Below are 70,668 nucleotides of genomic sequence, written 5' to 3'. Positions count from 1 at the left end.
AATGAAGGAGATCTAAAAAGGTAATGATATACAGACCGCACTTTACAAGAATAATTCAAGATCTCTGGCAATTCAGTACATTTAATGCGCAAATAATCATAAGCAACGTGTTAATAATCCGTTTGCAACATGTGGCCAACATTTTCGATCACCTTTAGCTCGACAAAAGCAGAATATTCTTAACAGATACCAACTATATGAACCATCGATGTGACAAAGATATAACCAAGATACGCAAACAATTAGACATACAGTGGATCTTTTTTATTATGCAAACTGTATAGGATCCGAGTTTAATGGTAAAGGCAAAATGCAATTTGGATGACTGGAAAAGGAAACTGGATGTTATTCGTAGAAGCAACAAATCATGGTTCTTCACCTTCAGGACCTACAAATAGCATCCATTTTCCTTCTTAAGTCATCTTCCAGTTTAGGGATTACATTCCGCCTTTACCGTTAAATCCTATCCAATATAGTTTGCATAACAAAAAATATTTACTATCTCACTTTGTTGTTCGTGTACTTTGGGTGTATCTTTTTCGCATCTATGATTCATGTTATGCAGCAGACGGGATAAAAAATAGTGACATCGAGATTTACGTGGCTCAATCAATATGTTTGCTAGTAGAAGGAATAGCTTCACTATATAAAGTATATAGAGAACGAAATTAGAGATCTCGCTCTAGTTTACAAAGAAAAATCAAAAGAAAGTTTCTCACAAATTCACTCAAGAAAAAACTTTATACAAATAATGTTTCTCACACTCACTTCTCTAATAATATCTCACAACTCTCATTTCTCCCAATATTTTTCTTACAGCACTCAAGAAGAATTGATAAAAGATTGATAGAAAAATGAGAAGAAGTTGCCTCTATTTATAGGTAAATTTTCCAACATAATCAAAACATTTTCCAATTGGGTCCACTTGAAATAAATTAGTTGCCAAGTTGAAAATGGACAGTTTTCGGGAGTTGACTCTAAACCAAATATGTTTTAATTTAACTCCAACCCTTCCCCCTGACCACCACCCTTGGTGCTACTATTTCTAAAGGTCTATTTTGCCCCTACATTTATGCCGTTATTACTCCACTTGTCCTCTTATGTTCAAGAAAATAATGCTATTCTAAAGCCTTAGTTGAAATGCATTAGATCCTTCTAAATGTTGTGTGCTTGCCACTTTTTGCTAGTATATTTCTGCCTATTGATTAATCCTTTATTACTTTAGTTGTTCAATACATTTTGTAAATATGACAAACTTTAAGTGCTTTGCTAATAACTAAAATAATGATCTTGATGACGTCAGAGGAGTAAAGATGCACACAACTATTTCTTTTGTGTTACCTAATGTGAAAGTTTTAGGTCGTAATGTGATTGTGATTTACTACTTTCGCAAAATGAGAATTTAAGCTATCATTAATATTAGACATCAAATTATCATTACTACTAGATTTCAAAGTTTGTACAAGCATGTTTCATGTTTAGTTTGTGTTTGTTACATGACCAAATTCAACTAACCTTTGTGTAATTTTGACTTAACAAAAAGTGGAGATCCTATTTGCGGAAATAGCATGATGAGAAAAAAAGTATATTTGAAGTTATGCTTTGAAGTGTTATACATTGCGCATATATGGTTGAATAATCTTTTTAATTTAACGCTAAACAAAATACTTGAATTTACTTCTAACCACACCCATGGTACCACAATGAAGGGTAAGTATCATTCACGATACCAATTACCATTGATTGTCCCTTGCACCATACTTCATAGTTCATACTCTCTTTTTCTTTTCTTTTTCAAAGGTACTCAAGACTTGTCTTAAAGGGTAAATAATAAAATTAAATGGTAAGATATGATGTCACTTAGAATAAGGAAAAGATTGATAGAGTAAATTGAATATAGTAATGACTATAATGTGTTACTAAAAAAATCACCCATAAGAATATTTTAATAGATAATATGTTTGTCAATTTTTTATATTTTTACTGAAGGAATACGTTAATCTAAACATATTAGATTTAGCGCGTAAATCGTAAAAAGAGAACTTACTTGTTCTTATAGCGGAAGCGGAAGGAACGGACGAACTACCGCCGAAATTACTAGTCGGCGGTGGTTATCACAGTGTATTGGATCAACCCCTAAGCCACAGTCTTGTCACGACCCCAAATTCATTAGTCGTGATGGCACCTAACACAACCTGCTAGGTAAGCCAACTAGTAACTATTTAATTCCAATAATATTAATAAGATAATTAAACAAAAGGAATTATCTGAATCTTATACATTTCCCAAGGACTGGTAGTATAAATCACGAACTTCTAAGAATAGAGTTTACAAAGCTTAAATGAAGTAAATACATCATCTGTTTGAAAAAAATACATTAATAGAGTTTTATAGATCTAAGGCTACCATGAACAAGAGGCAGTTACAACCGGAACGCAGGTTCATCTTTAATTTCGGCTCCCGTCAATCACAGCACCGTCAGCAGTCAATATCTGCACGCAAGGTGCAGAAATGTAGTATGAGTACAACCAACCCCATGTACTCAATAAGTAACAAACCTAACCTTAGGTTGAAAGTAGTGACGAGCTAACACAAAGGTCGGGTCCAATACCAATATTCCACAGTACAACATAGTACACGTAACAAAAGAGGTATATCAGAAATAAAATGTTCAGTTCAGTCACAGTTCCAGAAAAATAGGCATTACTTTTTAAGTATCTCAGTGAAAACCCAAATCTTTTACCGAAAATGCCAGAATACGAGTAAGTTTGAAAACAGGAATTTTTTCCAAAACTCCTTTCAATAATAAGTAAGATGTTTCATTTTCAGATAGCATGAGAAAAGTACGTCTCTATGCCTACATGTCAAGATACAGGTAAAATCATAAAATGTCACCAAAATCGGGTAGCAGAAAGGAAATGCATCTCTATGCATGTATCTCAAGTACGCATGTCAAATGCAATGCATCTCAATGATGAGTTCATGTACTCACACTCCCAGAGTACTCAATCTCACTGTCTCGCATTCCCTCTCACTATGTTCAATGCTCAGCACACTCAATCACTCAGGTGAAATATCCGCTTCTGTGACATCGCAGGTCCCACCATCCGCACCTGCAAAATACCTCGCTCTTGCGCTCCATCACTTCGCACCTACGCATCCGCATATGCACTCAAATCTCTGCTTCTGCGGTCTTCCTTACCCAGCACTCACCTCGCCTCTGCGACGCCTTTGTCGCTTCTGCAGCCATCGCACCTGCGCAAAACCAGCCGCAGGTGCGATCACACCAGAACCAGCAGCCTTCAGCAATGCACTATGCAACAAAAGTGATCTGAACCTCGTCCGAAACTCATTTGAGCCACTCGGGACCCCATCCGAATATACCTAGGGGTGTTCAAAACCGAACCGAAATCGAAAACCGAACCGAAATCGAAACTTAATAGATTATTGGTATCGGGTTAACGGTTTAACGGACGGGGAACGGATTGAAATTTTTCTATTAACGGCTTATCGGTTTGGGGGCGGATTATTCAATTTTCTTAATGGATAATCCGTTAACCCGTTAAGAATATATATATATATATATATATATATATATATATATATATATATATATATATATATATATATATATATATATATATATATATATCCATATTACTGCTCTGTATAATTGTACGAAGTGCAAGGTGAATTGTACTGATTTATTTTTATCCATAAATATGAATTGATATTCTTGGATGTTGTTTCTTCTAAGTAGCGGGTTAATTAGTTATCTGGGCAGAAGTGTTGTCCAAACAAGTTTTTAATTATTACTCCCAACTTGTATGTATAGCACTTTTAACTTTGGCCCAAACAAGCTTGTTCACTAGAATGAGTTTCATATATTGAAGAAAGAACTCAAATGTGCTGCTGATGTCAGAACTCGTGCAGATATGAAATGTTATCTTTCCGTATCTTATATTTTTACTTTGATTTATTACACGATTTACTAATTAAAAAAGCACAATCTAAACCGATAACCGCCCTATAATAGCTAAACCGATACCAACTTGCCCGATATCTTATCGGGGGGCTAGCGGATTAATATATTTAAAAGCTGATAATCGATAAACCGAACCGTTAAGAGTAAATAACCGCCTGATCTGCCCAATAAGCAGCCCTAAATATACCAACAAGTCCAATAACATAACACGTGCCTACTCGAGGCCTCAAATCACGCATAACAACATCGAAATGACGAATCGCACCTCAAATCAAAATATAAGAACTTTGAACTTTCAAATTCAATAACTCGTGCCGAAACATAGCAGATCAATCCGGAATGACTTTAAATTTTGCACACAAGTCATAAATGACATAACGGAGCTATTTCAATTTCCAGAATCGTATTCCAACCCCGATATCAAAAAGTCAACCCCCCGGTCAAACTTTTCAAAAATACAACTTTCTCCATTTCAAGCATAATTTCACTACGGACCTAACAAAATCTTTCGGACACGCTCCTAAGTCCGAAATCACCATACAGAGCTATTGGAATTATCAAAATTCCGTTCCAAGTTCAAATTTACAAAAATCAAACTTGGCCAACTCTCCCAATTTAAAGCTTCAACTATGTAATCCATTCTTCTAATTCGATTCCGAATAACCTTAAAACCAAAACTGACGATTCACATAAGTTATAATACATCATACGAAGCTACGCATACCCATAAACTACCGAGCAAAATACAAATGTTCAGAACGATCGGTCGGGTCGTTACATCCTCCCCCACTTAAACATATGTTCGTCCTCGAACGTGCCAAGAGTTGTTCCCAAAACCATCAAACCGACATATAACCTTACCATGCACATACCCGAAGGTGATCCCACGTCACCCTATCCCATACAAGTCCGATAACACAACATAACTGAAATTTCTCAATTCAACCTAGCCCACAAGCCTAAGAATCCAATTTCCAACATCCGAAATTTCTTATAATATCTGAATCGCGCAACCTACACATTGTATAAGTCTGAACAAGTTGTACCAAGCCGCAACCATAACCCAAGATACAATCGCATGATATATCATATAACACAAATACTCGTAGCAATGATTCCTAATCACAGTAGCTGCTCGAAACAACCCAATGCCGGTAATAACCTCATATCAAATAAGACCCCATTCTAAAACCTTTGTTCACTGCCAATGATGAAAGAAACATGCAAAACTCATAACCATTCATCAGATCAACAAGTCATAGAGCTCCCTCTCCTTCGACAAGAATAATAGCAAATTTCAAAGCCGACTTTCGATATTATCCTTCAAACCATGCCGTAATCAATTCCGATAGTACCCGTTCTAGGTCCAATGACCTCATCTCATCCAACATGACCACTCTAGTGATATGACACACCCATACAATCTAAAGCCATAACCCGTGCAATCCGTGCACCAATAAGCAACATTCTAAATGTACTCAATCATGGAAGAAAAATGACTCAGACGAGAGAACTGCCCCGCAAGCTTAACAAGTACCGCCATAACGAAATGCTGAAAATCCATCACACACACCGTAGAACCATAACACACGAATCTAACACAAGGGATCATATCTCAACATAACTCCGGTGTAATACGTGACCCCATCCAAACACTGATCCATATGAAATACCTCAGTCACCATGCTCAAAATCAATAACCACGCGCAATCCGACATCAAGTACTCAAAGTGCATTACCATAACCATGGAGAAGCAGATGACACAATGCCACACAAAACCCGAAAGAGCATAACACATACGCCATCAACCATGCAATACCCAATTACTCATATCGCTCAAATTTCGCTATAGATCCCAAATAGAACCGCACCAGGTGTGCTTATAACCAACGAATCAAAACTCCCCGTAGCATAGAAGAGTAACTCACAGATCATTTCAGAACACGAATAAGCTCAACAACAACCGAATAGCACATCCCTCAATAATAGCAGTATGGAGCCAACCAATCCGACCCGGTGTAGAATATATATCCTTATTAGGCCTACCAATGGATTCCAAATCAATTCTGGTCACCCACAAATAGATAAATAATCCTTCAAAAGTCCACAACGACTGAGTCGTAACACATTCTATCATCTAGCTAGCTTCGGCCATGACTTCACAGCCCACAACCATGAAACAACCTGCTCTTGAAAACTCCCAATCTCCAAATCCATAGAATACATGAATCATCATATCCGATCCCAACTCCACCGCCAGAATGTCTAACACATCTCTCATACACGATCACGCCACGAGGAATACTTCTAAAATTCTTTCGTGCCACATAGAAAAATTTGAATATCAACAGTCGATCAACCAGGAGAGTGTCGCAGTACCAGTGAAATATCCATAAATCAAAACACATTGCCCCTTCTGTAATGTATACTCTCATCAAGCCATACTGATTAGTAATATCATTTACCTAGTCATCTGAATCCGTCCATGCTGCCTACGAATTTATGCCCTTCCCTTCAAAATTGACATGTGACCTTGCACATGCAAATCTCAATCCCACACAACACATCGCATCTACCATACCATCCTCTGAAGAGTACAAGAATCTCATAATCAACTCTGAGTCACAAGCAGAATACATACCCGATCAGTCAGAAACCTTCCATTTGATCTCATCCTGGAGAAAATCCCAATACACAACATATTCCTCACGCCGATAGGAAATATACTCCTCGAACCGTGGTAAAAACCATTGAGAACTATTCGAAACCCATTTGCACATAACCAAGCTATCAGAACCGAATCTCTCTAACTCAACCCAGCCACAAAGGTCGCCAAAACCCAAGAGCATTGCCACAAAACACCTGTGGAGACTAGCCACATAATAAGTACCCAAAGAACCGATTATATCCATTAATGTGCTGATCCAACTTACTACCACGCTATCCTATTTCTCCAAGTCCCTTCCAAATTACCTTCAAATTGATACTTCTCCTTGTTGGAACACCACGATCCTTAACCAAAATTCACCACACAAGAGACCTTAGTATAAAACCACAACCGCGACACCCACTCTAAAGAGACCTTATGTGAACCTAATATTGTTTCCTTCACCTTCTTGATGTTGAATGCATAATCCACAATGGTATAAAAATGCCACAAGTCTCGACACCATCCAATGTAACTCTCTGTTTCTAGCCATATAAATATCTTGAAAATTCCAAATCGCTACATATAAATCTTGAATCCATTAGAACCATTCTCGAGAGTCATCCACTCTACTCAAATCTTAATTAAATCGACCAAATAGACCGAACGACCAGTGCCCCATTAGCACACCAACACCCAAGGGAGTAACCCACACTCCTAAGCAACCGAGCAAATTCCTACTCCACGTACACTACATCCTTCGTGAATAACCACTCAATTATTTTATGATTTCCATATACCCATAAAGAGTAATACAACCTGTATCCAGAAAATCCTTTACCCGAGTCATCATCGATCTCGACCTCTGCAAGTCATAACTGAATCACCAGTATACCCCGAACCGAAACCAATACAACATATAACTGTGCAATCAACCCGTCGATAGCAGACTCCCCCACATGGCTCAAAGCCATGGAGTAAAACATCTGATTACTTACAATAACCATACCCAATTAGTACCATAATACCACAGTGAGATTCCACTAATCCTTCATAAGCTCATGTAACACAAACCATCTAATACTTCAAATTATCCGCAAATCTCGCGTTCATCCTCGTGATGGTTAAGCCAACTTCCACAAGCGATCCAAACTCAAATTGCAACATATATCATTCATTGGTAAAAGAGAACTCTCTACAAAATATCATAGGGATCACACAACCTCAGGACACCTCGCAGGAGATAACCCACCTGTTTTGCCTCAAACTCACATCTCTATATACCCTTCCATAGTCACGACTACTACGTAATCACTTAATCTTCTCGATTATGAACTCATCAACAAGACATGAGAATCTACTTCACTCCACAACTAAACAACATGAGAGACCCCTCAATACACCCATAATTCGAGACCATACGCCAAATCAAGACATAAATCAGACACCCCATAATCCTTGCTACATCTCAAGTAATCTCTTCTCGTCACATTTGAATAATCCGAATACATCTCGCAGTCTCATCATACTCACCACATAGTCATCCAATCAAAAATTCCACTAATAGGGACACCAACGAACCTATAAGTCCCAAAAGCTTGTGCTTACACAATCGAAATCTCCGTGCTCAAGCTATCGTCAAAACCCGACCTCAAGTCCTCCAGACTGGCCCATCATCAGCATGCCAAAATCACATCTCGCACCTCAACCATGGAATCCCAAGTCGTCGGTGCATAGCCTATTCCGAGTGCCCATGTGCGCATACAAATGTGTGAAAGGAATTCAAAGAGTTACGCTTCAAGCCGAATCAATGCTGCACGATAAGGAAAGAAAGATGGGAAGTATATCTTAAATGTCCTGTAGCCTCTCGAAGATAGGTATAGATGTCATCATACCGATCCACAACTCTGCTAGACACTTACTTATGACTTGTAGAACCTATGAACCTAGAGCTCTGATACCAACTTGTCACGACCCCAAATCCACTAGTCGTGATGGTATCTAACCCAACCCGCTGGGTAAGACAACTAGTAACTATCCAATTCCAATAATATTAATAAGATAATTAAACAAAAGAAATTATCTGAATCTTATAAATTTTCCAAGGACTGGTAGTACAAATCATGAGCTTCTAAGAATAGAGTTTACAAAGCTGAAATGAAGTAAATACATCATCTGTTTGAAAAAAATACATTAATAGAGTTTTATAGATCTAAGGCTACCATGAATAAGAGGCAGTTATAACCGGAACGCAGGTTCATCTTTAATTTCGGCTCCCGTTGATCACAGTACCGTCAGCAGTCAATATTTGCACGCAAGGTGCAGAAGTGTAGTATGAGTACAACCGACCCCATGTACTCAATAAGTAACAAACCTAACCTTAGGTTGAAAGTAGTGACGAGCTAACACAAAGGTCGGGTCCTACACAAATATTCCACAACACAACATAGTACAAGTAACAAAAGAGGTATCTCAGAAATAAAATATTCAGTTCGTTCACAGTTCCCGAAAAATAGGCATTACTTTTCAAGTATCTCAATGAAAACCCAAATCTTTTACCGAAAATGCCAGAATACGAGTAAGTTTGAAAATAATAATTTTTCCCAAAACTCCTTTCAATAATAAGTAAGATGTTTTATTTTCAGATAGCATGAGGAAAGTACGTCTCTATGCCTACATGTCAAGATACAAGTAAAACCATAAATATCACCAAAATCGGGTAGCAGAAAGAAAATGCATCTCTATGCATGTATGTGAAGTACGCATGTCAAATGCAATGCATCTCAATGATGAGCTCATGTACTCACACTATTAGAGTACTCAATCCCACTGTCTCGCTTTCTCTCTCACTATGCTCAATGCTCAGCACACTCAATCACTCAGCAATGTACAATACCTGCGGCGGCGTGCATCCCGATCCACATATGACCATAAGGCCCGTTGCGGCGTGCAACCCGATCTACATATAAATAATCGACAACGCTCACTGGGGGTGTGCAGACTCCGGAGGGGCTCCTTCAGCCCAAGCACTATATCACTGCGGTGTGCAGCCCGATCCCATAAAATATAATCAATATAACATATTGTGGCGAGCAACCTGATCCCAAAATATGTAATCAATATAACATGATGCGGCGTGCAACCCGATCCCAAAATATCACTCTCACTCAGGCCCTCGGCCTCACTCAGTCATCAATCTCTCTAGTCTCACTCACGGGCTCACAATGCCATGAAGCTAGCCCGACAACAATGATATGATATATCAATAAATAATATCTGAGACTGAGATATGGTATGAATGTATGGATATGACCGAGTACGAAATATCAATGAAATCAGTGAGATGACAGTAAGAAACGACCACTATGGGTCCAAACAGTATAGGCATAATGCCTAAACATGATATCTACCGAGATTAACAGCTCAATTACTTTATCACATGGTGAAAACATGGACATCAACAAATTCGGACCACTATACAGTGCCATAGAAACAACAGAATCTCAATTCATATGGTGCACGCCCACACGCCCATCATCTAGCATGTGCGTCACCTCAATACCAATCATATAACACGTATTTTGGGGTTTCATACCCTCAGCTCCAAGATTAGAAAAGTTACTTACCTCGAACAAGTTAATACCAATGCCGAGCAAGACAAGCGATACTCCAAAGATTCCATCACGCACGTAGCGACCTCCGAATGACTCAAAACTAGCCAAAAGCAACTTAATTACATCAAATAAAGCCCAACGAAACAATTCCAAATGATAAAGATCGAGTCCTTAATCAAACCCCGAAATCGGCCAAAAAAACACCCGGGCCCACGCCTCGTAACCCAACAAAACTTACAAAATCCGACAACCGAATCAATTACAAGTCCAACCATACTAGTTTCACTCAAATCCAACTCCAATTCGATGTTCCAAACTCAAAAATTCATATTATGAAACTTTAGACCAAAACCTCCCAATTTCCTCTTTAAAATTCACATACCAATTACCAAAAACGGAGGTAGATTCGTGATATAAAATAAAAAATGAGTAGAGAACACTTACCCCAGTCCAAAAGATGAAAATTGCTTCAAGAATCGCCTCAATCCGAGCATCAGCTGAGAACTCGACCCTCGCACCTGTGGACAAAATATCCGCTTCTGCGACATCGTAGGTGCGAGCCACCATTCGCACCTGTGAAGTACCTCGCTCCTGCGTTCCATCACTTCGCACCTGCGCATCCGCATATGCGCCCAAATCTCCGCTTATGCGGTCTTTCTCATCCAGCACTCACCTCACCTCTGCGACGCATTTGTCGCTTCTGCGGCCATCGCACTGCGCAAAACCAGCCGCATGTGCGATCATACCAGAACCAGCAGCCTTCAGCAATGCACTATGCAACGAAAGTGATCTGAACCTCGTCCGAAATGCATCCGAGCCACTTAGGACCCTGTCTGAATATACCAACAAGTCCAATAACATAATACGGACCTACTCGAGTCTCAAATCATGCATAACAACATCGAAACGATGAATCATACCTCAAATCAAAATCTAAGAACTTTGAACTTTCAAATTTAATAACTCGTGCCGAAACATAGCAAATCAATCCGGAATGACTTCAAATTTTTCACACAAGTCATAAATGACATAACGGAGCTATTGAAATTTCCAGAATCAGATTCCGACCTCGATATCAAAAAGTCAACCTCCCGGTCAAACTTTCCAAAAATACAACTTTCGTCATTTCAAGCCTAATTCAACTACGGACCTCAAAAATATCTTCCGGACATGCTCCTAAGTCCAAAATCACCATACGGAGCTATCGGAATCATCAAAATTCTGTTCCGGGTTCAAATTCATAAAAAGTCAAACATGGTCAAGTCTCATAATTTAAAGCTTCAACCATGAAATCTATTCTTCCAATTCGATTCCGAATAACATGAAAACCAAAACCGACGATTCACATAAGTCATAATACATCATACGAAGCTACTCATACCCATAAACTACCGAGAAAAGTGCAAATATTCAAAATGACCGGTTAGGTCGTTACAAGTCTAAACCCTAGTATAATTGTAGGGATAGCTAGGGTTATAGTAATTACTAAAATTATTGTATTTTTCCCTAGTGGGCCCTAAGAGCACCCCTTATGGGTGGACTCTATTTCCTACATATCCCACTCACACATAATGGGAGTGCTCATCTTATCTAAGAAACATATTCTCTTCTCATCTCCTCAATCATTCATACAGGGAAGCAGACTGTGCGACCAGCATACTATGAGAGCTAAGTGCTATACATTTGTTAGGAGTATATAGCCTCTCGTCGAGTACAAACCTACAAGTAGATCATAAAGTATGCAGTACCCTAGATCATATGAATCACATTTTATATACTCTCAAAATCTCATTTATCATTATTTCTTGTATTCACAATCATAACTCATAAGTTATAATTAGTGCACCAGTGAATACAAACAAATGAGATTCCATCAATGATCTTCCTCTTCTCACGATCCCATTAACTTTAGTATGACTGTTTTTCTAGATATGCTCCTCTAGACTGAATATGTGTACATGGTCTTTTGGAAATACACTAAGATAGTTAACATTACACTAAGTATCAAGTATCTGATTAGAGTCTCTGAGGGTACAAAATATTGAGCCATCATAAAGGCTCTGGGTCACACACTACAATAAGTTGAGAATGGACTTATGTTAACCCAATTGGTCAACAATAGCACACATGGTATGAAATACGTGTTACAACATTTTCTCCTTTTTCTCAAGGAGCGTATGTCTTTATCTCATAAAGGATGTTGTACAGATGATATATAGACACCATAAGTATCTAAATTTAAGTTTTTTGGTCTACAAAATCATATTTAACCTACATTTGGCTCACAAAGTAGACTAGGTGAACAATTTTCACCCTAATGACTTTATGTTATTGTTTAAACGACATTCTGATTTTAAGCGAATAGCTCTCAAATTATCCTTATGATAATTTTGCTTAAAAACATGTCTCGTCTCATCACATCACTAAGATAAGGAGGCGGTTGCCTGTATGAGAAGGCCAACCTCTTGTCTACCCGACATACTTATCAAAAAGAATAAAGAATGCACATAACATTCAACAATAAAAATATATATGTATGTAAATCAACTTTATTGATAATCAAAGAACATAAGTTTTGTGAATACGGGATAATAAATAACAAAATAAAGTATCTCAGAGTCTACGCAAGCCTTGAGACCTAGTGTGTCTCACAAATACATCTCTAGACAAAGACTTAGTCAATGGATCTACTAACATATCTTTTGTAGACACATACTTCACATTCACTACCTTGCGCCTAACCATGTCTCTCGCATAGTTATACTTGATATCTATATGTTTGGTTTTACAATGAAACTTAGGGTCCTTGGTGGAGGATATTGCAGCCTCACCGTCACAGTAGACTTATAGTGATTCAGTATTTTCAGCGATATCCAACAAGTATTCCAAGAACCTTTTCAACCAAAACAATTTCTTGTGCTGCTGATGTGAGAGCGACGTATTCGACTTCCATCGTAGATAGTGATACACATGATTGTTTCTTACTACTCCATGATATGGTGCCATCCCTGAGTAAGAAAATATATCCTGAGGTAGTGTAATGATCCGGCCGATCGTTTCGAGTATTACAACCCTGTCTCCCCATTTATTGCTCAAATTATGCTTTACGTTTATTATTTGACTTTCTGGGGTAATTGGTTCGGAACTGGTGAGATTTTGGAATGATTTGGAACACTTAGTTCCAAGGTTTATAACTTAAGTTGAAAAGGTTGACCGGATGTTGACTTATGTGTAACGACCCAGAAAATTTTTGCTAAGGAAATTAAGGTTTCGTGGTGCCGAACTAGGCTTACGTGTTTGAGCAAAATACATTTCTACGGCGCACTATGCGACCGTATAATCACTCTACGGACCGCATAATGGCCGCAAAGTGAAGTAGGTTAGGCAAGTTTGGAGATCAGGTTTGCGGTGCATTATGTGACCGCAGAACAGGTCTGTGGGCCACATAATGACAACAGACTAAGTCAGTTTTGCCCAGTTCTGGAGGGAAAATATCCGGCCTATTCTGTGGACTGCAGAAGCATTATGCGGTCGCATATGCAACCGCAGACCTGTGTCGGGGCAGTTTTTTTTCTAATTTTTGTAACCCCACCCTATTTTGATAAATAACCTTTGGAGGTCATTTTGAAGGGTTTCATATGATACTTTAGAGAGAGGTGAGAGAATATTATAGAGATAAAGTGAAGACCTAGTCATTTGTCTATCAATTCTTGTTCAAGGTTTAAAGATTTCACAAGGATCTTGCTAGGGCTTCAAAGAGGTAAGAATTTCTAACCCTAGTCTTCAATTTAGAGTTTGGGTAAAGATGGGTAATTGGGACTTAAGAGTATGATTCTTGGGGATGAGAGTATTATTTATACATACACATACCAATAAGGTTTGTGGAAAGATTGTTGAGGACAAATGGGAAGATTGGGTTGAAAATGGTAGAAATCTTCAAAGACTTTAATTGAATATTTGAGGGTCGAGTTGATGTCGGAATTTGGTAAAATTTATATGGTTGGGCTCGTGGTTGTATGGGAGTTCATAGTTTATAATTTTTGTCGGGTTCTGAGACGTGGGCCCCATGAGCGATTTTTGAGTGCAATTTCGGATTTTGCTAGAAAATTAGTATTTTCATATGGAATTAATTGCTATAATTTGTTTGGACTTAATCAAATTATTTGTGGCTAGATTCGAGGAGTTTGGAGACCGATTCGCGAGGAAAAGGCATTGCAGAATAAAGAATTAGACGGTTTGAGATAAGTAACAGTTCTAAATTTGGTCCTGAGGGTATGAAACCCCAGATTTTTATGATATGTGATTGGTTTTGAGGTGACGCACATGCTAGATGACGGGCATATGGGCGTGCACTATAGGAATTGTGACTTGATCAATTCCATGGAACTATGTAGTTGAATAATCTATTGATATCCGTACATTTTCCACGTATTAGAGAATTTGAACTATAAATCATGTTTAAACCATGTATTTACACTGTTGGGACCCACAGAGGTCATGTACATGTTGAATTATCCGCTAAATTATTGTTTCACACTCAGTCACGATTTTACTACATATTACATCTCAGTCTCTATTGTTTATTATTGATGCATCATATCATTTCTATTTGGGCTGCTTATCATGATTTCTGAGAGCCCGAAAGACTGGAGAGATTGATGACTGAGTGAGGCCGAGAGCCTGATTGTGAGGATATTTATGGTATCGGGCTGCACGTCATAGCATATTTCATTATTATATTCCATGATTGGCTTGTTATAATGTTTGGGCTGAAAATGGCCCTCCGGAGTCTGTACATACCCCCAGTGAGTGCAGGTTCCTACTGAGTGCGAGTGTCGAGTGATTGAGAGGAATGAGTGACTGTGAGGTTGGAGTGAATGGGAGGACTGAGTGACTGTTGCTCTGAGAGGATGCATTGATTTCATTGTTGTTACACTTCAACTGTCATATATCACTATTTGTTTTTGGAAATTTCTAAAAGATTTTATCTTCTTTTTCAGTCGAACTTGATATGAAATTACTGTTGAGTTTTAAATGTTGAATATGAAAGCATGCCTATCTTCTTGTGTTAGAAATTACTGTAATTGGACTTAGCCGTGAAGCTCGTCACTATCTTCAGCTCTTTATTTAGTATTGTTACTTGCTGAGTTGGTTGTACTCATACTACACCTTGCACCTCGTGTGCAGATCCAGGTATGTCCGAACACGACGTTTGCTAGTTTTTCAAAGCTTTATCCGTTGGAGACTATCGAGGTAGTATCTTGACGTCCGCAGACCTTGACTCTCTTTCCTTTTAGTTTTTGTGTTGTTCTATATTTTCAGACAATGTTTTATCAGTCAGACATTGTTATCGTTTAGATGCTCATGTACTCAGTGACACCAGATTTTGGGAGTATTTGTATCGGTATATGCGAGATTTTTTTGTTGTATTTAAATATTATGTTTTCAAACTTAAAGGAAATCGTGATTTATTGAGGTTGTCGGCTTGCCTAGTATTGAGATAGGCTTCATCACGACAGGTTAGGATTTTTAGGTCGTGACAGGCAAACTTCCTTTCGTCTAGATCTCCTCCATGATCAGCATCACTTTATCCAATAAATCGCAGGTCCTTGCTGCCTTGGTAACAAAGGGCATAATCAGCAGTTCCCTTCAGATATCTCATGATCCTCTTTACTGCTTGTCAATGTGCTAAACCTGGGTCGATTTGATATCTACTTACCAACAAAATATATAGTTTACCCATCGACACTGTTACAAACCTTTCGTTCACGAAAAACCTTTTACACACTCAATCTTTTAAAAGTATGCGTAAGACACACCACTTTTTGGCTTGACCAATTTTTCAGATAACGTGAAAGTCACGCTCTAATAGGATCGTGACACGTGTCATTGACTTTAAAAAGGAAAAAATATATTAGAAATTACAATTAATACCCATCTTCTTCATCTTCTCATTTTCTATCTTAAACATCATTGTTGCTGCCACCATGGTTGTTTGTGAGAAAGTTTTAAACAACACCAAAATTCAACTATACTATCTAAACAACTAGCCGAAAATAATCGAGCAACAAATTGAGTTCAATAACCCAATAATCAACAAGACCCAGTTAAATTTTCAAGCTTTTTTCATACCCCAACAATGATGGATTCTAGATTTTTTCACCAAACCTTCAATACTACTGTTAAACCTTTTAAATATATCACAAATAAATAATTTTCACAATATTTTGACAATAAACCAACAAAAACTGCTCAATTTTAGATCTAAAATTTTATGTTCTTTCAAAAATTCTATTTACTTAACAGATATCAGGTCTAGTGCATACCATAGCATACATTAGACTTCTGACTGCACTCCTATAAGGAACTCGACTCATTCTTTCTGTCTCTTCAAGAGTCTTAGGACACATCTGACTTCCCAAGGTATGGCCTTTACTGATAGGAGTTTCAACTGGGCTACTATTTTGCATATTGAATCGTTCAAGAACTTTTTTAATGTAATTCTCTTGTGAGAGATACAATAGTTTCTTTGGACGATCTATTGAAATCTTAACTCCAAGAATATATGCAGCTTCACCCATATCTTTCATCTCAAATTGAGATGACAACCATGACTTTATCTCGGTGATAAACTCCTTATCATTTCCGGCTATTAGTATGTTATCTACATACAATGTTAAAATCACAAGCTTGTTTCTTGATCTCTTGGTATAAACGCAATGGTATTCATCCATCATGGTAAAACCATTGGATACAAGAACATTCTGAAAGCGTATATACCACTGCCTTGAAGATTGTTTGAGGCCATAAATAGACTTCAAAAGTATACAAACCTTTTGTTTGTGGACCTTTTCAATGAAACACTCATATTGTTCCATATAGATTTCTTCATCTAGTTCTCTATTGAGAAATGCAGCATTTACATCCATCTTATGTAACTCAAGATCCAAGCTTGCAACAATAGCTAGAACCAAGCGAATTGAGGTAAATCATACAGCAGGCGAGAAAGTTTCTTCGTAGTCTATTCCTTTATGCTGTGCATACCCTTTCGCCACCAGTTGAGCCTTATATCTCTCAACTGTGCCATCAGCCTTGAGCTTAATTTTGAGAACCCATTTGCTCCCAATTGCTTTGTGTCCTTCAAGGAGGTCAACTAGTTCCCAAACTTTGTTGACTCTCATAGACTCTAATTCATCTGCCATTGCTTTTGTCCATTTATACTTAGAAGGGCATGAGAGAGCCTTTTTATAAATTTTAGGCTTATTTTCTTCTTATAGGAACATCATAAATAGTTCGCCGCCTTCAACATCAAATCATCGACGGGGAATCTTTTTATGACAACCACGTCTTATTATGATTCATCATTGTTCCCATTTGGATCAATGTTGCTCCCATTCTGATCAAGATCATTCATCCTGCTCCCACTTGGAACAAGATATGTGACCATCTCGCGCCCACTTGGAACAAGATCTATTTGGTCACTTCCACTAAATGTAGAAGGATTACTTTCATTCATATATGATGATGAAGGATGTCTTTGATGAGAAACTAATTCATCATCTGCTAAAATTCTCCCACTAGAATAAAGTGATCCTTGTACTTCTTGATTCATTACCTCAAATAAGGTTAGGTCTTGACCTACCTCTCCCTTCTTAGGGAACTCATCCTCTAAGAATGTGACATCTCGTGATTCAAACTCAGTTACATTCCCATTGTCTTGCTGACCTATAAACACATAACCCTTTGAGGTTTCAGAGTATCTTATAAAGATACTTTTCTTTCCTATCGAGCCCAATTTTCCATATTTGTGAGAGGAATCATCTGTATAGGCAACATAACCCTAAGGTCTTAATATACTCAGGTCGGGTTGTCTTCCAGTCCTTAACTCATATGGAGTAGTAGTAACTGATTTTGTAGGCACTCGGTTAAGCACAAAGGTGGAAGTAAGCAACGTATCACCCCAGTAACTAATTGGGAGGTTAGCTTGTGCCATCATTGACCTAACCATTTCTAGGAGCGTTTTATTTCTTCTCTCCGCAACACCATTTTGTTGTAGAATATTTGGGATTGTCAACTGATGAACTATTCCCTTTTCATAACATAAATTATTAAATTGGGTTGATAAGTATTCACAACCACGGTCAGTTCGAAGAGCTTTTATCTTCTTGTCTAATTGATTTTCCACTAAGTTCATATAGCATTTAAAGGAACTTATTGCTTCTAATTTATGGGAAATTAAATAGACATAACTGAAACGGGTAAAGTCATCAATAAATGTAATAAAATCACTTGCTCCATGACTAGCCCTAACATTCATAGGCCCACATATGTCCGGATGGACTAATTGCAAAGGATAATCGGCTTTAGTCGCCTGACCAAAAGGTTTTCTTGAAGATTCTCCAGCTAAAAAATTTCACAAGTGGACAATTCCACATGTTCAATGCTGGAAAGCAAACCTTGTTTTGCTAACCTTTGCATTCTTTGTTGACCAATATAACCAAGTCTAGCATGCCATATGTTTACATCACTACCATATTTATGTGAAGAAACAAACATAGAAAAAATAGCACTATTATTAAATGAATCATAATCCAAATCCATAATAATTAAACCTCCGGTCACATCACCAAAACCAAATAAAATTGGACCAAAAGTCTACTTGGTAGAATTGCCATGACAAAATAAGTCAAATCCTAGCTTAAGCAAAACTGAAATTGAAATAACATTTCGGTGAATTGTTGGTACAAAGAGAACATCATGTAGTATTAGGTCTCAACCACCACGCAGTACTAACTTGTATGTACTGATCCCTTCAACATCAACTTTATTGTTGTTGCCTACATATATCCACTTTGCTCCATGTGGAACTCGCCGAAATTCAACAAAGGTAGTGCGTTCCCAGGCTATGTGGTCCATTGCTCTTGAGTCTACAATCCACAAAGGATTAGATTCAGTTAGAAAAATAGAACTAGAAACATAAAGTTAACTAATTCGAGCATCTTGAAATACCTTTCTAGGAGGCTCAGAGCAATCTCTGGCATAGTGACCCTTTTTGTCACAATTATAGCATTTCACTTTAGCAACTTTGACACGTTTGGTATGTCTGTTCTTGCCTTTTTCAGTCTTTGCCCTTTTAGCAGGCTGAGCTTGCTGAGCTTGAGGTGGCCCTCTCTTCTTTCCCCAATTCCTTTTCTTTGAATCACTCTTGGTTTTGGAGGTTGCTGTCATGTTCAACTCAGCTATTGGCTTTGCAGCCTCGAGTCGTTCCTCCTCTAACTCAAGATGCCTACGGACATCTTCTAGAGTTGTGATTCGCTCATTATGGGTCAAATACATTTTCATATGATCCCAAGAACTAGGTAAAGAGTATATGACGGCTTGGATTTATTTTTCATTAGTCAACACATGACTAGTATCTTTCAACTCCCCGATCATATTTGTCATTTACCTCAGATGTGTTTTCATTGAATGTTCTGGCATTTCTTATATGAATCAAATTTGATCATTAAGGATCGCAGCCTTGCAGTGGAACATGTACCAAACCTTTTCCTCAAAGCATTCCAAATATCCATAGCTCTTTGATGATCCTTAAACTCCCTTAGGATGTCATCATCCAAGGTGCTCAATAACGTAATGCGAGCAATGGAGTTCTTTTTCTTCCAATTGTCATAGGCTTCATGCTCACGCCTATGCTGAGCAGTGTTGCCTTCCTCAGGCTCATTCATGACATTGTTAATGGCCTCCAGAGCCTCTTGCTCCTCTAGCACATACTAGACTTTCAAGCTCCAAGTTTCATAGTTGTTACCATTGAGTTTCAACTCTTTGTTGAGCTCAGTAACAATATTTTTCCAAGTAATAATCATTCTTTAACAAAATAAAAATATTATTGTCACGAACCAAAATCCACTAGTGGTCGTGATGGCACCTAACACTGCTGTCAGGCGAGCCAATAGTGATTAGTCAATTTAATTACTCATTCTAGTACCTTAAAATCATAATTTTTATTAATGAAATGGTGTGAAATATAATTTACACGAACTACAATAGTGAACAACCTGTAGGAACCCCCAAAATCATGTGTCATAAGTGCATGAGCATCAACTAGGAAATATAATAAAATACAATATCTGTTTGGAATATACGTTAGACAGAAAAATATAAATAACTCTAATGGAGACTCTACAGACTGTGGATCATAACATGAAATACAGCTCACGGTAAAGTCTCTGAAATGGCTGCGCCTCTACGCCCAAAGACCATCGGGCATATGTGTACCTGTATAAAAAGTGCAACAAGTGTAATTTGAGTACGTAAATCAACGCGTACCCAATAAGTATCTAGCCTAACCCCAGAGAAGTAGTGACGAGGGGTCGACATCGACACTTACTAGTGGTCCAATAAGACAAATAGAGTAGAAATGGCATACGTAAATCAGAGAAAGTAAACGAAGTAACAAGTATAATATGTGGTACAATCCTCATCTCAGCAATAACTTAAACTCTCATCTAGTAGCTACCTCCTCAATCGGAGTATATATAATGGACGTTACCAGATAGGTCGTCACAGTTCAATCAGAAAAAGCTCACAGATATAATGGTTTCTTGCTAATTATTACGCACAATTTCATAAGAGTATTTTTTTGAAATGCCAAGGCGTACGGCCCGATCCATCATAACATTCCCAAACCATAGATATATCTATTTTATTATCGGGGCGAACGGCCCGCTCCCATGAGAGTGTGGTACATAAATCCTGCCGAAGCGTATGGGCCGATCCATCATAGTGTGCGCACTGCCGAGAGTCGAACGGTACGAACCATAGGTGTATCTATCCTGCCAAAGCGAACGGCTCGATCCCATTAGAGTAGGAAGCTTTAACGGGTCCTTGACCCCACTCACGAATAGACATGTGAGTTATAAATTTTTAAGGGAAACCTTTCGGTGAGAACGCATAACGTGGGAGAAATTCGTAAGAGGAGTACAATTATCTCGCGGCTAATCATGAAGCCCGTCGAATCTCTACAACAGCAAGTCTATCACTCTACACAAGTCCAGTCTCAAGTCGCAATGTAATATGAAGGGATTTAATAGGCAAGAGACAACTCAAATAGTACAGTTATAGCATGGCGAAAACCTAAGTCTACCCGAACATAACATGAATCTAGCTACGCACAGACTCTCGTCACCCGATGCGTACATAGCACCTACAACAAGTAACATATAACAAATACATTACCTAGGGGTAGTTTCCCCCTCACAGAATTAGACAGGAGACTTACCTCGATCCGAAGTTCCATAACCAGCTCCAACACCCCTCAAACGCCTCAAACCAAAGCTCGTCAATCCAAAACTATTCAAACAATGTGCAAACCAATCAAAAGATAATCTAATACCCATAATTAATCAATTTAAACAAATTCCCAACTCCGCTCGAAAAGTCTATAAAATCAACTCTCGGACCCACGTGCCCGGATTCCAAAACTTTTTGAAGGTAAACTTTACCCATAACACCACAAACTAAAATATATAACTTATTCCAAATTCTATGTCCAATTTCGTGATCAAATTTCAAAAATATAAATTCTAGGTTATCTACCAAAAACCCCATAATTTCTACTAATTTCCATGTTTAAATCCTTATACAAATCATGTATTTAACTTGTAATAGGTGGGAATCACTTACCTTGTGGTGCTTGATGAAAATCTCCCCTTGAAGCTCTCCAAAATCTTCCCAACCAAGTGAGAAAATGAGGTAAATGAGCAAAACCCCGATTTAAAACAATCTGCCCAACCGACTTTCCGCACATGCGGAACACCAGCCGCACATGTGACATCGCATGTGCGGTTCTAACTTAGTCCAGGCACGTCCGCATCTGCAGAACCAAATGCGTATCTGCGCTTCCGCTTCTGCAGCCCAGGAGCACTTCTGCGCACGTGCTCTTGCGAACCATGTCCGCTTCTGTGATCAACAGGCCTCCCAGGCCTTTTCGCTACTGCGGTCTTCGCGTCGCACTTGCGACCACAGGCCACCTTCTCCAAGTTCGATTCTGTGCCCAAATGCTTGCTTCTGCGAGCTCGCACCTGCAGTCAATCTTGCGCAGGTGCGATTACATCAGAGATGGTGCACTTTAGCCACTCACACAAGTCCAAATTGATCCGAAAATCACATGAGGCCCCCCGGACCTCGACCAAATATACCAACCAGTCCTAAAATATCATACGAACTTAGTTGAGCCTTTAAATCATATCAAACAATGCTAAAAACACGAATCGCGCATCGATTCAGGCCTAATGATCTTTCAAAACTTCACACTTCTACATCTGACGTTGAAACCTATCAAATCAAGTCCGATTAACCTCAAATTTTACACACAAGTCCTAATTGATATTACAGACATATTTCAACTTTCGGAATCGGAATACGACCCCGATATCAAAAAGTTCACTCCCGGTCAAACTTCCCAAAAATCATCCAATTTTCAACTTCCGCCATTTGACGCCGAAACAACCTACGGACCTCCAAACCAATATCCGGATACGCTCATAAGACCAAAATCATCATACGAACCCATTGAAACCTTCAAATCCCGATTCCGAGATCGTTTACTCATAAGTCAAACCTTAGGCAATTCTTCCAACTTAAAACTTTCGAAATTAGAATTTTCTTTCCAAATCAATCCCGAAATTTTCGAAATTCAATTCCGACCACACATACAAGTCATAAAAACTGAAGTGAAACTACTTAAGGCCTCAAACCGCCGAACGACGCGCTAGAGCTCAAAATGACCGGTCGGGTCGTTACAATTATGAGGATAAAAAAAATAACGCAAGGCACTGTGTTCACAATCATCGTCCAAAAATTAAAATATTATGAAAATTATATTCAATTATTTAGCTAAGCGTCTTAATCATGTTTAAGATAACATAATTATCTTCCATGATTTTATAATCCCATGTGGATCATAAGTTAACAAATAACTTATATTAGCATGCAAATAAAATTAATGTCAAACTAATTAACATTTATTACATGTTATTCATATTCACATAAAATTTATTTTAATGTTAAACTAATTAACATATTAAACATGTTAAACAAATTAACAAGTATTGCTAATATTAAACTAATTAATATTTATATCATACTCAACAAATTAACTTAAAGCATGTGTTAAACTAATTAACAGAAGTAATGTTAAAAATAATTAACATTCTAAGCATGTTAAATAAATTAACAAATAAATATAATGTTAAACAAATTAACATTTTAAAGCATGTTAAACAAATTAACAAATAAATTCAATGTTAAACAAATTAACATTTCAAGCATGTTAAACAAATTAATAAATAAATTTAATGTTAAACAAATTAACATATAAATTTAATATTAAACAAATTAACATTTCAAGCATGTTAAACAAATTAACAAACAAGTTTAATGTTAAACTAATTAATATTTCAAGCAAATCGGATAATAAAACAATTATAGTTTTCATGAAAGAATATAAATACTAAATTTATATTCTGAAAATTAAGTCCATATGACTATTTTAATAATCTGTAATTTATTAATAAAAATAAAATTCTCTTGGTAGTATTTAATTAGGCCATTAGCCCGTAGTAAAAGCTAAAGAGATTATATACAATGGGCCTTTAGCCCAAGGTTATAAATCTGCAACTTTTTAAAGAAAGAAGCACATCAGCTCCAAGCCCAATTAAAGGTTAATTCTTTATTTTTAGCCAACTCTAAGTGGGCCTTTAGCCCATCAAGAAAAAGGAAGCCCTAGCTTCTGTAGATGGCAGCCACCAAAAAAATATTTTTATTTTTATTTTTATTATTAAATCAGATTTTATGGAGAGAGAAACCCTAAGTTTCTTTTTCACTTTTTCTCCAACTCCTTTGGCCGCCACCCTCCATTGAAGCACCAAGTTTCAACTCTTTTTTTTGTTGTTTATTTTCAGAGAAGGGGGAAGCCATAGCCTCTCTAACCTTCTTCTTAGTGGCTAAAAAACAACAAAAAAAATGGATATCCACCAGCGGCGGCGGTGGTATTCCGGCGACGGCAGTGTTCCGGCGGCTACAAGGCGGCGAGAAATCGAGACAACCCAAAAAAATCGATTTCTTTGTTTTTTTAAAAAAAAAAAATCGAATAAATTCCAGATTGTTTTCAAACATATCAAATATAATTTTGTCAATAAAAGTATCTACAAAGTTGTTACAAATTACAGCAATTAATGTAGTGATACAAGTTTGTGAGTGTACAAATAGCCATTGGAATCCACACGATCAGTTTTGAAAAGTAATTTTAAAAAAAACTATTATTATCCATCAGTTTTGAACACCAATTCAAAAAATTTATCGGATAAAAAAAAGAGTTAAACTCATTAACTGTTCTCAATGGCATAGAGAAATATTCAAAAAATATATATACACGTAGTTCTAGATTTACACGGAGTAATAGAACTATTCTAATATTATATTTTTCGGACCAAAAAACCAGTTTATGGCTCTGATACCAATGAAGAACACCTTAATCTAAACATATTAGATTTACCGCGTAAATCGTAAAACGAGAACTTACTTGTTCTTGTAGCGGAAGGAACAGACAAATCGCAACTAGAATTACTGGTCGGCGGTGGTTGTCACAGTATATTGGATCAACCCCTAAGTCACAGTCTAAACTCTAGTATAATTGTAGGAGAAGACTAAGCGTCGTAAAAATACTGTGTATTCTGTATTTTAGAAGTACACCATATGTGTACTTATATAGGGATAGCTAGGGTTATAGTAATTACTAAAATTATTGTGTTTTGCCCTAGTGGGCCCTAAGAGCACCCCTTATGGGTGGACTCTATTTTCTACATTTACTAAACATATATTTACTTACCAAAACTTTAACAAAGTAAGATTGAAATAATATTTAAGTAATAAAAAACCCGAAAAACCAGATAAAACCGAACCAATCCAAACCGATAGAGTTGGTTTGATTTGAGTTTTATCAAAATCAAACCAACTCGGTCCATGTACACCCCTAGTGTGTGAGCTAGCCTTATGACAAATACATCACGTTTGTGTTATTTTTATTTCCTAAACTAGCACGGAAAAGAAAGTTTGACTCTAAAGTGTTCGAGAATTCTAAGTTTCTCGATCCTTTAATATACAATTAGTCAATTCTTTTTGCAACGGGGCGTGAAAGAGATATAACTGGACGGCCTATCGAAAAAGTGATATAACTCAACATTAAGAGAAATCCATGGGTTTCATTCCTTTTCAACTTTGAGAATACCAGAGAGAAACTCTCCCCCTCTCTAAGAATACCTACACGGACATAATCACACCACTGCTAATTATACCACCGGAACCATCGGACAAAAATAATCAAATATCTGGAAGAAATAACAACACACTCGTACAATAAAATGTTACTTGAAAAGCAGGCAGTAAGCCAAACAGAGTATTACGATGAAATCCCCCCCCCCCCCCCTCCAAATCATCAAAGATGATAAAGGAAAAAGTATTGAAGGCTCAATTGCCCTCTCACAAGAAGACAAAAAAACCATGGCGCTTCTCAGTAATCATAAAGGTCTTTGGTCGTAGAATGTCTCACCATTACCTTCGATCTAAATTGATTGACCTACGGAAACCATCAAAACAGTTAATCTTGATTGACTTAGGATAGGACTTCTTCATTGTCAAATTTGGTCTAGAGGAAAATATGGCTAAGACACTACATCTAGGGCCATGGTTTGTCTCTGAAAATTTTCTACCAGTGCGCAAATGGGAACCAAAATTCATCCCGCAAGAAGCTACACTATCTTTCACAACCATCTGGATTCGCCTACCCCAACTACCAATAGAATTCTATGATAAAGAAATACTGAAAAAAGTTAGTAGGAAACTTGGTAAACTACTCAAAATTGACTCATGCACATATTCCATATTGAGAGGAAGGTATGCACGCATCTATACCCAAGTCCCGCTTGAAACCCCAGTGGAAACATCAGTCATCATAGGTGATCACAAGCAAGTAGTGATTTATGAAGGTGAAGGTACTTTATGTACAACATATGAAAGAATTGGCCACACGACAAAAAATTGTAAATTCAAAAAAAAATCAACCATCACAAGAAACCCCTGAAAATTCGGAAATACACACCAAAGAGGGTGAGGATGATGGATGGAAGACATTCACTTTCCCTAGACAAAAGAAACCCAGCCAACAACCTATGGAGGGAAGGAATAACGGAAGCGAAAGCGATCAACATCATGCACAAAAAAGACAAAAAATCCAGTAAAGATGTTCGATCCAAACTCTGGTAAGTTTTCGGAAATCAAAACTTTTCAATATAATTCAAAATTCGGTAAAATGCAATCCAAGAATCACAAATAGGCCCAGTGGCCCTATGAATAAACAAACTCCCACATCCCACTCCGCAGCAGCCCAACCCACGAGGCCCCAGCCCAAGCAAAGTGCCACACGTAAGGCGGGAACGGGGCCTGATGGAGCTAATATCGAAAAAACAGTTGGGCCTCTTAATGATGCCTATTAGTAGGCCCCGGTCACTAGCCCAACCACAGACCTATACCCAACTAGGGATGTGGTCTTGGACCCCCACATCACTACCCAATCACCCAATGGGGTCCATACCCAATTTGATCCACCTAGCCAAAATAATTATCCCTGCCCAAATACCTACGTGCCCCCTACTCCCCTCCTAGCGGAGTACTCTGATGGGGAAAAATCACCACACTCCATGGACACTCAAGGTACTCACGTGAGAATTCACCCAATCTCAGGTGACATGACACCTTCCGTCCACTCCAACAGATATCACATTAATTATATATTCAATTTACCATATGCAATAACTGATGACCTTTCCACTAATCAAGATTTGACCCCAAATGACACCATTATGAGTCGTCTCATTAACATAACCCCTACCCTCAGCCAAAGAGTAAAAATAAAAAAACAAAAAAATAGAGAAAACCCAACAACCACCCACTATTGTGACGTCTCTTCCACTGTCGCCGGACCACTCACGGGCACTATGGCTGGAAGTGGCACTTCAAGGCCAATGCCTAGCCTATAATTTCACCCTGGGAAATCAACCAGTCACCCTGATTGTTCAAAACCTTGCTCATCTGGTGAGGGTAACAGTGGAGGCCCCTAAACAGGGCCTTGGCAGCCTTTGGCCCAAACATGTGGCAGGAGATCACAAGCAACAGTAACATGAAACCCAATCTAGACCCACCAATGATCAACAATGTCATCTCCCAAGCTTTTCAATCAATCCCCTTCTTCCCAGACACGGAAGCGGAGGACCCAACAGCGTCTCCAGTGTTTGTGACTATCGAGCCTCAATCCCATCAAACTACATCACCTTCTGCTCCAATAGAGAAGAACCAGCCATCACCACTAGGAAATGTTACAAGGATGATCAACAAAGCCCTAAAGCTTCTGAAAAGTAGAAGCCCTATGGAAATTGAGGGAACAGCCTACGGCCTTCTATGCACAGACTCTCTCCTACTGGACCAAGTTAGAGCAATCGAGTTCAGTGTGGAGAGCAGCGAGGTTCTTGTGCTTCTCTGTCCCAAGGCCCTGACCAAGTGTGGTCTGAGCCTGGTCTCTCACCACAGTCAAGGTGTGACCAAACCACTCCTCAATCTGACCCCAGTACTGAGCATGAAGAACAGGAACCAAAAGAAATCAATGACGTCTCCCCATAGGATAGAGAAGGCTCACAGAAACCAGTTCCCCAACTGCCAATCACCCCTGATGAGTTACATCATATGGAATGATAGGGGTGAAAATAGTGTGGAATTCAAGAGACACTTCCTTGAGATGGTGCAGCTCCACAAACCAGCATTGTTGGTTCTATTAGAATATAAGATGGCTGACCATAAGAAACTGACTGAGGAACTGTATTTCGATATGCTTATCCAGTCTCCGGCAGTGGGGTTATCAGGTAGAAATGTTATGATATGGAAATAGGACTACGTCACTGTTGATGAGGTATCTACTACCCCTCAGGGCATCCATGCCATGGTGAAGGTACTCACATCCCATACTCCTTGGTTATTTTCAGCCATTTATGTTAGCACCATATTAGCTGATAGGAAATTGTTATGGGATAGTCTTGTACTATCTCTAAAATCAATACTGGGAATTGGTTTATAGGTGAAGACTTCAATGAAGTCTTAAAATCTAGGGATAAGTTTGGGGGTAACCCCATTAACGCAAGCCACAACAACCTCTTTTGGAACTTCCTCAATGAATGCAGGCGAGTTGACTTAGGATACAAAGGCAGTAAGTACACCTGGACTAACAAAAGATACAAAAATAGGAGTAGTCTAACCTTAGAAAGTATAGATAGGTGCTTTACTAATGATTACTGGATTTCTCAGTATCCTGAGGCTAGTGTTAACCATCTTTCTAGGGCCCACTCAGACCACTGTCCTGTTCAAATAATGCTAAAAGGGGATACTATCAATAACTCTAACATGCCCTTCAGGTTTGAAACAATGTAGACTAGCCACCCCTCATTTCCTAGTATCATCAATTAGGTCTTCACCAATAACTCCCCCCTAATCAAATCAACAAACACCTTCAAAAACTTTGTGACCCAGTGGAACAGACATACCTTTGGTAATATCTTCCACAAAAAGAGAAGGATCGTGGCCAGAATTGTTGGGACAGAAATCTCCCCGTTACCAATTTAGCAATTATCTGTTGAATCTGGAAAGTAACCTGACTAGAGAACTTGACTTTATCCTCAAGAATGAGGATGACTTCTAGAAACTCAAGTCAAGGGTCAGTTGGATAACTGAAGGTGAATCCAACACCAGGTTTTTCCACACCTCCACCCTTAATAGGAGAATAGGAACTGGCTCTATGATCAAGGGAACATTAAGGCATCTATAATGCACTTCTTCAAGAGCCTTTACATTTTCTCCCACACTCAAGCACCCATTTCCACTACCAGTCATCTGTGCATGACCCATATTCTCTCAAACTGTTAAAGAGACAGCTTGGATAGGCCCCTAGAGGATAGAGAAATCAAAATGGCCATATTCTCCTTTAAACCTTTCAAGACTCCTGGACCTGATGGGCTTTATCCATTCTTTTACCAAAGGTACTGGAGCATTGTGTGGAATTCAGTAGTTGACTTCTATAAGTTATGTTTTGACACACACTCCATGGATGAGACCATGAACCATAATCTCATTTGTCTCATCCCCAAGTGTCCCCAATCCACTATGCTCAAAAACTTCATACCAGTAGGGATTTGAAACACCATCTACAAGACCATCACTAAGATCATTATCAATAGGATCAATCCCCTTCTCCCCAATTGAAGGGACTCAAACAATGCCATCATTGTCCAAGAATACATCACCCATTTTGAGAAAATGAAAGGGAACCAGGCTCATATGATTCTCAAAATTGACTTAGAGAAAGCTTTTGACAGGCTGGAGTGGTCCTTCATTAGAGACACACTGCATGACTTCAACTTCTCACCTGGCTAACTAAGTTAACCTTATCCTGTATTAGCTCATCAAACATCTCTATCCTAGTGAATGGTGACAAAATTGATACATTCAAGCCTTCTAGGGGTATCAGGCAAGGGGACCCAATCTCCTCGTACATGTTCATTATGTGCATGGAAAGGCTCTCCAGGTCAATTGATAAAGTTGTTCAGGATAAACAATGGCTTCCTATCAGTATCAATAGGTCTGGCCCAGAGATTTCTCATCTCTTCTTTGATGATGACATTACATTGTTTGCAAAAGCAAACATTAGGAACTGCAACACTATCTACTCTATCATGCAGTCCTTCAATGAGGCTTCTAGGCAAAAACTAAATCTCACAAGTCCAGGGTTCTCTTTTCCTCTAACACAAAGCCTGACAAAATGGAAAGCCTCACAAATACCCATTCAATCCAAGCTACTACATCCTTTGGTAAGTACCTCAGATTCCTTATGTTCCAAGGAGACCCACCAATAGTGACTTCTAATTCATACTAGACAATATGCAATCCAAACTAGCTGGCTGGAAAACAAATTATCTAAATATGACTGGAAGAATCATCCTTGCCAAATCCTTCCTCGATAGCATCCAAAGCCATGTTATGCAATACATCAAATTGCCCACCAAAACTACCAACCAAATTGATAGAATCCAAGAGAATTTTATCTAGGGCACCACTCCAAATAAGAAAAAAAATGCACCTGGTTAGCTGGGACAAAGTTACTAGGCAGAAGTCTCATGGTGGGGTGGGTTTGTAGAAAGCTGGGTATAAGAATAAAGCCTCCCGTGCTGGGCTGGCCTGGAGGATTTACCATAACACCTCCAATCTATGGGCTAGAGTCTCAGTCTCAAAGCACTGTAACTGGAACCATACCCCCAAGAAGTCCAAATCTCCAACCTGGCAATGCATTCTCAAAGGTTGGGATACATGCAACAAGGCCAGTAGATGGGTTGTCCCCAAGGGAAACAGGGTGAGCTTCATCAAAGATGCCTGGATCCCAAACCAACTATCAATTAGGGACATGATTGAGGGTCTTTTAACCCCAAATGACATGGCTACCAAAGTAGATACTATCTACAATTTAGGGAACTGGATACCTCATCCATCTCCACAGACATCCCTGAGAACATTACTAACTTAATCAAATCAACCTGCATCCCTACTAACTCTGTCAAGGAAGACATGCTAATATGGGGTTGACTCCAAAGGGATCTTTTATCACCAAATCAGCATATACCTTCCTTAGCAATAATAATGAGAATCTGTTGAATGAGGAGGAAGGTAAACTCAGTTGAATTTGGAGGTTAAAAGTTCCTAACAAAATAAAAAACTTCATCTGACTGCTTGCACAGGATAGGCTACCCACTGGAGCTTTCCTACACAAAATTGGGGTTAATTGCAACCTTGAATGTTTTTTTGCTCCACAATGCCTGAAACCAGTGATCACATATTCTTTGAATGCCCCAATGCAACCCAATTCTGACATGAACTAATAGTCAAGGTAACTGCTGAAAGCCAATAATTGAATCCCATCTTCTCAACACAACTTTGGCCAATCACCTGGAATAAGCTAAAGAAGTTGTCCTTTAACAATGTTATCCCCTAGGAAACCATCCTTCCCTTTTGCTTTTGGCATATCTGGCTAGCAAGAAACCACAACCTTTTCAATAATAAGAACGATAACATCTCTGCTAAAAATACTATCACCAAATCAACTGAGTACTATATTGTCACGACCCAAACCGATAGGTTGTGACGAGTGCCCGAGTTCTACCTACCGAATACCCCTAAGCATACGTCTAAGATATAAACATGAAATAAGTGTAGGTCATGCATAATATCTACCCCTAAAACTACTGAATCGTGTAAATAACATACGTGAGGAGACACATATATATATATGTGAGGAGACATACTCAAAAGACATATATATATATACATGCGGAATACAGTAGGGCGAGCCGACAAGGCCACATACTATCCAACTATACATGACTGTCTACAGACCTCTAATAGAGTGTAAAACGGTATAAAGGATGGGACTGGACCCCGTCATACCCTTATACGTATACAAAAGTATCGTACCAAAATCCAATAGCAGCTCCGGATCAAATGGAGCACACCAACTCTCACTGAGCTAGGATCCTAAGGAGGGGGACCATCAGCCTGTCTACCTGCACCTGCGGGAACGCACACCCCCAGGAAATAGGGGCGTCAGTAAGAATAATGTACCGAGTATGTAAGGCATAAAAATCAATATATAAAAGGCATGAAAGAAACATAGAGTAAAGAACTCAACCTGTAAGTCTGAATAGCTCTATGAATCATGAAAATATTTATAATGTCATGTGTATGCGTATAAATGTCATATCATGCATAGTTATATGTGTACGTAACATCATCAAATATTTGAGGGAATCATATCAGATCATCTCAGCCTCTGTGGGCGAAATCATAAATGTATACCAGCTGATCAGGTGGTGGTGCGTATATAACGCCATAACCTTTCCCCCATACCCCATATACATATACTATACGCGTATATAATGCCATCTATTCATGGGTCAGTATACATGTCTAAATGAATGCAGTGCATAATAAAATAAGTCAATAAGATCTCTCGGAATATCATAAGACCTATGAACAGACGATATGATAGTAGTACATATGGGGAATCAAGAACATAGGTAACCCTAGTACTTCTAGGAATAGAATCATTCCTGAAAGTAGCGTGCTGGCTCGTTTCGTTGTATCATATGGATCATGCCAAAAGAAAAGAAGGGATAGCCTTAACATACCTATATGATCTATTCCTTATTACTCAACCAAGCTCAACACAACTTCTTGCATCTACAACAAGTGAAATGATATTGTCGTTAACATATAATATCGCACCATCGTATTTGGCGAGTCGTATGACTTAAGGAAAATCGAGCAGAGACTCCCCTATTTTTAATACATCCCAAAGACAACTAAGGGTCATCAACAGCCCAACAACAATAACTATAACCAACAATATCAACAACAACAATATAATCCAATATGAGTTTCTCCGATTATCTTAACAATCATATTGAGCGGCAAGCTCGTTTTTACTCATAACAAGATATAAATTGAATCCAACTCTTATTCTATAAATTATTTTACAACCTTCAGAACATCATACTTATATGTACTATATTATTTCTAGTTCAAAACATCCACAAAATGCCTTCCAAAACAGCCTCATACTTCTAGCACCTTAATTTTTATCGTCAATCACTTGTTTTTCATCTTTTCTTCTTCAATCAACTTAATTAACACCTAAAAAAGATTAACAACAGCAGACACAAGATTATCAAATTATTTCTCACAATTTCCAGCCAACACAAACCATATATTTAGCCACAAAACAGTCCAACCAAAAAGACAACTATATCCCATGTTCTTTCAAGTGCTATCTTATGGTTTTATACTCAAACAACACAACCAACACAAGATTAACCTTAGGTACAATCAAGAAGATGTTATACATACCTTGGACAGCATCTAAAACTCAAAACCCTATCTCAACTTAGCTCACAATATCCCTCAATCACACCACAACATCATAGAAGCATTCTCTTGTAGTCTTTAACACCTTTGATGGTGATTTGAGTTGATTTCCCTTGAATTTGGTTCTTGGGATCATGGTATATGTTAGGGAGGGTTTTGGAGTGCTTTTGGACGAAATTTGGGTGAGAAATGACCCTAAATGAGGCTGAAATATCTTTTAAAAGACGTAAGGTCGATGGCCATCTCAAGTGGGTCCCAACCAAGCTGCTTGCGCAGTCTCGCAAAAATGCGGATATCTCTCTACTCTGATGTCGTATCGATAAACGATTTAATACATTTGAAACTAGACTCGTAGATATTCCATTTGGTATATAATATGTTCCAAAATACCCCATATAGAATACGAAATTTATTGCTCAAAAATCTCCATTACAAGGCAAATCCTTAGTCAGTTTTTCCGCAACTTTAATCCGATTTTTTCCAAACTTTATATTTTCATCCAAACATCATATATAGAAATATTATGACTTTAAACTCTTTTAAATCATTATTAACAAGTCTCATATTCATTATGTCACCTTGGGACGCATAGGGTGTAACAATCTTCCCCCATTAGAAACATTCGTCCTCGAATGTTAAACTCCCAGAAATTTATAGAAATTTTGGCAAAGTCTCCTCTGTAACGGTACTACTACCAACCTGTCACACAGCAAACCAAAAAATACAAAGCCACACATGGCCACAATCATTAATAACACTAATGGCCTCACACGACCAATAACAATAACTAGCATAAGAATCAAGTATCATATACGTACCTAAAGGCTGTGATGTCTCAGTCTGATCCTCCTCCGGAAGCGGAAACAAGTGAGGATACCTAGTATTCATTTCTTCTTCAGTTTCCCAAGTCATCTCCTCCACATTATTGTTTCTCCAAAGTACTTTAACCAAAGCTACATCCTTAGTTTTCAATCTCCGATCTTGTCTATCAGTATAGCAATGGGATCTTCCTCATATGATAGCTGCTCTGTAACCTGAACATCGTCAACTGGAATGACTTTAGAGGGATCTCCAATACACTTACGGAGCATAGACACATGAAAGACTGGATGTACAGACTCCAAGTTAGAAGGCAAGTCTAACTCGTATGCTACTTGGCCTACTCTGCGTATAATCTTATATGGTCCAATGTACCGAGGGCTAAGCTTTCCTTTCTTACCGAATCTCATAACGCCCTTCATCGGTGATACCTTTAGGAATACCCAGTCGGCTACTTGAAACTCTAAATCTCGTCGTCGATTATCTGCATAGGACTTCTGACGACTCTGAGCTGCTAATAGCCTTTCCCTTATAAGCTTAATCTTCTCAACTGCATGTTGTACCAAATCTAGTCCTACTAACTTAGTTTCCCCAATCTCAAACCATCCGATATGAGACCTACACTTCCATTCGTATGGAGCCATCTGAATGTTGGAATGATAACTATTATTATATGCGAACTCAATAAGTGGAAGATGATTATCTCAGCTACTCCTGAAGTCCATCACACAAGCCCTTAGAATATCCTCGAGTGTCTGAATAGTACGCTCCGTCTGACCGTCTGTCTGGGGATGAAATATTGTACTAAGACTTACTTGAGTCCCCAGTCCTTTTTGGAAGGACCTCCAGAAATAAGCTGTAAACTGAGCACCTCTATCTGAGATAATAGATATAGGGACACCATGAAGTCGTACTATCTCCTTAATGTAAAGCCTTTCATAATCCTCTGTTGAATACGTAGTCCTGATAAGCAGAAAATGGGCTGAATTTGTAAGTCTATCAACAATAACCCATATAGAATCGAACTTACGATGGGTATGAGGTAAGCCTATGATGAAATCCATATTAATCACTTCCCATTTCCAAGTTAGAATCTCTATAGCCTGCAATAATCCACCGGGTTTCTGATGCTCAATCTTAACCTGTTGACAATTAGGGCAGTGAGAAACAAACTCTGCTATATCCTTCTTCATTCCGTCCCACCAGTATATTCCCCTGATATCATGATACATCTCCGTCACTCCTAGATGAATAGAATAACGAGAATAGTGATCTTCTCCCATAACCTGCTGGCGCAACCTTGTGACATTAAGAACACATAATCGACCTCGATATCGGAGGACTCCATCTCCTGTAATCTCAAATGGTGTCTTCTCCTTTTGAGGGGTTGTATCGGTGTAGTGAGCTAGCACATGATCTTCATACTGGTGTTCCTTCACTTCAGTTACTAGAGATGATGTTGTCGTGTCCTGAATAGTAACTCTGGTACCACCTGAATCTAGCAATCGAACTCCAAGATTAGCTAGCTGATGAATCTCACGAGCTATCTCACTCTTCTCTGGCTGTAAATATGATAGGCTATCCATAGATCTACGGCTGATGGCGTCGGCTACTACATTCGCCTTCCCTGGATGGTATAAAATATCAACATCATAGTCTTTCAGTAGCTCCAACCATCGCCTCTGATGTAAATTCAATTCCTTTTACTTGAATATATACTTAAGGCTCTTATGGTCCGTATAGATATCAACATGAATGCCATACAAATAGTGCCTCCACATCTTTAGTGCATGAATCACAGCGGCTAATTCTAAATTGTGGGTCGGGTAATTCTTCTCGTGGTTTCTTAGTTGTCTAGAAGCATAAGCGACAACCTTACCATGTTTCATCAATACACCACCCAATCCAACGCCCGAAGCGTTACAATAGATAACATAACTATTGGTCCCTTCTGGAAGTGTCAGAACCGGTGCTGAAGTCAATATGTCTTTCAATGCCTGGAAACTCCACTCACAAGCATTAGTACACTGAAACTTAGTTGCCTTCTAATTCAACTTTGTCAATGGTGCTGAAAGAGAAGAAAAACCCTCTACAAATCTCCTGTAATAATATGCCAAACCCAGGAAGCTACGAACCTTCATCGGTGTCGTGGGTCTAGGCCAAGTCTTCATTGCCTCAATCTTATGTGTATCAACCCGGATACCCTCACCTGAAATAATATGACCAAGGAAGGCTACAGAATTCAACCAGCATTCACATTTAGAGAATTTTGCATACAACTTCCTTTTTTGTAGAACTCTAAATACAATACGTAAATGATCTGCATGCTCAGCCTCTGAACGGGAGTAAACCAAAATATCATCTATAAATACAATCACGAACTGGTCTAGAAAGGGTCTGAACACACGGTTCATCAAGTCCATGAATATTGTTGGGGCATTGGTCAACCCGAACGACATAACTCGAAACTCAAAGTGCTCCTCACGGTGATGTACTAGGTCTGATAAAGCCTTTTTCAAGCAAATCCCTCAGTTGTTCTTTTAACTCTCTCAGCTCTGCAGGTACCATTCTATACAGAGGAATAGATATCGGATGGCTATATGGTAATGTGTCAATAGCAAACTCAATGTCCCGCTCTAGCAGAAGGCCTGGAAGTTCATCGGAAAAAACATCGACAAACTCATTAACCATCGGGATAGACTGAAGGCTCGGTGACTCTGCTTTCACATCTTGTACCCAAACTAAGTGATAAATATAGCCCTTTCTGATCATCTTCCTTGCCTTGAGATAGGAAATAAACCTACCTCTAGGCGATGCAGTATTACCTTTCCACTCCAGAATTGGCTCCCCTGAAAACTGGAACCGAACCATCTTTGATCTACAATCAATGTTAGCATAACAAGAAACTAACTAATTCATACCCATTATAACATCAAATACCATCATATCTAACTTAATCAGGTCTGCTACTATAGAACGACTATGAACTACTACTAATATAGTCTTTATATACCTGTCTAGCTATCACTGGATTCCCAACAGGTGTAGACACCTAAAAAGGTTCAATCAACTCAGGTTCTATCCCAAACTTACTAGCAACCAACGAAGTGACGTAAGATAAGGTGGAACCTGGATCAATCAATGCATATACATCATATGAGGAGACTGATAATATACCTGTAACAACATCAGGTGATGACTCGTAATCATGTCGATCCGCTAATGCATAAATACGGTTTTGAGGACCACTCGAGCTAGATGCTCCACTTCTGCCTCTACCACGACCAACTGGTGCCTGTGAACCTTGCCCGGGGGCGTACTGATGATGACGAACTGGCTACAGATCTCGTTGGCTGAACTATACCTGCACCACCTCTCATCTGACAATCTCTCATAACATGGCCTAGATAACCACAAGTATAACAAACACCCGACCATACAAGGCACTGTCCGACATGATACTTACCACATTGAGCACATCGTGGCAAAAGTGGCCCCATCTGATTTGCCTCACCCCTATAATGAGAACTAGAGGCCCTGGAACTCTGACTGGGCCTTGAATATGTGGAACAATCAAATCTCCTACTAGCAAGCTGAGGGGGTGCACTAGCCGATGGCTGGGCTGGATACCTCGGGTACTGCTATCACTGACCACCTTGAAACTCACTAGAAGGACCTGAAGATCTCGCTCTCTTACTCTGGACCCTATCATGCTCATGATCGGCCCTCTTCTTCTTACGCTCCTCTACACCCTGAGCGTACCCCTGAATATGAGAAATATCTATGTCTGGCTGAAGTGAGACTGACATACAGTCATTAAGCAGGTGCGGCTCCAACCCCATCACGAACCGGTGAACCCGATCCTCCATCTTTGCTACAATAGTGGGAGCATACCTAGCCAAAGAATCAAACTGAAGGTTGTACTCCTGAACACTCATATTACCCTGCCGAAGGGTCAAGAACCTATCAACTCTGGCCAGTCTAAGCTCTAGTGGCAAATAATGACGAAGAAAAGCCTCTGTAAACTCTTGTCATACTGCTGGAGGGGCATCCTCACCTCTGGACAACTCCCAAGACTCGTACCAATTAACTACAATATCCCGAAGTTTATAGGAAGCTAGCTCAACTGACTCAGTCGTAGTAGCCTTCATTACCCTCAAAGTTCTCTGCATTCTATCAAAAAATACCTGAGGGTCCTCATTTGGATCTGCTCTAGTGAATATGGGAGGGTCCAAATTAATGAAGTAGCGAACCCTCGCATTGATGGCCCTATCTGCATGACCGATACCTACCTCTTGGCGTCGAGCATATGCGGATACTAGTCAAGTCAATAGCTGAATAGCATCTCTCATCTCCAGATCATATGCATCTGGCTGAGGAACTGGGGGTACTGGGGTTGGCGCTGGAGCTGGTGCCCCTCGGATCTCCTCCGGAGAGGGTAGGGTATGTGAAGTCTGAGATGGATTCTCACGATGTGACTCTCCCCGAGCCCTGGTAACTCGTGGCGCTTGACTTGTAGTCTCATCATCCACAGAATTACCCTTCTGGGCGGTTGTAGCCTTCTTGGGCATCACTGAAAACATAACATATCATTAGGAAAATGAATTCTTATATCGCATGATATAAGATAAGAAGGGAGGGAAACATCATATATGTCCTGCAGCCTCCTGTTTATAAGTGTGGTGCACAACACACTCATAAACAAGACTCTACTAGACACAGTCTGTAGACAACCCTAGGATGGAAATGCTCTGATACCACTTTTGTCGCGACCCAAACCGATGAGCTGTAACGAGTGCTCGAGTTCTACCTACTGAACACCCTTAAGCATACGTCTAAGATATAAATATTAAATAAGTGTAGGTCATGCATAACATCTGCCCCCTAAACTGCTGAATAGTGTGAATAACATACGTGAGGAGACATACTCAAAAGACATATATACATATACATGCGGAATACAGTAGGGCAAGCCGACAAGGCCACATATTATCCAACTATACATGACTGTCTACAGACCTCTAATAGAATGTAAAACTGTATAAAGAATGGGACTGGGCCCCGTCGTACCCTTATATGTATACAAAAGTATCGTACCAAAATCCAATATCAGCTCCGGATCAAATAGAGCATACCAACTCTTGCGGAGCTAGGATCCTAAGGAGGGAGACCGTCAGCCTGTCTACCTGCACCTGCGGGCATGAAATGCATGCCCCAAGCAATAGGGGCGTCAGTACGAATAATGTACCGAGCATGTAAGGTATAAAAATCAATATATAAAAGGCATGAAAGAAACATGGAGTAAAGAACTCAACCTGTAAGTCTGAATAGCTTTGTGAATCATGAAAATATTTATAATGTCATACGTATACGTATAAATGTCATATTATGCATAGTTACATACGTACATAACATCATCAAGCCTCTGAGGGTATCCCATCATATCATATCAGCCTTTGTGGCCGAATTCATAAATGTATACTAGCTTATCAGGTAGTGGTGTGTATATAATGCCATAACCTTTCCCTTATACTCAACATACATATACTATACGCGTATATAATGCCATCTAGTCATGGGTCAATATACAAATATAAATGAATGCAGTGCATAATGAAATAAGTCAATAAGATCTCTCCGAATATCATGAGACCCATGAACAGACGATATGATAGTAGGACATATGGGGAATCAAGAACATAGGTAATCCTAGTACTTCTATTTCTAAGAATAGAATCATTCGTGAAAGTGGCGTGCTTGCTCGTTTCGTTGTATCATATGGATCATGCTAAAAGGAAAGAAGGTATAGTCTTAACATACCTGTATGATCTCTTCCTTATTACTCAACCAAGCTCAACACAACTTCTTGCATCTACAAGTGAAATGATATTGTCGTTAACATATAACGTCGTACCATCGTATTTGGCTAGTCGTATGGCTTAAGGAAAATCGGGCAGCAACTCCCCTATTTTTAATACATCCCAAAGACCACTAAGGTTCATAAACAACCCAACAATAACAAATATAACCAACAATAGCAACAACAACAACAACAAAAATAAAATCCAATATGAGTTTCTTCGATTATCTTAACAATCATATTGAGCGGCAAGCTCATTTTTACTCATAACAAGATATAAATTGAATCCAACTCTTATTCCATAAATTAGTTTACAACCTTAGAACATCATACTTATATGTACTATATTATTTCTGGTTTAAAACATCCACAAAATGCCTTCCAAAACAGCCTCATACGTCTAGCACCTTAATTTTTATCGTCAATCACTTATTTTTTATCTTTTCTTCTTCAATCAACTTAGTTAACACCTAGAAAATCTTAACAACAGCAACCACAATATTATCAAATTATTTCTCATAATTTTCAGCCACCACAAACCATATATTTAGCCACAAGACAGTCCAACCAAAAAGACAACCATATCCCATGTTCTTTCAAGTGTTATCTTATGGTTTTTCACTCAAACAACACAACCAACACAAAATTAACCTTAAGCACAATCAAGAAGATATTATGCATACCTTGGACAGCAGCTACAACTCAAAAACCTGTCTCAACTTAGCTCACAATAGCCCTCAATCACACCACAACATCATAAAAGCATTCTCTTGTAGTCTTTAACACCTTTAATGATGATTTGAGTTGATTTCCCTTGAGTTTGGTTCTTGGGATCTTGGGATATGTTAGGGAGGGTTTTGGAGAGTTTTTGGACGAAATTTGGGTGAGAAATGACCCTAAATGAGGCTGAAACATCTTTTAAAAGACGTAAGGTCGGTGACCATCTCAAGTGGGTCCCAACCGAGCTGCTTGCGCAGTCTCGTAAAAATGCGAATATCTCTCTACTCTGACGTCGTATCGACGAACGATTTAATGCATTTGAAACTAGACTCGTAGATATTCCATTTGGTATATAATATATCCCAAAAAGACCCCATATAGCACATGAAATTTATCCTTAGTCGGTTTTTCCGCAACGTTAATCCGATTTTTTCCAAACTTTATATTTTCATCCAAACATCATATATAGCCATATTATGACTTTAAACTCATTTAATTCATGATTAACAGGTCTCATATTCATTACGTCACCTTGGGACGCACAGGATGTAACATATATGTTGGCGCAAAAAGGTGTTACCATGTAGTCTTTCCATACCAGAGTTAAATGGGAGCCCCCCATGAGGGGACACTATAAACTCAGCACGGATGGGGAAGCCAAGGGCAACCCAGGCATTGGGGGAATTGTTAGGGTATTCCAGAATCATAATACGGATTGAATTATGGGGTATATGGAAAACATACCACACACCATCAACACTATGGCAGAGCTGAAACCACTGCTAAAGGGTCTCCAAATATTAGAACAAAATGGATGGGTTCCTTTAGACATAGCTACAAATTCGCTGAAGTAATAAAAGTGCTACTCACATGCAATATAACTTATGTTCTTATGGTTTGTGAATGCAGGTTATTGATGCAAAGGATGGACAGGGTGGTGGTAAGACACGTCTATAGGGAGCAGAATAGAGTGGCTGACGCACTGGCAAAGGAAACAGCAAATTCATTTTTTTTGGGAAGAACTACCATGCTAGCAGTTCCTCCGATGTTTGCAAATGATGTATTTTGAGCAGACATCTTAAGAACTGAAGTAGTTAGGAATTTTTTTAGCATGTAATATTGATACAACTGAACAAAACATGATCGTTTTAGGGGAACCGTAGTACCCTAGTTAGCCAGTAATCTGCAATGTAGCTTCTATTTATATATATATAATTTTCTCTTCGATCAAAAAAGAAAAAAGAAATCCACAAATAGGAGAGAGCAATTTCACATCAAAGGGGTGGTATGGGCAAATTAGACGCCTCAATTTTTTTTAGAATTTCTACTGTAGGTCGCCTGTCAAATCAGCAGGTGCGACCTGCTTTAAAATATTTTCTTACAAGTGTGCCAGTTGTAATTTAAAAATCAAGTGAAATCCACAACTAGGAGACAGCAATTCCACATCAGAGGAGTTGTATGGGAAAATTAGACGCCTCAATATTTTTATTAATATTGCAGAGTTTTTTTAACAATAGTCGCCTATACAACCGGCGACCTGCTTTATACGGAGTAGTATTTTCTCATAATTGAAATTGGTACCTGAATCTCGTCAAGCGAACAAGTTTCAGAGGTTACAAATATTTGATAAATTTCTCCAATTCCAAATGGAGGAAACTCAGTTGATTGTGTGTGTTTATTTGATTTCTATATATATATATATATAAAGGAGAGGCAGAAGCACCATATCACGACAAGTGGCTTAATCACAAAAAGCCAAGTGGCATATTTAAGATAAAACAAACCAACTTTCTAACTAAAAAATCTTCTAAATTTTAATTTTTTAATTTAATTATCTATAAATTAATAAAATAAAATATTTTATCATAAAAAAGAAAAATTAAAAAAAAAACTATCCATTCAAATTGAACAGTAGTTTCAAGTTGGAGTTTTTAAATTATTTTAAAATAAAAATTTATATATTATTAAAAGAAGAGAAAAAAGCCATCTCCTTAAGCCAAGTGGCAGTCTAGAAAAAAGTCACATGGCATAAGTAGTTAATAATTAGTTATTTAGTTAATAATTAGTTATTGGTTATTATTTTTTAATTTAAATATCTATAAATTAATAAAATAAAATATTTTATAATAAAAAACAAAATCTATATACTATTAAAAAGAGAGAAAAAAGCCCTCTCCTTAAGCCAAGTGGCAGCCTAGAAAAAAGCCACATGGCATAACTAGTTAATAATTACTTATTTAGTTAATAATTAGTTATTGGTTATTATTTTTTAATTTAACTATCTACAAATTAATAAAATAAAATATTTTATAATAATAAACGAAAATTAAGAAAAAAATTATCCAGTCAAATTGGACAGTAGTTTCAAGTTGGATATTTAAATTATTTTAAAATAATATCTATATCTATATATTATTAAAAGGAAAGGAAAAAAAGCCATCTCCTTAAGTCAAGTGGCAGCCTAGAAAAAAGCCACATGGCATAAGTAGTTAATAATTAGTTATTTAGTTAATAATTAGTTATTAGTTATTATTTTTGAATTTAAATATCTATAAATAATAAAATAAAATATTTTATAATAAAAAACAAAAATTAAAAAAACTTGTGCATTCAAGTTGGAGAGTAATTTCAAATTTGAGCTTTTAAATTATTTTAAAATAGAAAACTAAAATTACAAAAAATTAAAAAACTGCCAATTCAAAATTTCTGTGTTTTTTTAATAATTTTCGTTTTTATTTTTAAAAATAAAAATTTTATTTCTTCAGAAAATATTATTGAGAATAATAGAATAAAATATAAAATATAAAAATAAAAATCTTCTATTATATTATAAAAAAGAAAATAGCATACAAAAACTTAAATAAAGTAATATGCTAATAAAAGTTTCTATTAACAATGCACTAATACTAAATATTGAATAATATAATAAATAAAAATACAAAACAAAAAAGTTATTCGATGCCTATATAAGTCTCTTTAATTTAGTACAGATTTTATTCATTAAAATTCAGATAATATTATTGAGAACAATAGGATAAAATTTAAAATAAAAAAATATTTCAAGAGTAATAACATATATATCTTCTCTTATATTATCAAAAGAAAGTAGTAGACAAAAATATTAAATAAAGTAATATGCTAATAAAAGTTTCTATTAGCAGTGCAATAATACTAAATATTGAATAATATAATAAAGATAAATACATAACAAAAAAGTTATTCAATGACTATACAACTCTCTTTAATTTAATAGAGATTTTATTCATTAAAATTGAGATAATATTATTGAGAACAATAGGATAAAATTTAAAATAAAAAAATATTTCAAGAGTTAAAAAATATATATCTTATATTATATTACAAAAAGAAAGTAGTAGACAATAATATTAAATAAAGTAATATGCTAATAAAAATTTCTATTAACAGTGTAAAAATACTAAATATTGGATAAGTATAATAAAAAAAAATATAGACCTATATAAGTCTCGTTAATTTAATAGAGATTTTATTCATTAAAATTCAGATAATATTATTGAGAAAAATATGATAAAATTTAAAATAAAAAAATATTTTAAGAGTAATAAAATATATATCTTCAATTATATTATAAAAAGAAAGTAGTAGACAAAAATATTTAATAAAGTAATATGCTAATAAAAGTTTCTATTAATAGTGCAATGATACTAAATATTGGATAATATAATAAAGAAAAATACATAACAGAAAAGTTATTCAATGACTATACAACTCTCTTTAATTTAATAGAGATTTTATTCATTAAAATTCAGATAAATTATTGAGAACAATAGGGTAAAATTTAAAATAAAAATATATTTTAAGAGTAATAAAATATATATCTTTTATTATATTTCGAAAAGAAAGTAGTAGACAATAATATTAAATAAAGTAATATGTTAATAAAATTTTCTATTAACAATGTAAAAATATTAAATATTGGATAAGTATAATAAAGAAAAATATAGAACAAAAAATTTATTTAATAACTCTACAAGTCTCTAAAATTTAATAGAGATTTAATTCATTAAATTCAGACAATATTATTGAGAATTTTAGAATAAAATTTAAATTAAAAAATATTTCAAGATTAATAAAATATATACCTTCTCTTATATTAGAAAAAGAAAGCGAAAAGACAAAAATATTAAATAAAATAATTTGCTAATAAAATTTTCTATTAACAATGTAAAAATACTAAACATTGGATAATAGAATAAAGAAAAATATAGAACAAAAAGTTATTCAATGATTAAATAAGTCACTTTAATTTAATAGAGATTTTATTATTGGTTATATCATATTGACAAATAAGATGACAATTGAAATTTATTAAAGGAATACGATTTAATATGTTCAAACAAGCCTGATCATAATTTAATTTAATTAATATTGACCGTGCATCGCGCGGGTACGACTACTAGTATTATTAAAAGAAGAGGAAAAAATCATCTCCTTAAACCTAGTGGCAACCTACAAAAAAGCCGCATGACATAAGTAGTTAATAATTAATTATTTAGTTAATAATTAGTTATTGGTTATTATTTTTTTAATTTAACTATCTATAAATTAATAAAATAAAATATTTTATAATAAAAAACGAAAATTAAAAAAAATATCCATTCAAATTGGACAGTAGTTTCAAGTTGGAGTTTTTAAATTATTTTAAAATAAAAATTTATATATTATTAAAAGGAGAGTAAAAAACCCTCTCCTTAAGCCAAGTGACAGTCTAGAAAAAACCCGCATGGCATAAATAGTTAATAAATAGTTATTTAATTAATAATTAATTATTGGTTATTATTTTTTAATTTAAATATTTATAAATTAATAAAATAAAATATTTTATAATAAAAAATAAAATCTCAAAATATTAAGCCAATTGACAAATTAATAAAAAGTCACATTAGTAAATGTATAGTATTAACTACTTGCTAATTTGACAATAAGAATAAATAATGAACAAACAATTTATTTGTTACTATATGATGTGTATCCTTTGAGTTTGTATAGATTTTGTTATATTTCTGCACACTATATTAAATAATAAAATATAACTAATATTTATTAAAATAGTCTAATATATTAGATCATAATTTTATAAGATTAATATTCTATCAAATTTTTCGCGCATCGCGCGGGTTCTAACACTAGTATTATTAAAAGGAGAGGAAAAATCAATCTCCTTAAGCCAAGTGGCAGCCTAGAAAAAAGCCACATGGCATAACTAGTTAATAATTATTTATTTAGTTAATAATTAGTTATTGGTTATTATTTTATAATTTAACTATCTATAAATTCATAAAATAAAATATTTTATAATAAAAAACAAAAATTAAAAAAAATTGTCCATTCGAATTGGACAGTAGTTTCAAGTTGGAGTTTTTAAATTATTTTAAAATAAAAATCTATAGCTACCTAATATATATATATATATATATATATATATATATATATATATATATATATATATATATATTAAAAGGAGAGGAAAAAGCTCTCTCCTTAAGCCAAGTGGCACCCTAGAAAAAAGCCACATGGCATAAGTAGTTTAAAAAAATTAAAAATAATAAAATACTATATATTAGTTAATGTAATAGAAATAATTAAAAATTTAAAAACATTTAAAATTAGAAATAGAAGGGAAAGATGATTTGAACCTGAGATTAGATTAAAATTATGGTAAAAACGCTCAAACTATGGATAGGACCGCAAAATTAAGGTTTTACTAAATAAAGAAAAATAATAATAGGATAACAAATTAAAATATTAAGAATACAAAATAAATGTCTCATGATAATTTAGTAACGAAAATAAAAGTTAAACTTTTATCCTGAAACTAAAAGGTTAATTACACGTGATATAAACTAATTATAAGAAAATACAATAGATTTAAAATTTGCTAATTAAAAAAACGTATGTATTCAGTATCCATATTTAGCTCTTATAAGGTTGTAGTTGTTGTGGAATAATTCACAATGTTATGTACGAAACAAGAGAGCCTTATGACAAATATTTTTATGTGTCCACGAAACATCATTTTCATTTCCTAAAATAGCACAAAAGAAAGTCCAAAGATGAGAATATACTAAATCAGAATATAAACATCCTTCAATCCCAAAGATTGGATTCTTCATTAGATAAGAACCTAATCCTATGCATTATGTATGTTTAAGCTCTGAATCATATTTAGAACACGTGTGAAAAAACATAGCTCTAATTTCTTTCATTTTTTTTATGGTAGTCCATCGGCGACCTGCTTAACACACCTTTTAAAGTCGCCTATGCAATGCTTTTCCTTCTCCTTTTTTCAATTGTAGAAACTGACTAGTATTTGTTTCTGCACTGTGATTTGCAGACACAGTTTTTGGGTTTTTTAATTCATTCACATATGGTCCTTGTAACCGTATTGTCAACTTGTCCAGTTCATCAACTCGAACCTTATTCTTAATTCTGTTGGTGATGTTATGGATTAGTCTCTCTTCTCGCCAGTGACTTTTCTCAGCATTTTTCATCAATTGTCGGCATGTTCAGCTGACCTCAGAGGATTTCCATCACCTAGCAAACATAGTGTCATTATAAAGAGCACTCACTGTTCCTGAACCAACTGATTTTGAACATATGCTTTCATGCATTGGAACATCATTTTAAAAATACTACATACTGTTTTCTAGAAATATATTGTTGCAGAATCAAGTTCATAGTAACGAGCTCCGAAATCTCTGACAGAAGAGCCAATGCCACCAGCCAACAGAAAGAAATCTTGCCAAAAAGTCATAAAGTGCTAAATAACAATGTCATTACATAAAATCTGCAAAAATTCCAAGACATAATTTTCGATTCTTACCAATCATACATGCTGCAAAGGTTTTTAAATACTAAAATACTGCAATCTTCCCAAGTCAGAAGCAAAAGTTTACAATTTAGTTCTAGTTTCTCATGGACCAAGATATTCAGAAGCCATTTCATGTGACCTCTTTGCAGGAAAAAATGACCCCCAACACCTCATGCTGATCTTTTCAGGCACAACAGCACTCTCAATCACAGCAACTGGAGATCAGTTTATTCCACAATGCAAACTTACCTGCAAAATTGTAATCCAAATTCAACAAGATTTTATGGTGGTTACAAAGACAAGCCGACAGGAGATGACTTCGATATGAAAAGAAAGAGTCAACAAACAGTTATAGTGGTTATGCATCAAGCGACCCAATGACTGTCCACGAAGCCATTTTTCTAACCAATTGAAAAATGACCAGCAATTGATATGATCTACAAAAAACAGACACATGAGGAAAGAGAACCTTGACAAACTCCCACTGCGGCTGCGGCTGCGGCTCTGGCTTCTCCTGGAACTGCGTGGTTTTGGGCTTTTACTCATGCTCTGGCTTCTCCTGGAATTGCGTGGTTTTGGGCTTTTACTCACACTCCGGCTTTTCCTGGAATTGTGGGGGGTTGGGCTTTTACTCGCATGTTTTGGACGCTGTGGCCAATCGAGTCAAATATAAAATGCCAACAAACAGAGGATTCCAAGTAAAAAGAGAGAAAGTAATCAAATAACTTAATACTACATAGTAGACAAAATGGTTCGTCTGCCAGATTCAATATTTCCAGGTCTCCATGTTATTTTAGAAGAGAGATTTAACTTACAGATGGTACTGGAGATCTGGATCTTGATGGAGATCTGCAAAATGTCCACAAACAACTCAATTTAATATCCAACCTTCCGCTTAACAACTTTCATCCAACTGCCTTGATCCACTTCCACGTCAGAGTGACCATAAGCAAAGTAGATATGCAGAAACCCGTAATCATTTCACCATCCCAAAGAGAAAACAATGACATGTATGAACCCATGCAAGTTACCTAGTTAAGGAAGAGTTCTAGTCAATAATTTAAGTTTGTGCTGTTTGAAAGACCAATTAACAGGAAGCGAAAGAACCAATTAGTGTCTTTATTAGCTTGGCAGATGGTGATCCCAAATTCAAATTGAAGTTGGTATGCCAATCCAGCTTGACCATCAAAATCCATGATCTTCTTGTTCCCAATCTAGCACCGACTGACATTTCATGATGCTCATTAGAAGAGAGACACCATAAAAAGATTCCGAAGTTGCCATCTAGAAAGCACCATACCTCCACAACAAAAATTGTTGTAGGCAAGATCCTATCCACTCAAGATCCTAATATGCAATCCAAGATCCTCGCATATATCCAACATCTAGAAAAACCAACAATGTGACTTCTCATGTTTACAAAGGAAACAATAAATGAATATACCTTGACAACACAGTATATTTTCCCAATACGACATTTCCAAAATGCAAAAGTAACAAAAAGCATAGGAACAACCAACTTCTAAATCTAACACCCCACAACTGTTTTCTTTCTAATGGATTCAACTGGAAAGCAGTACCAAGACATCCATTCTTAACTGAATGGCCACGTTTAATAGCAGAACTTGCAATGAATGTTAGAAATTCTGGACAGCAAGGTTAAAAAATAAACAACAATCCCGTGCACAAATTGGTTAAAAGATGAACAGGAATCTTATAAAAGAGCAGAAGTATAATGTTCCTTAACTTGTTTGGTCTATCAAATGGTTTGACATTACTGTCAAGTTCAAACCTTTAAGCAGAATGAAGATAACATCTAGATATCTCTCTCCCTCCCAAAAAGGCAGACGCAGTTTTTTTACCTTACCATAACACATGGCCTCTTGAAAATCCAGTATGAGCAGGATATTTGCTAATGATAGCTTCCCATTCACCCGCTAAGCCACCACAACTTTCCAGATCTATTGCAGATAATATACAACTCAAAGGCAAGTTCTATAGAGCGGTGGTTAGACCGGCCATGTTGTATGGGGCTGAGTGTTGGGCAGCCAAGAATTCCCATACCCAGAAGATGCAAGTGGCAGAAATGAGGATGTTGAAATAGATGTGCGGGCACACTAGGCTGGATAAGATTAGGAATGTAGATATTCGGGAGAAGGTGGGCGTGGCTCCCATGGATGACAAGATGCGAGAAGCGAGGCTTAAATGGTTCGGGCACGTGCGGAGGAGAAGCATAGATGCCCCGGTTAGGAGGTGTGAGACGTTAGCATTGGCAGGTACGAGGAGAGGTAGAAGACGACCTAAGAAGTATTGGGGTGAGGTGATCAAGCAAGACATGGCAAGACTTCAGATCTCCGAGGACATGGCTCTAGATAGGAAGGGGTGGAGGTCGAGCATTAGGGCTGTAGGTTAGGGTTGTTCCGGGGGCGGGGCGGGGTTGGCCTGTTGTTGTTTCGTTGTGGGTTGTTAGTGGTTTGTGTAGTTTCCTCACTATTTTCTATGGTAGTATTGTTGTTTATAGTTATTGCTTTTACATCTATTTTTCTATTTCTTACGATGTTGTTAATATTTTTTATCTTCTATTGTTGTCACTGACCTATTGTCTATTGTTTATTTTTCTTCTTCTCGAGCCTAGGGTCTTTCGGAAACAGCCTCTCTAGCCCTCTGTGGGTAGGGGTAAGATCTGCATACTCTCTACCCTCCCCAGACCCCACTTGTAGGATTATACTGGGTTGTTGTTGTTGTATACAACTAAATAAAGCATAATAATGCATCACGAAGTAAGGGGGAACAATTAGAACATATTTTAGATGAGCTTTGCAATGTGAACTTGTCAATTTTACATGCAGAGATATGTGAACGCGAAATGAGTCACATTGCAAGAGAACTTTTGCTTCAAGGCCATCTTACTTCAACAACAATACAAGTTTAGTCCAGGGTTCAGGGTGTTGAGAAACAAGGTGCTCAGCTGCTTGCCCACTAAATGAATGAAGTCCAGTTAGGATGCAACAACTAATTCACAGGTACCTCTCACAATGAGAAGATTAAAATGATTCAAATCGATAAGTACAAGGACTCAGATAAAAACATATATTAACGTTATACTAGATGCATCTTTTACATACCCAGCCCTAACAACAGAAATGGGTTAGCATATAACCAGTAAGGAAGATTACCTTGACACAGAGCGTCCTTTTAAACCAGAATGGGGCTGAGACGACACTGATCGAGAACGAGATCTTGTACGCTTTGAAGATTTAGCTTTAGGAGATTTGCTGCTAGGAAAGAGAATATCAATAAGATCCATCATAGCATTAAAAGGTGAAGTCACTAGTTAACTAGATATAATATTTGCAAACTACGTTATCCAAACCTTCTGCTCCGGCTACGACTTGGACTGCGGCTACGACTACCGCTCTTTCTTCCCGAGTAAGAACGGCTGCGGCTGCGGCTTCTAGAATTATGTTCCTTCACCTACATATGATGGAGAGTTATGGTATAGAATTAAAAATAAAAAAAAAAAAAAGGCATTAAGCATGCTATAACTGAAGTATTTTAAACATGTCCCCATCATACTCGAATCGTCGAACGAGAAAAAGCATTCCGGAACTCAGATTCATCAAGTTTTTTGATCTATATACAAAGAACATTAATTGCATTTGTTAGTTGAGCAAAAAAGTATTTCAAATATCTTTGAAACAAAATTCAGGCTAATATACGGAATAAGAAAAGAGATAACTTACAGCATATTTCATGTCATTGTAGTTAGTATAATCCACAATCCCAGTGGTCCCTGAAGAGCAAAACTAATTGTTACCACACCATCCGCAATCATAAAATAGTTAAGGAGACCAGATGCTTCACACGATGAAAATTGAGTAGAAGCACACAAAAATTATGTCAAAGATAAGGCTTCACATATTTGAAACACAAATAAGAAAAATCTGAAGCACAATACTTTGGACAGGCCCTTAAACTGCTTGGTTAGACCTTTGCACCATTTTTAGTCACAAAACCACTACCTTGAACCATCCAACAAGTCTCAGCTGAAGAGTGAAGCAAACCCTTAAGTCAGACAAAACATATCTTGCAGAAGGCTATACAGTGATGCAACAGATGCTTTATCAGTCAAAACAGTTGTAGAACTGGAAGACACTTATTCCTACATTGCTATCATATGTGGCAGATATGAACTTCATTCTTGAATCTTTTTGGAGTACAATGGGTATGGGTAGTGCCTGTCCCATTGAAGGAGACAATCAGCTGGCAACAAAGGAAGGTAACTGAGGAAGGGAAATCACTCTGGAGAACAACTCCTTTGTGCAGACAGTTTGCAAAGTGTTAAGTGTCCCACATTGGTTGAAGGAATGGATGGTTTAACTCCTTGCATGGTCTTCGACAGGCCTCACCTCATGAGGTAACTTTTGGAGTTGAGGTAACTTTTGCTATACAGTGATGCAACAGATGCTTTATCAGTCAAAACAATTGTAGAACTGGAAGACACTTATTCCTACATTGCTATCATATGTGGCAGATATGAACTTCATTCTTGAATCTTTTTGGAGTACAATGGGTATGGGTAGTGCCTGTCCCATTGAAGGAGACAATCAGCTGGCAACAAAGGAAGGTAACTGAGGAAGGGAAATCACTCTGGAGAACAACTCCTTTGTGCAGACAGTTTGCAAAGTGTTAAGTGTCCCACATTGGTTGAAGGAATGGATGGTTTAACTCCTTGCATGGTCTTCGACAAGCCTCACCTCAGGAGGTAACTTTTGGAGTTGAGTTAAACCCGACGCCCATTTTCTAAACATGGTATCAGAGACACACACATCCCTATTCTTGGATTATCCAATGCTGAATCCCATGTTATACTATCCACACACCAGCTGTCCCGTCTTGGGCAGTGGGGATGTTAAGTGTTCCATAGTGGTCCAGAAAATGAGTTGTTGTCTCCTTATGGCTTATATGGTCTTGGACAATCGTTACTTAATGAGCTAACCTTTGAATTGAGTTAGTCCATGGTCTCTTTTAAAGGTGCTTCAGAGATGCTTTGAAGTTACAATAGAGGCATATACGACATAAAAAGATGTTTATGAAATTTCGGTTTTTGGTGTAAAGTGCATGATATAGATGATTTTAATCCTCTTATGGACTTTATAGAATCTTTTGCATAGTTGTAAGAAAATATTAGAAAAAAAAGGGGGCTTGTTACAAACTTGCAATTAAGAATAATATAAGTGCCTCATCGGGTTTCCATAGATAGTTTAAGGGTCTTTATTATCATTTTCCCCAGTAATGCAATATAACACAAGTGTAATTGAAATAGTTAAGAAAGAAAAGAATCACTACAGAACATATTCATTTTTGAGAAACTAATAACACAATTTAAAAATAAGAAAACATCACTCTCCCAACAACACCACATGGACTTCAACCATTAGATGTATTTACGACAAGTGATGGTAGTTTCTTTTGAGTGCATCCATGAGGTACCGGCTTGTATTGGGTGACTTATAGAGAACCATGTTTTGATGTAGGTTTCTCTACTCTGTGGTGTACTGCTTATATACCCAAACATCGATAAAATTACTTACCTAGTAAAAAAGCCAAATGAGGACAATTTTATGTCTAGAAAAAGAATTCTTAAATACCTAAGACAAAGCTAGCTCCTGGTAAATTGTTCAAACTCATCAAAAAGACCTACCAAGGCTATTTTCCCAACGAAATGTTGGAAATGATAGCATTGCATAGACTTTTTAGCTAAAATTGTTCCTTATATGTAGGAGTAGCTCTGTTTTTCTCCTTTAAATATACCCTGCAGCATCTTTAATCCCTTAAGTTTGCTAAAGTGGAGCACTTTTGGTCTAAATAACGGAACAGGGTTAAAACTAACGATGACACTGTTAAAACACCAAAACCTAGCGGTAAAAACCTAAACCTAACGCTTTCCTCCAATTCCTTAATCACCAATGAAGAAAAGACGTGAGAGGCACATATGCTTCTAAATCCCTTTGCTCTGAGATTTCTGCTCTCTATGTCATAAGGGATATAAAGCATAGCTCTTTCAAATATCTCAGCACTGATCTGGAAATCTTTTGATCGGAAGTGCTCGTCTGCAGTCTGCACTATGGAAGAATCAATAATAGATGTTAAATGATTCATAGAAAGCTTTTCCACTTTTATATACATTACCAACAACGTGAAAAAACAGAAACAAGGTTTTGCTTTCTTTATTCTTTTTTATATATGTCCATCCTCCATTAACCTTTGGAATTTATGGCCGATACAGTAAAGATTGAAATCTTTCAGAAAGGATATCCATTTCACATATTACCAATAAGAAATACTTAATTATGATAGGCTGCTAGTAACTGCCAGAGGCTAGCTCTTATTAATACAATAATTATGCATCAATCCCAATTAGTTTAGGCGAATTCTTAGTAACCATTCTACTACATTAGGATCCTCGTTAATAATGATACATTAATTAATTCGACAAAACAACTTTTTTTGTTATTTGCTAGAATTCATTAACCATCAAATTACATAGCAAAATGTGAGACTTTAGAACAAATCAGATACGACAACTTCAAAAATAGAGTTGAGTTTAGTTATTGCCTTTCTCCTTAATCGCAACTTTTTTTCATAGAGCTAGAGTTCATGAATTGTGATTGAGGAATTGGGGGAAAGTGTTGGGTTTAGTTTTTTACAGCTGGATTTTGGTGTTTAAATAGTGTCACCTTAGTTCTATCCCCATTCAGTTAGTTAGACCAAAGGTACTACACTTTAGCAAACTTAAGGAATTAAAAATGCTCAAGGGTATATTTAGAGGTCAAATACAAACCTGCTCCCATAGATAAGGGACAATTTTGGCTAAAAACTCGCATTACATGTATGAACTAAATCTTACTTCGCCCTCTAATTAATCATACTTCCAATGAAAATGTAAACCCCTTATTGAACAGCAGGTTATATTACATGACTAACAACACTTCATTCAAAAGATTCTAAAAGCTCAGCCCAATCAAACAAAGAAATAAACAAAAAACAAACATCGCAAAAGAGAAGATAAATTGCTTATCTAGTTAAATGTGAAAGATCTCAGGGGTCACTTACTGAATTGGATTAGCCTCTTTATAACATTTATCATGCTTATTCAAGATTGGTGGCAAGCAATAAATTAGATAGCAGTACTATCTGGTTTTGGATGACAATCTTATCACCAAGGGAGAAACAGTCCAGGCACCAGTTCAAGATAGGTACCAACATTTATTCAAAGCATAAAGGAGGCGAATGCAAAGGTAAGCACAAAATGTCCTTCAACACGAAAATGGGAAAAAAATAAGCTCTCCTTTTTCCTTCTATCTTCTCCTTTCAGTCGACCGGAGCTCCCACGAACCTATCCAATGATACCCCCAAAACGACTAATCTCCTCCGCCAGACCACCTGGGGTGAATCATATTGCATGTCCTCAACCCCACCAAGGAACATTTCTTTTAAATTTTCCTCCTTTCTCCCTTTTTCTGCTGTCGTTTTGCCTGTTATTTATTATACTTTATGCCTTCTTCCTCCAATCTTTTCTGTATCTTTTTTTAGCTTTTCATTTACTTTTTCCTGCAGTAATATTCTTTTAACTTTCTGTTATTCTTTCGTGTTATTATAATAGTATGTCACCAAAAGAAACTTTTATAATTGTTTGTCTTGAGTGGATGTAGTTATGTTTTGAATGACCATGTACAACTATAAACTTCAGCCAGGTATTGTAGGACCAAATATTTTAAACCAACCCTAAGCCAGATACCCGATTATATGATGTAGCTGACTGAATCTAATATATCAACCCTGGCCAGGATAGAAATCTCACCCATAATCCCATCCAAACTGAGGGATGATATCACTTTTTCCAAGGCAAGCAGGCTAAACTTCATAGTACAAACTAAGCCACAAATCACTAAATCTATACTTAATCCAAGTTACTGCAGCATTCAGCATTATGTACACTCAATAAACCCAAAAGATTCTACTACTCATGTGTTGCTATCAGCAGCTATTCTCAGGCCATAGAACACAATTTGGTTTTGATCCAGTCTAAAAAGACAATATTAGATGCTATAATGGGGAAAAAGACACTTGAAGACCCAATGATTAACCTACAGCTACATTCTACACAAGGTTTTAAGAAAGGCTTCTACTTTAAGAAAGCGCTTCTACTTCACTACAGAGGATGATCAGCTAAACCAAGACCAGAAGTTCTACAACAACCAAAACAGTTGAGATTCAAGTTGTTCAGCAAATAAATTGCTATTTTCAAAACAACAGATTACAAATCCTTCTTCTCCCACCCCTTCTCAGAAGAAGAAAACTTAAAAGAAAAAGTGAAAGGGTAGCTTCAGAGACTTAACTCTTCGTTTATCAAAATATAGGTTCTTGATGTAGACAAGCTTTTTGTGGTGTAGCATAAAACAAACCTTTATATAACCCAAGAGATAAAAGATAGGAGCATAAAACTAGTTTCTGTGGTCTATCATCTTACCACCACCCTCACGGAAAACTTGTGAGAAACAAACATCCCCAGCTCGACGCATGTGATCCTATATATAAGAAACATAGAATACAAATATTCAGCGGCTAGAAGATAAATATTGGAAAAAGAGGATAACTTTTTCCCTTGAATTTATGATTTACCACTCAGACATCACTCACCTTAAGATCCTGCCAGGATGCTGAATGGGGCAATCCGGTAACTAATACTGAAAATAAACAAGTGAATAATAAGATCAAAAAATATAAAAATGCAATAAAGCATACCGCGCAAGCACATTTACAATAAACGTGCCTCGATACTCGGTACGTTTGGGCGCTCCAAATTTGTGATTACGACCACTACTATTGCCACTATAACGATCATTTGCAGATGAGTTACCACGCCCACCATGTGCAAGTTCAACCTGTGTAAATATAAAAAATATGTACAATTTTAAAAGGAGTAAGCATCTAAAAAAGAAAGCTATTGAGCATTTAAGTGTGATATGTGTATACGATATGTTAATTTGCCTAAAAGACAGACTAGCAGCAAGATGAAACAGACCTGAATAAAGTGGAAGGGTAATATAACTGATCCCAACTAATATGGGACAAGCATTTAAAAGAAAACCTAATGGTTTAGGTGAAACCTTAAGGTCATCGGAAATGTAATCAAGACATACGAATTGGAAACCCTGATTCAGTAAAATACAATTGACACATACTTATTAAAGCAAACCAATGATATGGTTGATTGATATGTGCGTACACAATATGCTGTTAAGACTTTACTAACCCTCAAGCGATGCCCATCAAAATCATAGCCATCACGCCCACGAATAGCATCATCAGCATCGCGAGCCTCTTCAAACTGTTAATTTTTCCAACAAAATGATGTCAAATAGCTTAAAATTCCAGAGGGGTGTATATCCAATGAAATTCCTTTTAGCCAGTGCACCTAAAACTCACCTCAACAAAAGCATAACCGGGGGGTCTTGGTGGAACTTTCAGATCAATATGAGCTATCGGGCCATACTACAATTATACACCACACACATTTAAGCTTCAGACTCAAAATAATTGGAAATTAGTAAAAGACATCCAACTAAAGTATGAAGCAAAGTGTACTACAAGTACCTTGTAGAACAGATCCTCCACTTCTCGCTCACGAATATCACCAGGAAGATTACCAACATAAATTGTCCTACTTGAACGACTCATTATTCCTATAAAAAGTCAAAAGAACTTACAATTAAACCCCACCTGGGAAACAAAATTTAGATAAAAAACAAAATGTCACAGACACACAGGGATGGAGCCATGATTTCAAACAAGGGGATTCAAAAAATACAAAAATGTCACACTTAGAAATTCCACTTGTAACCTAGCAACTTTTGAAACCCCTTTTACAACTGCACCATAATTTTATTTATGCAAAGGGGTTTCAACAATTTATATATAAGCAAAAAACAGAAACCATTTTTGCCCTAGTTACCTAGTATAATTTTAGGACAAAGGGAATTCAATTGAACCCCCTTTCACTCCCGAGCTCCACCCCTGCATACATACAGACATACACGCATACAATGGTGGAACCACCTTAGGTTTAGCCCTTTTGCCGAAAAATTACATTGTGTAGCTAGGTCAATTTTATTATTAGGTATATATATACTATATATTGAATCTCCTTAGCTTTAGCTTCTTGTATCTCTATTTTTTATATTTTGACATTCCTTATTGAAATTACTGGCTCCACCACCGCATATATAACATACATACATACATGGGTGCACAGTTACATACATACATGGCTGCACAGTTACATATATACATCCATAGATTTTGTACATTATTTACTTTGATAAATTATTTTGCTAGTGTATAGACTACTTCTATGCTGGATCTATCTCTGACGGAAGTTTTAACTCAATTGAAAAACAAATTTTACCGGACAAAAATGTAAGAAATAAAAATTGAAAATAGATCTTTATAAAGGGAACGACCATGAATGGAGACTGGAGAATCGTACCTCAGAAGATTTGATGACGGATGAAAACAGAAAGCTGAGAAAGGAGAAAATTTTGGGAAGGTTAGGGTTTTAAAGATTAAAGGGTTGAGGATGCTGCTATAAATATCTTGTTCTCAAACCTGCTGTCTACGTCTTTAATATTTTTCTTTAGTTACATCACAAATTGTGAAAATTATGTTTTCCGACAAAATTTACTCTTTACTAAATGAAAAAAAAAAATGATAAAATCTTTTCTTTCAAACTAGTCAATAGGTACTGTATCTCAATGAGTATAACTTTTTTTAACAAATTACATATATATTATATGAAAATTTATGTTTGAATAATAAAAGAAAAATATATATTAAAAATAAATATTGATCTTATATAACTAACTCAATACAAAAAATTATCATATAGAAGTCTCTAATCATACGTTGGTGTTCAACTTAGAATTTGTTTCGATTTTATAATTTTTTCGCTTTAATTTCACAAGTTATTATGCTTCCTTTTCAATTTCAACAAAAATACATCATCCTTGAAGATTTCAGATGGAATAAATTTAAAGTGTGTTTTGAAGTATTAGCTTAGAAGAAACTTGCATGAGAATCTGATTACCAAAAAAAAAAGGGATTATTAGTCTAAAATAAATATTTACTATTCAAGAAACTTATTTACCATCACAGTTTAAAATAACAAGAAGGATTAAAAGAGATGTTTAAAGTGAAATAAAACAAATATGTTAGTCTCACACCTTTTTTTTCTCCCAAGATATGTGTGTTATGGATTATGGGGAATTAAAGAGATTTTCCGATTAAAGTGACAAACTTGAATATTAATTATTTTATTTACAGAGTCGCCACTTGAAATTGAGTTTTTAGGTGATCCAAGTCACCTTTTATTTGAATCCCTAGTCAAAGGAAGGTTTGACTCTATTATTATTGGTGTGCGAAAATAAAGTCTGGGTAAGGAATTTTGTTGACTGGGGAGAAGCTGTAAGACATTCCCCGAGTCTCGTGGTTCTAGCACGGTTGCTTTATTTACTATATTTGGTTTATATTATTTTTGGATAAACTGTATTTTATTGGATTTTTATGTTTTATCTATCCGCTTTTAATTATTTTAAAATAATTATGGAATTTATTTAAGCAAGTCGCAGTGTCGCGCACTTGTTATTTTGTACACATCGCAAATCACGCCACATGAAATGTACCCGTGATTCGCAACATATTTATTTTAATTATTTTGAAGTTGTGGTCAAGTCGTGTGAACGCGCACTTGAATCGGGATTTACGTATCATAACTATGCCACAGGAACCGTACTCATAGTCGCGAATATTTATTATTAATCGCGCCTAGTGTAAGCTACGAATGTTCAAAGATGTTCATCCTAAACTAATTTGAGATTATTATAAGGTCAAGGAGTTATGAATATAAAATTATCTTTGGAACAAGTGTATGATTTTAGCTATTTGGGGTATTGATAAATTATCTAAATTTAGAAATATTTACAACTATTCTATTTAGTTGAGTTACTTTTTTTTGGGGGGGGGGGGGGGAGGGGGAGGTAACTTTTAACTACTCTCATAGACCTGATGACCGAAAGACAATAGGCTCAGTGGTATTAAATGGCCTAAATTACTTTTTCTCCTATTAACCAAAATCCAAAATACTCTTTACATTATAATATTCTAAAATCCAAACTTCTCTACCCAACGAAGCCTTTCAATATATCATAATCTCAACCAAGCAATTACAAATTCTCAAACATAAGTCAAGCTAAACGGTATTTAAAAAATAGCAATTTAAGAAGCAACGTTATGTTTTCTAACTAATACTTCAAAAACCTATCCTATATACACATATTTAGACATGGCTCGCACGTGAATAAAATAGATAAGCAAAGCAGGTTCAGTCACTAAATAAGAAAAGAAGTTTGAAATGAGATCAAACACATGATAAAGACACCTGCCATTCCAATAATAAACCAGCACTACTATCGTAAGATCCAAAAGCAGTGAAAGCAAAGAAATAAGATAGAGATGGACCTTCAATAGCCATAACTTCAATTCAATTAATAGACTTTCCAGCTTGGTTTACAAAGCGAGCAAATGGTTATTCCGAAAATACTAAGAGGTCGAGATCGCTACCGGAGCTCGAACAGTAAACCGACAGCACCAAAACTCGAACGCGACCTCAAGTTTCAACCTTTTATACCTTTTATAACTCGACCAAAATGAGAAAACAAAATCGGAATCTTACTGGTTTTTAAGGCTGATTTACGGGTTATTTTGATGTGGATTTTCAACTGATTTTGGGTGGTGTTTTGAAGTGGTTTTGGAGCTGAATTTGCTGCATTGTTTTTAGATGATTTCAGCAGGTTTTTGGCTCATTTTGGGGGTGGATTCGAGCTTGTTTTTCGTTAATTTGGGGCTGTTTTGAGGTGGAAAAGAGCTGATCCTTAGCTGAGCTCTCAACTGGTTTTCGGGCTAAGGGAGGTCGTTTTTTCCAGGAAAAGATAAGCAGGAGTTGCTGCATTTTTTGGCTCTTTTAATGGCCGAAAATTGCTGCCCGTTTTTTGAGCTTTTCTTGGCTAAAATTTTTGATCGGAAGTGGCCAGCTTTTCATGAGCTTTAAAGACTGATTTTTTAGGGTGCAAGATGATTCCTTCCTCCTCTTTTCACGCCCCTTTTCCCTCGTTGTCCCCCTCCTTCCTCCTCCCTTTTTAACTTTTTGTTGTATGTGTAAGAGAGAGTGGGAGTGTGAGTTGTAAAGAGTAAGAGTGGGGGAAGTGGGAAGTTAGGTATTGGGGAGATGAGTGCAGAAAATTCAAGTATGGTCAAAAATTAAGTGCTCACAGTTAGTTTTTCTATCTTAATATTCTCCTTGAATATAGATCAATTCATATTAAGTTTGATTTAATAAAATATAAAGATAATACTTTATCATACATTTTAATAAAAACTTGTGCTATCAACAGATATCACTGTGTCTTTTGTATCACTATCATATTGAGTTTAAGTTATACGCATTGGTTTTAAAAGTATTTACACAATCATATAACGTATTAGATAATTACAGATAATCTCGTTATAAATAGAGTAATTATATTTAAAATAGTACTTGACAACTATTATGGATTACAATTCATTGATATTATTAAAAAAATGAATATTATACAACTTAAATCCATATCACGATCACCAATATATTTAATCTTTTTAAATGTGCTTTTCTAACTTAAGTATGATTATTAATTTGTGTACGAATAGGAATATGATACTCAAATTTAACTGCTTAAATGGCATAAAACTAACGGATAATTAGTATGTGGTAAGTTTTATATATATTTATTTGTTACAAATTTATTAAGTTTTAACTAATGAATTTATTGATAATCTAATTAAGTTAGCTTAAAATGAATAAATTAACCATAACAAAGTAAGAAAAAGGAAAACAACAAACTTGGGTAGAAGCAACAATTTCATTACAATTCGTTCAGCAAATTAAAGTTACCTATAAGGAAATAAAGCTCTTTATATTAAACTTCAGTAATTTAATAAGTGATTTTTTAAAAAAAATTTATATATTAGGAGAATAATTAAATGACAATGTTGTCCAGTGTGAATGTAATGCCCCATTTTGCTAGCTTTTAAATATATATATATATATATATATGACTTAATAATAACAAGTAGCAACTACAATAATAAAAAAGAAAAAGAGACTTAGTGGGACCGAAGCCTAACACAATTAGAGGGGTAAAAGTTTTTTTTTCGTGAGAAGGATTGGTAAAGGTCTTTGTCTGAAAAAGTAAAGAGGGGAAAATGAGGTTTTAGCAAGAAAACCAAAGCAATTTATTTGCTTTAGGAGTTAAGCAACACAGAGAACGTAGAAAGCCATAAAAAAATTTAAGGTTTTGCATATTGCCATTCTCGAAACCCATGTATTCAATTCTTTCAAATTTCCTAAGGTTATTATCGCTCGGTGAAAATTTAGTCAAAACCCTTAAGTTCTCATTCCATGAAATTATTTTTATGCATAAGTTTAAGTATTCATTGAAACAAATTGATAGAGCTTTTGAGGTTCATATTTTCTAGTCATAGCGGATAAATTTTCTTTTAATGCCCATATGATAAAAATTTATCTTTTAGTTAGTGCCAAAGTTAAGTGAGAGATTTTTTCATATCTATTATTTAATTGTAGAATGCATAATTGATGTTAGGGGTCTAGAACCAAGGATTTATAATGAGGTCACTTTATCTTTTTGTAAAATCAGTTTACTTGAATTCATGGCCTCATCATCTATATACCTTTCTGGAAGAATGAAAATATCTAGTTGAAAACTTTACTTGAACCAGTGAGGTGAGAGTTTCTAGATTTATAGCTAAGTAACAACAAGTAAGACTTAATAACTTATGAATTGACATGGTTAAGCCCATTATTACAGATTTTGCGTTGTTGAATACTTGAAAAACTTGAAGAGACGAATTGCAGCTAAAATTTTAAGGTGAGTTAAGGTTTACTTTCCTAATAGGGAATTCCATTATAATCATTGTGCTCCATATGTTAGCTAAAGCTAAGTCATATCTTCTCGTGATCCAATGCTCAGTTCACTTATTCTTATTCAGTACGACATTATATGTGACATGAATACATGCTTATGCGTATTACCAATTGTTATGTGCCTTTAATTGTGATATTCACATTCAGTAGGGAGAAGTGGCCAACTTCCCCCACCGCGAGTGCCATGATGTTAGGGTTACATACCCCACGCTCGCAAGTGCCAACTGTTCATTGGGGAGATAGGCTGACACTCCCCCGTACGTGTTCCCAGATGCTCACGTACGCAGGGCCATTATGCGTAACAATTAACTTTGCAAAGTTATATCTTAAAATATATATAACTCAGTTTCTATTTCAGATATCAGTTATGGGCTCAATTTCTACGTTATATATATATTACTTGGTTGTAAAATTTTATATGATTTATATGATTTTTCGTATATCCCTTGTCTTTCTTATATTTTTCAGAAGCTCTCGCTCCGCCTTTTTAGGAGGTAGCCTATGAGACTTACTGGGTATCCTTTGGTGGTACTTAGCTCGTTTGGGCCTGCTACGTCGTGTGGCATGTATTGAGGACGCAAGTAACGAGGCATGTAGCTAGAAGGGATATTCTAGATTCAGTTTACAGATTCATCCCAGCGGTAGCGGACCCTTTTCAGACTATTATTTATAACTTTTTTTTACGTTTATTTTATTTTTGGGGGATGCCCCCGTCGGCTATGTATTTTAAATTTTATTTTTAGATTCTAGAGGCTCGTGACTTGTTAGTGGGTCAGTATTAAAATATTTTGGGATTTATCCTTTATTTATTATATTTTATCAGTCAGCTTAAGAACTGCAATTTGATTAGAATTAATATTTAAGCATGTTAGTTTCTTTGCTATTGAACTTGAAGTTTGATAAAAATAGTACAGGGTTCACTCAACGAGTGGTAAGAGTTGAGTGCCAATCACGCCCCACTTCAGTTTGGGGGCATGGTAGTGAATTCTATTTTTTAAGGGTAAAAAAAACAAACGATATTTCGCTAAAGGTTTTCGTACTTTTAATATAGGATAGATATACATATAGATATAGCTTATTAGCTATTTAAATATTTGAAAATATTCGGTTAATGCATTAACTTTCAAAGTTGGTCATAAATATTACTTGCTTTATCTTTTGTGAATCTTTCGACTCACAACTCACGAGTATCGTTAATGCATTATTCTATGTTCTTATAATTCGATGAGAAATTATCACTTGAAATCTAACACGAATAAGAATAATTTTGAATCTGACTTCCTAAGATAAAATAATTTTAACAAGAATAGTTTTCATTTAATACACTTTTCTTCTAATCCATAGCTATTCAATTTACTATTACCGCACATAATATAATTTTGTACTGGTAATTATGGGTGTTTATGGTTCAGTAAAAAAACTATCCAAATCCGAAATTGAATCAAACCGATCACATAAGTTAATATTTTTTGGGGTTTGATTTTGTTTGGTTTTATATTTAAAAGCGGATAATAGTTGGTGTAGTTTGATGTTATTAAAAAATCAAAGGAATACCCGAATCAAATCGACATATTATAACACAATATTTATAATTATATATAAAAATATATATTTTTATGAATAATTTAAATATCTTATATATCTTTCTTTCCTTCTTCGTTAAGATTTAGGAATTTTTGAGATTGAAAACTTGACTTTATTAATTATGTTGTGAAACATCTAAACTTTTTGCAGTAAGATGACGTATTAGAAGACTCGAGCTTTAATTGGCTTCAAATCGTGTATGCTTTAACATTAATTTAGTAAGAGTTAACGATAATTTCTAATCTTTCTTTTATATTAATGGGTCCAGAATAAGTTTGTAATTGACATCATATATAAATGGTCCATAACATTGGAATATGGTACAATACCTCAACAAAACTATTTAGGTTTGAACCCATGTGGTGTAGGCGTGTAGCCATCCCTCTCTCACCAATATTGTTCAACAGACTTACGAGAGTAGTTGTAGCCTCTCACCAATATTGTTCAACAGACTTACGAGAGTAGTTGTAGCCTTCAGGAGTGGACCTCTAAGTTCCAATCTCAAGTCACTATCATATGTGTGATTGCTTCAATGACTTAGAAATATATGGCTTTGGTTAGGTGGATCAAGACACCACCGCTTTTTGTCAAGCTTAATAGTGATGGTAGTTGTAAAGATGGTATTTGTGAAAATGGTGGTGTTGTTAGAGATAGTTTGGGTGCTCTTATTGTGGCTTGCTCCATTCCATTGGGTGCTGGAACCAGCAACTGGGCAGAAGCAAAGGCCATACTTTTTGGCCTTAAATGGTATATTGGAAGAAGGTACAGGTTGGTGATAGGGGAGACTAATCCCTTATTGTTGTCAATACTTGGAATAGAGTAGTTTTTGGCAACATCTTCCACAAAAAGAAGCATATTTTGGCTAGGCCAGGAGGCATCAAAAAATCTAGAGCCTACCATTTTAGCCCCTTTCTCCAAAACTTAGAGGGCCAGCTCCTAGAAGAATACTCATCTATTCTGATACGTGAGGAGGAATTCTTGAAAACCAAATCCAGAATCAATTGTCTTATGAAAGGTGATGCTAATACTAGATTCTTTCATACATCCACCCTTAATAGGAGAAGAAGAAACATGATCCTGGGCCTATAAGATGAGACATGTAACTGGATTGAGGACTAAAAGGAAATTAATGATGCCATCTACAAGTTCTATTCAGCTCTCTACGCCACTAACCACCATTCATCACCCACATGCTGGCAGAGCACAACTCATAATACACATACTCTTTCCCTTAGGGAGCAGGCTAACCTGAAAGCCCCCTCAAGGACTAGTGGAATCAAGAATGCCATGTTCTCCTTCAAACCTACAAAAGCTCCTGGCCCTGATGGCATACACCCATTGTTCTACCAAAAATACTGGAATGTCCTAGAAGGTAAGCTCATCAACTATTGTAATCAGTTTTTTCGTACTCTTGAAATGAATCATGCAGTCAACACAACCTACATGTGCCTGATCCCTAAAGGTGCAAATGCCACAATCCTAAAGAACTCCATACCAATAGGCCTCTGTAATACAATGTACAAGTTGATTACCAAAATTATTGTCAGCAGAATCAAGCTTGTTTTTCCTTCTATTATAGGCCCTAGCCAAGCTAGCTTTCTGTCGAGCAAAAAGGGCTAGTGACAATGCCATCATTGTGCAGGATTACATCAACCATTTTAATAAAATGAGAGGGAAAATGCCAACATGATCCTCAAAATTGATCTAAAAAAAGTTTTTGATAGATTGGAATGATCTTTCATTAGTGAACACCAGTGTCATTTGGTTTCCCTAACAACATTACCAAATTGATAATGCTAACAATGTCGGGATAAACTCCCACAATAGAGTCAAACCAACTGTAGCATTCCTAATTTTTTGACTAGCCAGGATCATTGGGGTTATACCCTTAGCAGGGTAAACCAACAGAGATTTAGCACTCTCCTAAAATGGGGACATTTGCTTCCTTTCTGTCGATGGAAAATTTGGCTCAACAGGAATAGTAATTGTTTCAATAACAAGAGAGAGCATGCCCACTATAACAATGCTATAGCTAGAACACTAGAGTTCATACACTTGTATGAGGATGCCAAGGAAAAGAAACAAACTCATGTAATAAGTGTAAAATGGCATCAACCAAGGAGGGGGCTTACTGTAGCAACTCAACCGGTCGTTTTAAGTATTACAATCTCGTTCCCCCCATTTACTAAATATCTTATGCTTATTTGTGATTATGTGATTTGTCGGGAAAGTTTAGGAATGAATTGGGATACTTCGTTCCAAGATTTAAGCTTAAGTTGAAATAGTTGACTGAATATTGACTTATATGTAAACGACTCCAGAATAGAGTTTTGATAATTAAAATAGCTCTGTATGGTGATTATGGACTTAGGAGTGTGTTAGAATATTTATTTTGAAGTCCGTAGAATAAATTGAAGCTTTTTGACGAAAGTTAGAACTTAGCATTCAGAAGTTTGATCGGGAGTTGACTTTATTGATATAGAACTCGAATTTTGATTCCGAAAATTGAAATAGCATCGTTATGTCATTTTATGACTTGTGTGAAAAATTTGAAGTCATTCCGGATTGATTTGATACGCTTCGGCGCAAATTATAAAATTTGGAAATTTCATAATTCGATTCGAGACGCGATTCGTAGTTTCGGCATTGTTTGATGTGATTCGAGGCATCGACTAAGTTCGTACCATTTTTTGGGACTTGTTGGTATGATTCGACAGGGTCCCTAGGGGCTTGGGTGTATTTTTGGATCATTGGTTGAGAGACTAGTAAAGTTAAGAAATTTGGAGTTTGACCATTGTCAATATCGGGTCAAGGCGACCTTCTTTTAGTGTTTTGAGTGCGCGAGCAGGTCCGTCGCGTGTTTTATGATTGAAATTCTTATATGGTTTGTGTCATGGAGGTTCCGGATGAGTTTCAGGGTGGTTTCAGATTATTTCAGAGAAGTTTAGGTTTGCTGGTTTCTGTGGTGGCACTCTTCATTCGCAATTGCAAATAATTATTTTGGAGTTTACTGTTCATTCGCAAATGCGAAGTTTTTGTCCGCAAATGCGAACCTGGGCAGAAGACGTAAGGATCGAAAATTGGTCGTTTTCTTCATTTCGTTTTGGGGTTTGAAGCCTCGGTTTTGGGCAATTTTGGAGGAGTTTTTTACGAGTTTGAATTGGTTAAGTATTACTCAACCAAAATTGATTATATTTCACGATTCTATGGTTATTTTCATCATTTATTAGTGAATCAAATGGAAGAAATTGAAAAATTTGTAAAATCTTTCAAAAACGAAAAATGAAGATTTGGAGGTCGATTTGTTATTGGAATTTGATAAAATTAATTGTGACTAGATACGAGGCGTTCGGAGATCAATTCGCGAGGCAAGGGCTTATTAGAATAGAGAATTTGCATGGTTTGAGGTAAGTAACACTTTTAAACTTGATTTTAAGGGTATGAATCCGTGAATTACGAGTTATATGAATTGTTTGGAGGTGACGCACATGCTAGGTGACGGGCGTGTGGGCGTGCACCATAGAAATTACAACTTAATTGATTTCATGGAGTTGCATAATCAAATAATGATGTCATTATCCACACATTCTCTACGTGTTAGAGAAATTGAGCTGAGACTCGTATTAAAGATCATGTTCAGGCTACGTGCCGATATTTTGGGACCCACATGGGTCATATTCCTGTTGAATCAATTATTTTAAAAATGTAAATTTCATACTCAGTCATGTTCATCCAGTTGTGGGGATATTTATGGGATCGAGCTGCACGCCGCAGCAGACCTTATAGGCTTTATTATTATATAGATCAGGGTTGCACGCCGCAACAGGCCTAAATGGCTTATTATTATAGCACTAGGGATGAAAGAGCCCCTCCGGAGTCTGCACCCTCCCTACAGTGAGCGCAGTTGATATTATATTGAGAGATGGATCTTCCCTAGGCTGGATTTGCGTACAGTACTGAGTGATAAATACTCTGAGAGTGTGAGTACGTGAGATTCTCGTTATGTTGTATCACATATGACATGTACAATTTCATGTAGACATAGATATGTCATATTCCTCATATCATTCAGATTTGATCTATTTTTATTCTATTGAGTTTAACTGTTGAACTTGAAAGCATGCCTACATTTATGTACTATTATTTTCTATGATTGAACTATAATTGTTGAGCTCGTCACTACTTTCAACCCAAAGGTTAGTCTTGTTACTTATTAAGTATATTTGGTCGGTCGTACTAATACTACACTCTGCACTTTGTGTGCAGATCTAGGTACTTCCGAATACGGCAGTTGCTAGATTTTGGAGATTTATCTGTTGGAGACTATCGAGGTAGTTGCTTTGGCGTTCACAGACCTTGACTCTCTTTCCTTTCAGTTATTTGTATTGTTCTATATTTTTCAGACAATATTTTTATCAGTCAGGTTGTGTTGTCATTTAGATGCTCATGCACTTAGTGACACCGGTTTTGGAATGTGTTGTATAAAGACAGTATTTTGTATCAGAAATTATGGGATTTTACTCTTAAATTTATTTATGGTGTTTTCAAACTTAAAGGAATTAGTGGTTTATTGAGGTTGTCGGCTTGCCTAGTATTAAGATATGCGCCATCACGACAGGTAAGATTTTGGAACGTGACAAGTTGGTATTAGAGTCTCACAAGTCATGAGCAATTTTAGTATATTCCTGCGGATCAGTATAGAGACGTATGTACTTATATTCGAGAGGTTGTCACTTTCTTGTATTCTTGTCGTGCGAATTTGTTGATTCTCAAAAACTAAACTTGTGTTATTATATTGTCTCACACATGGTGGGAACATGTGCTACGACATCGGACGACCAACCACTATTACCACCAGTTAGGGCCACGAGAGGTCAGAGCTGTGGTAGAGGACGGGGCCGCAGTAGAGGCCAAGGTGCAGCTATTACAGCAGCTAGAGCAGCACTTATAGACCCATCAATTGCTCCAGCTGATGAGCAGGTTCCATATATAGTTTAGACGGTAGGACTAGCTGTGCCTATTGTGATACTAGGCCTTTAAGAGGCTTTGGCCCAGATATTGAATGTAAGCACCGGCATTACTCAGGTGGTTTCGGCTCAGGCCGGGGGAGGTACTCATACTCCAGTCGCCCGTACTCCATAGTAGGTAGTGTAGGGACTTCAGAAATCGGAGGCACTACCAGTCTAGTCGGTTGGAGTTGCTCAGGCCCGGGTGGGTCCTATTATGAATGACAAGGAGCAGAAGAGACTAGAGAAATTTGGGAGACTCCATCCTCCATAATTCAGTGGAGCTGAATCAGAGGATGCTCAGGATTTCTTGGACAGATGTCAGCAGATACTTTGTATAGCGGGTATTCTGGAGACTAGTGGGGTCTCATTTACTACTTTTCAGCTGACCGGGGCAACCTTCAAACAGTGGGAGACTTATGAGAGAAGCAGACCAGTTGATGCAGCACCACTTTCATGGCATGTGTTCTTTGTATTATTTTTGGAGAAGTTTGTGCCACAGACACGCAGGGAAGAGCTGCGCAGGCAGTTCAAGCAGCTACGTCAAGAGGACCTGTCTGTGACCCAGTATGAGATGAGGTTTTTAGAATTGGCTCGTCATGTAGTTTGGTTGGTTCCCACTGAGAGGGAGAAGATCAGGAGGTTCATTAATGGCCTCAACCAGCAGTTCCGTTTTGTTATGACTTTGGGGAATGTAGCAGGTGCTAAATTCGACGAGGTGGGTGATAGTGCCCGGTGGCTAGAGATGGTCCGTATTCAGGAGCGTGAGGAGAAGGAGGCCAAGAGGCCTCGTAGTCCGGGTAATTCCAAGAGTGTTCCTTCTGGGGGACAACCCTATCACAACAAGGGTCGTCCTTATAGGCCCGCTCAGATAGCTCGTCCAGTTCATCGTAGCGCATCAGCTAGTCATGGTTCATACAGTGCTCGATGTGGTCAGTCTTCTCTTAGTGCACTTCCAGCTCAGAGTTCATCCTGTGCACCATCAATTCATGGTTCATCTATACTGGGTTCTTCTGGTAGTTATTCTGCTTCTCGAGGTCTGCCTCAGAACTTGCCACTATTTTTCGAGAGGGATTGCTATGAGTGTGGAGAGCTGGGTCATGAGAGGAAATATTGTCCCCACTTTTCGCGAGGTCCAGTTTAGCAGGGGAGTCAGGCTATGACTCCTGCACCAGCTGCTACACCACCCACCCAGCTAGCTCGGGGTGGGGCTCAGGCACCCAGAGGTCGCCCTAGAGGGGGATGTCGATTAGGTGGCGGTCAGGCTCAATTCTATGCTATTCCTGCCAGGCCAGATGTTGTTGCTTTAGACATAGTGATCACAGGTATTATCTTAGTATTCCACAGGGAATCTTCTATATTATTTGACCCTGGTTCCACATATTCGTATGTATCATTATATTTTGCTCGTTATCTGG

The 70,668-nt window shown here is 36.8% G+C and overlaps 3 protein-coding genes across 9 annotated transcripts; 1 reads left to right on the top strand and 2 right to left on the bottom strand.

Moving 5' to 3' along the window:
• Nucleotides 1–34,282: 34,282 nt before the first annotated feature.
• Nucleotides 34,283–37,004, bottom strand: LOC138906303 (uncharacterized). The gene is made up of 6 exons (XM_070194837.1): nt 36,629–37,004; nt 36,269–36,366; nt 36,013–36,130; nt 35,207–35,631; nt 34,565–34,777; nt 34,283–34,393 (listed from the first exon to the last, which is right to left on the bottom strand). The coding sequence occupies exons 1-6, from the start codon at nt 37,002–37,004 to the stop codon at nt 34,283–34,285; spliced, it is 1,341 nt and encodes a 446-aa protein (XP_070050938.1).
• Nucleotides 37,005–47,489: 10,485 nt separating this feature from the next.
• LOC104095020 (serine/arginine-rich-splicing factor SR34-like) lies at nt 47,490–58,280 on the bottom strand. 7 transcript variants are annotated; one of them, XR_011414474.1, is made up of 16 exons: nt 58,116–58,280; nt 57,224–57,312; nt 57,056–57,121; nt 56,883–56,957; nt 56,400–56,511; nt 56,267–56,313; nt 56,097–56,154; nt 51,307–51,356; nt 51,140–51,196; nt 50,937–51,037; nt 50,740–50,838; nt 48,864–48,948; nt 48,671–48,787; nt 48,379–48,594; nt 48,033–48,167; nt 47,490–47,812 (listed from the first exon to the last, which is right to left on the bottom strand). XR_011414474.1 is itself a non-coding variant. In XM_009601056.4 (14 exons), the coding sequence occupies exons 2-14, from the start codon at nt 57,305–57,307 to the stop codon at nt 47,809–47,811; spliced, it is 966 nt and encodes a 321-aa protein (XP_009599351.1). In that variant the 5' UTR covers nt 57,308–57,312; nt 58,116–58,280; the 3' UTR covers nt 47,490–47,808. The 7 variants fall into 7 exon arrangements, 4 of the variants coding, with proteins under 4 accessions (XP_009599351.1, XP_070052596.1, XP_070052598.1 ...); XR_686045.4 differs by having other exon boundaries at nt 48,033–48,211; nt 48,379–48,787; XR_004506739.2 differs by lacking the exons at nt 48,671–48,787; nt 48,864–48,948 and having other exon boundaries at nt 48,379–48,412.
• Nucleotides 58,281–69,050: 10,770 nt separating this feature from the next.
• On the top strand, nt 69,051–70,394 carry LOC138906302 (uncharacterized). Its single transcript, XM_070194836.1, has 2 exons — nt 69,051–69,224; nt 69,636–70,394. Exons 1-2 carry the CDS (start codon nt 69,051–69,053, stop codon nt 70,392–70,394), a joined length of 933 nt encoding a protein of 310 aa, XP_070050937.1.
• The last annotated feature ends 274 nt before the right edge of the window (nt 70,395–70,668 follow it).

This window comes from Nicotiana tomentosiformis, chromosome 2 (assembly GCF_000390325.3).
Source record: "Nicotiana tomentosiformis chromosome 2, ASM39032v3, whole genome shotgun sequence".
NCBI classification, from domain to species: domain Eukaryota; kingdom Viridiplantae; phylum Streptophyta; class Magnoliopsida; order Solanales; family Solanaceae; genus Nicotiana; species Nicotiana tomentosiformis.
Note: the sequence above shows the minus strand (reverse complement) of the source record. Positions and strands in the feature narration are given on the sequence as shown.

What these genes read in the sequence shown, in the direction of transcription:
- LOC104095020 (XM_009601056.4), bottom strand. Translation starts at nt 57,307, where the DNA reads ATGAGTCGTTCAAGTAGGACAATTTATGTTGGTAATCTTCCTGGTGAT. An exon ending in TTGATGGGCATCGCTTGAGG is followed by an intron (nt 56,512 to 56,882) that starts GTTAGTAAAGTC and finishes ATATTTACACAG; the next exon opens with GTTGAACTTGCACATGGTGG. An exon ending in CAAACGTACCGAGTATCGAG is followed by an intron (nt 56,314 to 56,399) that starts GCACGTTTATTG and finishes GTTTATTTTCAG; the next exon opens with TATTAGTTACCGGATTGCCC.
- LOC138906302 (XM_070194836.1), top strand. Translation starts at nt 69,051, where the DNA reads ATGGTGGGAACATGTGCTACGACATCGGACGACCAACCACTATTACCA. An exon ending in TTGCTCCAGCTGATGAGCAG is followed by an intron (nt 69,225 to 69,635) that starts GTTCCATATATA and finishes ACTACTTTTCAG; the next exon opens with CTGACCGGGGCAACCTTCAA.
- LOC138906303 (XM_070194837.1), bottom strand. Translation starts at nt 37,004, where the DNA reads ATGGTTCGGTTCCAGTTTTCAGGGGAGCCAATTCTGGAGTGGAAAGGT. An exon ending in GACCCACGACACCGATGAAG is followed by an intron (nt 36,131 to 36,268) that starts GTTCGTAGCTTC and finishes TGGAGTTTCCAG; the next exon opens with GCATTGAAAGACATATTGAC. An exon ending in TTCTAACTTGGAAATGGGAA is followed by an intron (nt 34,778 to 35,206) that starts GTGATTAATATG and finishes TCCAACATTCAG; the next exon opens with ATGGCTCCATACGAATGGAA.